We start from the raw sequence: 72,089 nt of genomic DNA, 5'->3' as shown, positions 1-72,089 counted from the left end.
TGACTAATGCCTAGCTGCATTCAACCGACTGATTGACTAATGCCCTTTGGATTGACTAATGCCCAACTGCATTCAACCGACTGATTGACTAATGCCTAGCTGCATTCAACCGACTGATTGACTAATGCCCTTTGGATTGACTAATGCCCAACTGCATTCAACCGACTGATTGACTAATGCCTAGCTGCATTCAACCGACTGATTGACTAATGCCCTTTGGATTGACTAATGCCCAACTGCATTCAACCGACTGATTGACTAATGCCTAGCTGCATTCAACCGACTGATTGACTAATGCCCTTTGGATTGACTAATGCCCAACTGCATTCAACCGACTGATTGACTAATGCCTAGTTGCATTCAACCGACTGATTGACTAATGCCCAGGTGCATTCAACTGACTGATTGACTAATGCCCTTTGGATTGACTAATGCCCAGTTGCATTCAACTGACTGATTGACTAATGCCCTTTGGATTGACTAATGCCCAGCTGCATTCAACCGACTGATTGACTAATGCCCAGCTGCATTCAACTGACTGATTGACTAATGCCCAGCTGCATTCAACCGACTGATGCCCTTTGGATTCCAGTTGCATTCAACCGACTGATGCCCTTTGGATTCCAGCTGCATTCAACCGACTGATGCCCTTTGGATTCCAGCTGCATTCAACCGACTGATGCCCTTTGGATTCCAGCTGCATTCAACCGACTGATGACCTTTGGATTGACTAATGCCAGCTGCATTCAACCGACTGATGCCCTTTGGATTGACTAATGCCAGCTGCATTCAACCGACTGATGCCCTTTGGATTGACTAATGCCCAGCTGCATTCAACCGACTGTGCTGCTGATGCCCTTTGGATTGACTAATGCCCAGCTGCATTCAACCGACTGCTGATGCCCTTTGGATTGACTAATGCCCAACTGCATTCAACCGATTGATGCCCTTTGGATTGACTAATGCCCAGCTGCATTCAACCGACTGATGCCCTTTGGATTGACTAATGCCCAGCTGCATTCAACCGACTGATGCAAGAAATTTGGATGGTTTCAACACTTGATATGGTCATTACTAATTCACTATGATGCCCTTTGGATTGACTAATGCCCAGCTGCATTCAACCGACTGATGCCCTTTGGATTTTGACTAATGCCTAGTTGCATTCAACCGACTGATGCAAGAAATTTTTTGGATTGACTAATGCCCTTTGGGTTGATTAATGCCCAAGCTACATTCAACTGGTTGATGCAAAGAAAAAAATTAGGAACAACTGGAATAATTTGTGCTCGTGTTCTTTATTGATATCTTGATGTACTCTAATGAAGCGGTTGACCATAATAAATATGTTTGTAAGGTGTTAGAAATCCTGAGGAAGTACAAGCTTTACACCAAAAAGAATAAGTGCACTTCCTTGTGTCTAAGGATTGAATTCTACATATTCAACCAAAGTTCAAGCACTAGTCGGAGCTAAATATTGTCAAGTTATGGGATTTCTAGGGTTGATAGGTTGATACATGGTTTTCATATCTAGATACACTAAGATAGCCACTCCTTTGAATGCTCTTCTCTGAAGAAAAATGTACCTTTGATAAGGTCTCCTATGTGTCAAGGTGCTTTTGATAAGCTAAAGGTGGCCTTGGTCACTAATCCCATCTTGAACGTGCCAGAGTTTGGTAAACCATTTAAGGTTGTAACCAATGCTAGCTGATTTTTTATTGGAGGAGTTCTTATGCAAGATGAAAGATTAGTAGTTTACGAGTCTGAAAAGCTCCACCCACATTAGAGGAATTGTGCAATCCATGACGTCGAGCTACAACCATTGTCTATGCTTAAAATTATGGAGGGATTACCTTTTGGGACAAGGGTACCTTGGATGGGGATGCAAATTCTCCAAGAGTTTCATTTTGAAATCAAGTACACACCAAGGAAGGAGAATGTGGTAGAAGATTCCCTTGTTAAAATCGTCCTTGACACCAATTGTCTCGCTTCTCTTGTAAGAGTGAAAGTCTCCTCAAGAAATAAATAAATTGCAAGGTTGCATACTTAAAGATGGGTTCTTTTATTACAATGGTTGCTTGTGTATACCATCGAACAATAAGCTGAGGAAGAAGATTTTGGTTGAAGCATATGACATTATTATAGTAGCAGGACATCTTGGAGTGATAAAGGCTAATAGGCATCAAGAAAAGTTTCTTTTGGCCAGGATTAAAGAAGGATGTATTTCACCATGTCATGCACAGTGTGTTAGAAGATTAGGGTCGAGAGAGTTAAATTACCTAGGAAATTACAACCTTTAGACATTCCTCAAATGAAATGGAAATGGATCAGTATGGATGTCATTATAGGTTACCTAATGCAGGGTACAATTTCATACTAGTAATTGTGGATAAGCTAACCCCAGTCACTTGATTCCAATCAAGAAGGCTCATATGGCCTTGGACATTGCAAGGATCCTCCTTAAGGAAATATCCGAGTTACATGGATTACCTCTAGGAGGGTCGTTAGTGACCATGATGCAAAATTCACCTCTCGTTACTAGACAGCCTTCTTCAATGGATTACCTAGGAGGATCATTAGTGACCGTGATGCAAGATTCACCTCTCATTTTTGGACAGCTTTCTTCGATATACATGGGACATCCATAGATCTTAGCAGTACCTATCATATAGACACAGATGGACGAATTGAGCGGGTGAATTAAGTTATTGAAGAAATTTTGATAGCCTAATATAGCCAAGAACCAACATGGATGAACTATTTACACTTGGTAGAGTTCTCCTAGAATGCATCTTACCATCGAAGCATTGGAATGTCTCCATTCAAGGCACTGTATGGATACAATTGTATCACGCCCTTAAATTGGTATGATCCAATGATCAAGGTTGAAGTATCCAAGCAAATTCTTGACAAGATGGATTTTTAGATGTAGACTATCCACAAAGGATATTAAGGCTGGTCATGATTGACCCTGAGTGAATAGATCATGTATTTGAAGAAGGAGATATAGGCAAAGTTCTATCCCTGTAGAATAAAATGATTAACCACCTTATTCCCAAAATGTACAGAAGGAACAAAAAACTAACCATCATCAAGGACCACTTCTACGAACTAGCAAGAATGCCACATGCATCTCCAAGTCCAAGAGTTCGTAGGAAGCTCCAAGAATTTGTAGAATACTTGTGCTTGCCTGTATTTTAGGCTCAACCTTGTGGACCACCTCTGGGTTAAGCCAATCTCCTGGCTGTACATTCTGCGATAGCGTGAAGCACTTACCTTATCCTGTAACGCTAATGTGCTTACCATTGCCTTTTCCCATCAAAACATGGATTCCAAGTTCTGCATGCACTGTGCGTTCCATTGCCCTTGCCACCATCAGAACACGTCTTCCAAGTTCTACATGCACTGCGTGTTTCATTGGCCTTGCTAGAACATGCTCTCCAAGATCTACATACATGACTTGTTTGGGTAAGGACAACGATGATCCCAAACTTGTGCCTTTATTCACCAACCTCCCCCCTTTCTAAGTAGCATTGTCCAACACACTCTCTGCAAACTCATTTCAAGCAATAATCTTCCGCTCCCCCATTGGGTCTAGATGGTAGGCCAAGCTAGAGGATTTGAAGGAGATGGTTGTGGTGCATCCTTGCTTCATATGGCAGATCCGGAGGTGGTAACATAACCCCTACTTTGAATGGTGTTTTGGGTGGTGTTGGTAGCACCCTTGTGTTGAGGGGTTACCATAGTATAGATAAAGGAAAAGTTTTTCTTACTAGAAAATGAGAAAAAGATCATCTCCAAGCTCAAGGCTATCCATGCCACGCAGTATCTTATTATGTACCAAGAAGTAGTTATTTACTTTTAGCAAATCTAAGCCTTAAAGGATGAATACATGGCTGTGAAATGTCCAACAAGCAAATATAGGACTTAGAGGATGAAAATATGGCTTTAAAATTATCCAACCAGCAACTAGAGAAAATACAAGCTGAGATGCTAGAGCAGTAAACTCTAGTAGATAGATAAAAATTGATTAACTCAAAAGGTTGGGTTTTGGTAGAGTTACACGTTGTTTTTGTTCAAAAATTGAATGAATAAATGTAAATTGATCATCACAAGAGTGCACCAACATACTAGAGCATAATGTTTGGACTATTGAGCGGCTTAGTGAAGAGAAGAAGCATCATATTTGGGTGTTGACCATGGACTTAGAAAGGTTAATCTTACATGCGGAAAGGGATACTCTTAATGCACATTAGTTGATCCCACTTCCACCTAATTGGTCAATCATGCAGTAATGGATACTCTTAATGCAAATTAGTTGCTCCCACTTCCACACCTAATTATACTCTCTCTCTCTCTCTCTCTCTCTCTCTCTCTCTCTCTCTCTCTCTCTCTCTCTCTCTCTCTCTCTCTCAATCTGCATATTGTTGGCTCAAATATTTTTTTATACTCAAGCTTGGGCCTTCCACAGAGTACCATGGAGAGCTATATAAGTGTACACTACTTATCATTATCCATGAGTGTTTTTATCTCTAGAATTAGTGTGCAACTACTTAAGCTACTATAGTGTAAGGCTAGATTTGTTTAACCTTTTACAAAAGATGAAGGGGGTTCACAGTGATACACTAGTTGCATATAAGAAACCTATCATTGATCATTAAGAAACCAAACAAGCTCATAATTAGAGTTTTTTGCGGCACCCACCAAGAGGCCCTCGCAACATGCCACAATGAGTAGACAATGAACCTAGAGGAGCAAATCTTCAAGTTGCATCTATAGAACACATTATTCAATGTTCAGCTTTATATACTAATATGCATCGAGGAACATTAGAGAGAAAGGTAACTTCGGAGATTAAGATCCAAACAAAAAAAAAATTGACATTAAGGTCAAGGAAGATTTGAGAGAGATGGTTAGGCACATTAAAACAAAATTTATAGTCAAAGACAAGGAAAGTTAATCGAGGGAGGTGATAGCCCTCAAATCCACATGGACAGAATGGTACAAGGAGATTGATATTTTTTAAGATGTGGGAGAATATATTTTCAAGGCTAGATTGAAAATTTATAGTCAAAGACAAGGAAAGTTAATCGAGGGAGGTGATAGCCCTCAAATCCACATGGACAGAATGGTACAAGGAGATTGATATTTTTTAAGATGTGGGAGAATATATTTTCAAGGCTAGATTGAAAATGGAATGAAAAATTCATGTATAAGACAACTTGAGTAGTCAAAGAAAGCAGAAGGCGCAAAATTGGCCAAAGTTCACAAAGAAGACAAATGGGTAGTTATCCATGATGGAAGAATATTTTTTAAGATGTGGGAGAATATATTTTCAAGGCTAGATTGAAAATGGAATGAAAAATTCATGTATAAGATAACTTGAGTAGTCAAAGAAAGCAGAAGGCGCAAAATTGGCCAAAGTTCACAAAGATTCACAAAGAAGACAAATGGGTAGTTATCCATGATGGAAGATCTCTCATTAAAGATTTTTGAAACAAACCTAAACCCACTAAGCCTAAAAATGTTGTATAATCAAAGTTTGGAAAGGTCACAAACAAGACAAATGGATAATTATCAATGATGGAAGAGCCCTCATCAAAGATTTTTGGAAACAAGCCTAAACCTATTGAGTCTCAAAATGACAAAATATTGATGCATGCATTGACTATGTAGCTTTAGTAGGTTCCTAGTAAGGCATCTCTTTTTCTATTTCCTTTTCTTTTGTTATTCTCAACAATATCTATTTTGTTCAAGACCTTCAAGATATTTATGCTTGTACATGATCTCATAGGTCATTTTGGCTTCATAATAGTCAGTCTCTTGAATGTTCGGTGCAGGACTAAAGTAGGGCGAGTGGATAGAACTTTGGTAAGTTCAACTCTTGCAATTTTTGGGTGTGCTTTGAGCATTTGCATTTCATTGGTTTCCTATTTATTGACACTTGTGACCTACTTTAAAGGTCTATACTCTCATTTGTGCAGCCTTCAATCACAAGCATAGTGGCAAGTATTTATCCTCCACCACCCATGATTGATTTTATTATCAATAATAGTGTCCAAGATAATTGGGTGAGGTCAAGAGATGGATGCCCTTGGTGAGGTATGAATTAGCATGTTGTACTTATTTTATGTTTGGAATTGAAGGATCTTGTCATAATATGACCATTGGAATTGATTGCTTGCAAGAGGCTATTAGCATGGAAGAGAGTTCTAGGAATTCATCATCATAAAGTCATTCTCAAAAGAGGGAAATGTAGTTGTTGAAATATATTTAGGAGTAGTAGATTTTGCTATAGTGGCTTGTTATGAGGGCATACATGATGTATGTGTGGAGCCTGATGAAGCTATTGTAAATGTCATTCTATATACATTGGTTTCTTAAAGATCACAAAAAATTAATTTGTATATCTTGTGTTCCTTTTGATCTCATGTATTTGAAAAATATAAGGAGGATGACATGTTCCATAGCCTTGAGACATGTTCATTACTATTTGAAGAGAGAGAGAGAGAGAGAGAGAGAGAGAGAGAGAGAGAGAGAGAGAGAGAGATTGCAGGGGAGAATGAGAAGGGGGGGGGAATTGAGTTAAAGGGATAAAGGGAGGGAGGGCATGGACAGAGAGAGGGAGAGGGACAGATAGCAAAGGTGTCAATGAGGGAGAGAGAGGGAGAAGGATAGACCTAGGTGGAGGGGACAGAGAGAGAGAGAGGGGGGGGGGAAGATAGAGACATGAGAGTAGGCAAGAGAGGCATTGTAGAGGAGAAGAGACATTAGAGTAGGACAACGAAGAAATGAGCATAAGACAGGTGGAGAAAGAGAGAAGGAGAAGGATAGATAGAGGTGGAGAGAGCATGCATGAGGGTGTGGATTGAAAGAGGTAGAGAGAGTGTAGAAGGAGGGGGAGAGAGTGTGTAGAGGGAGAGGGAGAGGGAGAGGGAGAGGGAGAGAGAGAGTTTGTGTGTGTAGAGGGAGAGAGAGTGTTGAGGGAGAGGGTGAGGGAGATAGAGGGAGTTGGTTGCAGTGGGTTGTAAATGGGGAGAAGAGGGAAGGAGGTTGTGAGAAAGCGAGAAATGAGCATGACAGGTGGAGAGAGGGAGAAAGAGAGAGAGGGGAAGAGGGAGGGAGGGCATGGAGAGAGAGAGAGAGAGAGAGAGAGAGCAAAGGGAGAGTGTATGGTGGGAGATCAAGTTGGTTGCAGTGGGAGGAGGGTGGAGGAGGTGGGTTGGGTTGGGTTGGGATGAGCTAAGGTGGGAGTAGGGAGGAGGGGGGAGGAGGTAGGTGTTGAAATATACAAGTGAATAGGGTGTGTGCGGGAACAAGCCCTTGGCAAAGAGGCTATAAAAGAGAATCTGTAAATGTGAGAGAACCTGTGAAAAGATGAGAAGAATCTATTGTGAGAGAATAAAGGGTAGCATGAGAAGATTTAGGAAGTGTGGAGATATTCTGGGAGAGGTGGAGAGAATCAAGCAAAAGAGGTGGAGTGAATCAAGGAGAAATCAGTGGGATTAGATGCTTGGATGTAAACTCTATAAATTGAGGCATTGGCCTAATGAGAATTTGCTGGTTTTTTATTATCCATGCCTACATTAAGCTATTTGTTAATTACTCACTAATCACGTCTTAATTACTCACTACTCACGTCTTAATTACTCACTGATCATGTCTTAATTATTTACTAATCACTTGTTAATGATGTTGATTCAAGTATGTGATCCACCATAGCTCATCACATTGCTGTAATTTCAACATGGTATCAGAGCCATGCCTAGAATCCATCAAGTTTATGAGCCTATTATCTAGTTAATTAGAATTAGTAGATAATTAGAAAATAATCAAATTTTTAGTTATTTTTCAACTCACCTCTGTACCCCCAACTGCTGATGGAGGAGCTCTAGCTTCTTGCACACTCAACATTAGGCCAAACCCTTCTAGCCCAACATAGCCAGCATCTCCACGATCCATCTCCACGATCCAGCCCATCAAGAAAGAAGCGCAAACTGTCGGCGGACGCAGGAGAAATAGAGGATTAATTTGCTAATTAGTGATTAAGCAGTGCTAATCACTATATTTTGGTGCAATTGAGGGATCAAATTAACCATTAGGTATCTGATACAGATCCCTATAACTTTAGATTGCAATTCAGAGTTGGTTTGATACTCCAACCATTCCGTACAAATTGGTTACCCTTGATTTAATGTAATTTCTGGTGATTTTATGCTGATAAATTTGTGATAATCATCATTTTGCATTTAACCCTTGGTTAATGCCTGCAAATCACACTCAAATTAAAGATTATTCATAGCCAGAGTTGCATTTGGGAATGTGCATAAGAATGAATGCTATATGCATTATGTATTGGGCACATTACTACATCAGTGTAAATATGGGATCAGACAGTGCCCTTGTCCAGAATAAGGCAAGAGGTAAGACCTCCCACATAGATTTGGGTTTGCATTGCTTAATGATACAAGATAAACATCAAAAGCCCAAAAGAACTATCAACAAAACATTTAAACATGTTGCTCACATGAAGCAAGAAGAACTGACGGACAAGCTCATGGCCCCAGCCATGAAAGAAGAAGAACATCTCTTTCCAAGAAGAAGATCCACACCGAGAAGAAGATTTGAAGGAAGACATGGACGCGTGAGGAGAAGCTGCCACGACAAGAAGATTGAAGACAAGAGAAGATGTGAGGCTCCAAAGAGTGAGGAGCCATGTGAAAATCTCTGAGGAGAGAGAGAGAGAGAGACCCCACAACCCAATGTAACCTACCCCAACAACAAAGTAAAACCACCTCTGAGCCACCGATGATGTAGGCCACGTGGTAGATGTATGTGTGAGCACTTTAGTCAAGGTCGCGGGCACTTATAGTAAGCCTTGGACACATAGAGAGAGAGTGTGTCAAGGACTATGAGTTTAGGGACTTGAGGCACTGGTCGCGGGCTATCAAGTAAGAGAGAAACTTGGTACAGGGTCCAGGTGTGCTAAGTTAACTTGAGGGGAGGTGTGCTAGACACTGGTCGCGGACTATCAAGTAAGAGGGAAACTTGGTATAGGGTCCAGGTGTGCTACAGAGTATTCACTTGAGGGGAGTTGTTGAAATATACAAGTGAATAGGGTGTGTGCGGGAACAAGCCTTTGGCAAGAGGTTGTAAAAGAGAATATGTAAATGTTGAAAACCTATGAAAAGGTGAGAAGAATCTACTGGGAGAGAATAAAGGGTAGCATGAGAAGATTTAGGAAGTGTGGAGATATTCTGGGAGAGGTGGAGAGAATCAAGCAAAAGAGGTGGAGTGAATCAAGGAGAAATCAGTGGGATTAGATGCTTGGATGTAAACTCTATAAATTGAGGCATTGGCCTAATGAGAATTTGTTGGTTTTTGATTATCCATGCCTACATTAAGCTATTTGTTAATTACTCACTAATCATATCTTAATTACTCACTAATCACATCTTAATTATTTGCTAATCACTTTGTTAATGATGTTGATTCTAGTATTTGATCCACCATAGCTCATCACATTGCTGTAATTTCAACAGTAGATTGGGCTGCTGAGGTGGGAGTAGGGAAGAGGGGAGAACAGAGAGAAGACAAGGGTATAGAGAGAGATTGGTTGTGGAAAAAAACCCACTCCAAATCCCACTTGGAGAAACCCGCTTTGTGCTCACACTCTGCTTAGTGCTCTACTTAGTGCATACCATCTCAAAGCTGATGGGAAAACCGAGAGGGTGAATCGAGCAATCAAATATAGCATATTTGCATGTTCACTCTCTTGGTTTTCCCATCAGCTTTGAGATGGTATGTACTAAGCATATCCAAGTGGGTGTAAATGGCTTCGAGTAGAGTGGTCCAAACCTTTTAGGTGAATTGAGTATCTAGATTTCTAACTATCCTTCTAAATATACCATAAAGACTAAGAATTTTCATAAGAAAAGTTTGAGCTATATGAGTAGTAGTAGAAGTAAAGACCTTTTTGCCTTGTAGAAGGTGAGCTATTTTGGTTGTTCAATAAACCACAACCATAATGAGTCATAGCTAGATAGTCTTGTAGTAGGGAGTCCTATAGGGAAACCAGTGAATGAAATCCATACTAATGCATTGCCATTTTACCTAAGGGATGTCGATTGGGCTAAGCTTACTACGTGGTAGCTTCACTCACAGTTTTGACTTGTTGACACATCGATCACATCTTAGCATAATCCAACACATCATTCTTCTATCCTCACCAAATTAAATTTCTTTAGATGGCTGCGAAAATCTTGGCATAACCAAGATGCCTAGCTAAGGGAGCATCATGAGCCTCCTTAAAGATAGAAAGCTTCATCTCCTTACTCTATCAGGAACATAACCTGCTATTATAAAAGAAGAATCTATCTTCTAACTTATAGTTTACTAGATTTTCATCTTGAGGAGTCGATTTATACAAGGTCTCTCTCTCTCTCTCTCTCTCTCTCTCTCTCTCTCTCTCTCTCTCTCTCTCTCTCTCGTTAGTGCTCCCCCTCTCTCTCTTGTTAGTGCTCCCCCTCTCTCTCTTTGCTAATGCTCTCTGTCTCTCTTTATTTACTGCTTTCCCAACCTCTCTCTTTGGTCTGCTCTCTCTCATTCTCTCTTTGCTTACTCCTCATTCTCTCTTTGATTACTCCTAATCATCTCTATCATTCTCTCTTTGCTTACTCCTAATTCTTGCCCTGTTTTTGCTTCCCATTTTTGCCCATTGCTTGTAGGAGACTACATAATCAAAAGCATTGCAAAAATCAAAGCATTAATGAGTCAAAATCAAAGGTGTTGACTAAAATTAACCACATTAATTAGTAATTATAAGACCCATTAATTTGTAATTATAGGATGGGATCATGATTCACTTTCTCACAGATAGGATGGGCTAGAGGGGGGAGCTATATAACATTATGGCAACTTGACATAAGCATTAAAAACCATATACCCCAAGATGGGGGGGGAGATGGTCTGAGGATCATCAGAGAGATCCTGATATTTTGGGAGCAACAATACGCACCATGTCTAAAGGAGTTATAAGAGGAGACTCAAACATAGAAAGTGAACAAGCTAAAGAATGAGGCAAACAATAGCAAGCCCTTCAGATGGAGGTTTAGCAACTTAAGGATGCCAATGAAACCAATTTGTTTAGAAGATCTAGACTTGTTCTCTCCAAGACCATAGAATCCCTTTGGTGTGGTGGATGAAGCAATCCCTAACATTGAGGTAGATTGTAGAGGTCTTTATATTTCTAAAGTAATCATTGATGGTGGATGAAGCAGTCCCCAAGGTTGAGGGAGAATGTAGAAGTCTTTGTATCTCTAAAGTAATCATTGATGGTGGTGCCATGGTAAATATCATGACCAAATCTACCCACCAAAGGAAGCTGCACATCAAGGACCTCCAAAGAGCACCATGCAAGGTCAAGATGGAAATTTAACGGTTTGTGCAACCACTTGGGATTTTCAATAATTTACACATCTCACTAAAGGAAGATAACTTCTAGGCTACATTCATTGTGCTCTAGAAATAGAGGGAATTTAAGCTTATCCAATGTTATTAGTGGAAGACCTTGGTTGAGGGTAGCCAAAGTGATTCATGATTGGAAAAAGGACCAAATCACCTTTAGAGAATAGGTTCTTAGGAGATTGCAACCCAATGAGTCTCTTAGAGAGTAGATAGAGACTATAAAATTATGTTGACGCAAGATGCAAGACTCATCAGGATGCAAAATTATAGAATGAACCCTAACGAGGCCCAAAAGGTCAAAGAGATCACAAAAGTACCCAGAAGTAACCAGGTCTTTCCCATAGTGATTGTACAAAAGAAAAATGGAACGTTGAGAGTATGTGAGGTTACCGAAACCTAAATGGACAAAGTATCAAAGAGCCATTGAGTCTGTAAATTAACCTTAGTGAAACCTTTGAGTTAGTTTTTCTCATTTTTGAATAAAAAAGTGTTCTTCTTCTTTACTATGAGAGAGTGGGCTTCACCTCTTCAAACTTGGAACCATCTTCTATTACTTCCCTTGCCTTGAGGTAATTAGTGAACCTTCCTTAGTCCATTGCTAAGCATCTTGAAGTGATTAAGCATGAATTGAAGTTTCCTATATTTAGCATTGCAGTAGTAAGAGGAAACTTTAGCATGAAGATAAATCCAAAAATATCTTCAAGATAATTCTTGGTGGCGAGCACTTCATGATGACAAACATTGATTTTGTAACCTTAGTGACCAATTTTAGAGAGTGGGAAGACCCTTAACTACTAGTAACATTGTTGGCAGAATTACTAACACTAGCCATAACCTTATTGCCATAACACTAGCCATAACCTAAAACATTGCCATAACACTAGCATAACCTTAAACATTACAACGTATGCATAATTGTGGGCAGAATTACTAACATTAGCCATAACCTTAAACATTGCAACGTATGCATAATAGTTAGAAAAAACAAATAGATAGAAAGAAATTTCATACTATAATAGTATTCCATCATTCAATTGTGTATTCACAATGCAAAGGTATTACACAAGGGAGAGTATCATAAATTCAACTATCAAGTTTTACACAAAAAATGTGGGGTACAGAGAGATTCCACGGGGGTAGGGTCCCTACCCCTTAGAATCTCACTAGACCCATAACTCAATATCCATCTCAACAGTATTCAAAGACTCTTTTCACTTACATGAAGATTTCAAGGTGCCATTATTCTTTTCAACTTCTTTTGTAAGATCCCCACCTTGTGGGTCTCTTATGTAGAGTCCGTCCCAATGATATAAATCTAGGAACATTGAGGGGGGTTGAAACCTTACCCTTCTAACCCTAGAAAGAGGAGGTTACACCCTTTTTTTTCTCTCATCAATTTAGTCTTGGACTTCCCTATTTGAACCTCCTAAAAGGATCTGCAACCTTGCTTTTGGGTGCTCAATCAAACTACTTCAAGATGCTTATTATAAATGGTCCCCAAACCTTACAAAAGCTGGCATGGCATGTGGTTCCATGACCCCACTCCTGTGGTAGAGATCAATGTGAGAATCTAGGAGAACATACAATGGAGATCATTACCAACAAACTATAGCCAAGAACCACAAAGACTAAGAACTACCCCAAAAGTTTATTGTTGCCTTCAATAGAGTTGTCAAAGGTCACTGGTCAACTGCAACTGCCCACTTATGCTTTATTCATCGCCAACCCTCTAGTTCAAATGACGTTAGTAAGCTATATTTATTTTATTATTTGAATTTATTCTATGGTCTCTACGGGGAGTTCCTATTGGAGATATTTAGGCACATTGGGAGAGAGAGAGGGGGGGTTGATTTTCCATTTGGGCAGTGGAGAATTCGTGCCCTTTTAGAGCCACAGACAAATTTTCCATCTGGGTAGTAGAGAATTCACGATCGCGCTGCATGTAGATTTTTAGCTTGGCACATTGTTTGTGTTTGCCCTAATTTCTCTATGGGTGAGCCTGAAGCGGTTCCAGTAGATGTGCTAAGGTCTTACCCCCCTTTTGGAGCCATTTATGCATTTATGCATAAATGCATAAATGCATTTATGCATTTATGCATCTTTCTATGCATAAAATCAAAATTGATGCATTTATGCATCTTTCTATGCATAAAATCAAAATTGATGGAAATAACTCTTTTGAATTAAAAATAAAATTCTTTATGCATCTATTTATGCATAAAATCAAAATTGATTAAAATAACTCTTTTGAATGAAAAATAAAATTCTTTATGCATCTATTTATGCATAAAATCAAAATTGATGAAAATATCTCTATTGAATTAAAAATAAAATTCTTTATGCATCTTTTTATGCATAAAATCAAAATTGATGAAAATAACTCTTTTGAATTAAAAATAAAATTCTTTATGCATCTTTTTATGCATAAAATCAAAATTTATGAGAATAACTCTTTTGAATTAAAAATAAAAATTCTTTATGCATCTATTTATGCATAAAATCAAAATTGATGAGAATAACTCTTTTGAATTAAAAATATAATTCTTTATGCATCTATTTATGCATAAAATCAAAATTGATGAGAATAACTCTTTTGAATTAAAAATAAAATTCTTTATGTATCTTTCTATGCATAAAATCAAAATTGATGAGAATAACTCTTTTGAATTAAAAATAAAAGTCTTTATGCATCTTTCTATGCATAAAATCAAAATTGATAAAAATAACTCTTTTGAATTAAAAATAAAATTATTTATGCATCTTTCTATGCATAAAATCAAAATTGATAAGAATAACTCTTTTGAATTAAAAATAAAATTCTTTATGCATCTTTCTATGCATAAAATCAAAATTGATGAGAATAACACTTTTTGGATTAAAAATAAAATTATTTATGCATCTTTCTATGCATAAAATCAAAATTGATAAGAATAACTCTTTTGAATTAAAAATAAAATTCTTTATGCATCTTTCTATGCATAAAATCAAAATTGATGAGAATAACACTTTTTGGATTAAAAATAAAATTATTTATGCATCTTTCTATGCATAAAATCAAAATTGATAAGAATAACTCTTTTGAATTAAAAATAAAATTCTTTATGCATCTTTCTATGCATAAAATCAAAATTGATGAGAATAACACTTTTTGGATTAAATTAAATTCTTTATGCATCTTTCCATGCATAAATCCAATTTAGTAGGAATTACACTTTTAGAATAAAAGAATTTCTCTTATGCATCTAATTTATGCATAAAATCTATTTATGATGAAAATCACACTTTTAATATTAAAAAAATCTTTTATGCATATGTTTATGCATACAAATCATTTATGATGAAAATCACTCTTTTAATATTAAAGAATTTCTTTTATGCATCCATTTATGCATAAAAATCATTTATGATGAAAATAACACTTTTATAATCAAAATAACAATTTCAATATGCTTCCTTCTATGCATAGAATTTAATTCTAAAGAAAGTAACACTTTTTTAATAAAATATTTTTAGTATGTATTTTTCTATACCTAGGATGGAAAATAACACTTTAAGAATACATATACAATGGGAATTACTCTTTTTGAATAATAAAAGGTAAAACTTATTTTACACAATTTTTAGAAAATTTCGCCATAACCTCCTTTGTATGGCTGACTATTTTTCAATTTTTAACTCTCTAAAATCAGCTAGAATTTCACCAAGAGTATTTAAATCATTCTAATGTAAACATTTTCTACTTATTTAAGAAAAACATTATGAAAAACTTGATTTTATCCATTAATCATTCATCTAGGATAAAGAATGGTTGGATTTACTAAAGAAGAGAGGGGAATGCCTTTTTTCAATGAGGCATAACATCATATTCATTTTAGAGAAGACAAAAATCATAAAAACCATAAAATGAACAAAAAAAAGAGAGAATTTCCAACTTACAAGTTGAGAGCTTTCCTTTGGCTTGATGGTTTGAGGAATCTGCTCTTGTTTGAAACAAGAGTGGCCACTAATCTTTAGAAGAGGGAAGGTCAAAAACTAATGAATTATGAGTAAATTCACAGTTTTTGGCTCTTGGGAGAAGCAGGGTAACAATGCAAAAAACACTATTAAGCTTCAACAAAGGGGGAGGCTTCTATTTATAGGAAAAAGTGAGCCTCTAACCAAGCAAACTTATTCTAGAAATTTCCAAATCAGTTTGGTCAAATTTTAACCATTTTTAGGTCAGTTTAGCTTACTTTTTGGAACTAGACTTGAATTTGGAGAGAGGAGAGATGAAATATCTCAATTTTTGATAATTTTAAACTCCACCACACATATGAAGTAGGCGCCTCCTTCATGAGGGGGAATCCCCATCTTGAGGTGTCAAAATTCATCATTTCACTAAATATCTCTTCTTTTTTAACTAATATCCTTGTCCTTAGTCAACTCTTCATCTTATGTGAGTATTTACTCATTTTTGGGGGGATTTTCTTTATTTCTTTCATTTATCTCCTCCACACATTTGGATGAATTTGATTGGCTCCTAAAAACCTTAATTTAAAATTTTCAAAAAATCTGGACCCCCAGGATAAGGCCTTTTGAACAGATTATAATTTATTTCAAATACACCTTCTGAAAATTTTTTTGAACTTCTATTTCGGGGGAACTTATTTAAATATGAAGTGAAATTTTTCCATCCAAAAATATCCAAAATCTGAATAACCTCTCTCTAGAATATTTTCTCTCTATGCCAAAAAACAGGTAGAAACAAGATCTTTTATATTTCTGAAGAGGGATTTGACTACAGGGGGAGAATTTGGACATCATGAGGGGCTGGGGGAGGAATCTTACATTCTACCCCACTTAAAAAACGCGAGATGTCCTCATCTTGCAGGTGGAGTATGATCTCTTTCATCTTCTTCTTCTTCTTCAATCACTTCCAGCGTTACTGGACGGCCGATTTGGGAACAACTCTCTTTGACTTCCCCTATTCTGAGGTGGAGGTCTTGTATTACTTTGGATTGAAACTGCAGGTTGGATAGAGGGTCTACCTCTTGGATTTCCCTGATTTTGGCAGATAGAACCCTGATTACTTTGGAAGGAAGGGGCTGGAGTCTGGAATCTTGATCCCTGATTTCCTTGTCCTGAAAACCTTGATCCAAAAGGAGTTGGGCAATCCATACTGTGATGTCCAAATCCTTGACGGTTATAGCATTTCACTCTCTTGTTCAAGGGTGGAGCTTCTGAAGTTGAAATCCAGGGAATTGAGTTTCGGGAAAAGGACATTTCTTCCATTCTGGAACTTCCCATATCCTGGGTTTAACTCTAATGTCTCTTAGGCAGAGTAGGTTGGAATCATCTTCTAGGAATAAAAACCTTTTGAAAGGTGATGGTGCTGCTGGCTTTGGCAGGACTTTGACATCAAAGGCTTTGGCGAAATCCTTCGCCATCCGAACTGCTTGGGCCATGGAAATTGGCTTGGCATTCTTCACCAGGATGTTCAAAGGTTCGTTTAGTCCCCGAATAAACCTGGCCATCAGCTGTTCTCCATCCAGCGGAGGCGAGTATTTGAGGAGGAGGGCGAATGCTTGGTGATATGCTTCAATAGTTCTACTCCCCTGGGTTAACTCTAAGAATTCGTTCATCTTTATTTCTAAAAAGCCGGGAGGACAGAACCTCGTCCTTAGGTAAATTTTGAGATCAGTCTAGGTTTGGGTATTTTGGTCGAGATGGTTTGTCTCGCAGTGGTTTCTCCATCCCACTCTAGCTGTCTCCACTATCTTCAGCCTTGCAAGAGACATTTTGCTTTTCTCATTGTACCCGGTGACGTCGAAGTATTCTTCCATTGATTCCATCCACTTCTCCACAGCCTCGCCCAAGTTTTGCCCTTCACCCTTGAAAGGTCTAGGCTATGAACTATGAAGAGTTTTACGAACATCCAAGTCGAGCTCTTCTTCATCGAGTTGGGGGTTAACATTTCTACCACGACGACCTCGATCCATGTTCTTATCAATACGAAAATTCTTGTTAAGTCTCTTTATTTATGATTCAATCCGATTTTTGATTCAACTGATTCCGGGGTTCTCTAAATAGGTCGGCTCCCCACAGAATCAAGGGATAAAGATACTCATATAGAACGCATTATCAGTAAACAATTCATTCAGAATATCTCATTCATAGCTTTAACATAATAATGGTCCATCAGACTAATTTTTTCCATCTAAACAGTCCTCCATGGGAATTTTAAATTTTTAGATTTTTAATTTATCATCCCTTAACTTGAACCACTGGACAAAAGTTAACAGTAGCAATTTGCCAGCACAATCCACTAATCTCATAGTGATTGGTTGAAGTCATTAACGTCATTCCAGTTAAGAACATCATCACAGGGACTCGTCCCATTCATCCTCATTGCGGTTTTGCTTAGCTTATTACATTTCAACCAAATTTCAGGGATCATCATTTTTCAATCAGAATCTAAATCAACTCATCAAATCTCAAATAGAATTTAAAAATCATATCAACCACATTCGAATTTATCATCTAGATAGCATTAATGCTTATAATTTCAAGTCTTAGACTTACTAGTATATACTGCCAGTAAAGAGCTACAGTTATACCCTCAGTATATACGGGTAGTCATGGTTCTTAGAATTATAAGGTAAATACCATCATGTCTAGGCCTCAAGCAAGTCAGGGATTCCATACAATTGCAGTACTTCCATCTGAAGACCCAATTACCAATTTATGAATTTCACTTTGAATATTAAATTGTATGAATTTTATCACACAATTACACCCTTTCAGTGCTTCTTGATAAATTTTTGACATATTTGGCTTCTCGGTTGATCCTCATTAGCCAAATAGCTCTGATACCAACTGTAAGATCCCTGCCCTCTAACCGGCGCAACAGATTCGGGGTGCTAGCAGGCAGAAGTAGCACTTCTTGCGTGGGGCAGGATCCCACACTCGTGGCCTCACCCGCGCGGATATCCGGACAGGTGACCAATTTCTTGGTTCCTCCAAAACCGAACTCGGAAAAACTTCCCTTGCCCGGAAAGCACAGGCGATTCCACTAGGATAAATTTTTTACTCTAACGTAGTCAAGGTCATTTCTAACCAAACTGATCCAACCGAACCTATAAAGACACTTGGTCAGATCAAGGAAGAAACTTGCACTCGGATCATAGAAATCAACATTTTTTTTCCCATCAAGAGGCACAGCCATTGATTCGTATCCATAGAACAATTACTATCTGGGATTTACTTCATCTATCGTATTATAACAGAAATTGAGTCTCGATTTACGGATCCATTAGTCCAGCCTAGCCAACCGCCCAACCACTGTAGTGATGGGATCCAATTAAGAATTTGGTTAGGTTTTGTCCCGGGTACCAAGGAAAAGAGTTCCCAGGCTCCCTAGCCGGATGTTCATGCAAACATAAAACTAGTCACACCACTTACACACCCAATATGAATTTGCCTTTTTCACATATTCAACCATCTTTAAAACAATCATTTAATAAAACCATAGTATCACTGATCACAATCCTCCAAAATATCCGGTTGAATCTTCATTTCCAATCATTCCTTCATCGGAGTATCTATGGCATTATTGGCAACCAGAACGCTCACCACCTGTCCACTTAGGGGCCTTTTCAATAGTTCCTAGCTCATAGTACCCGGCAATATAATCACTTATAAAAATCAAGATGGAATCTCTGTTGAAGATCACTAAGATCAACCAACAGATCCATATAAAAGAGCCATGGACTCATCCGTTGAGGACCAGCAAGGTCAATCAACCAGATCCATGCCTGGTTTCAGAAAACAACTCTTACTCCTTGTTCCAATATCTTCCACGATGCATGTGTGGGTATCTTCGGCGACCCAGAGCCCGAGCACCGTATGGTCAGCACCCTCTAGGATCCTTTGCAGGTCACCTAGCGCTTGTCCCTTTCAAACTTCAGCAAGTACAAAGCAATGGGTGACCTTATTAGCAAAGGTGAGTTTTTCATTGTGAGTTTTGTTGTAAAACCCTCGAAGCGGTCAAGATTCTGAAGTGATGGGATACAGATCGGGGACCCTCAAATTTGCCACACTGGCAATCATAATCGGTTCCTTGTGCTACTAGGGGCCCTATCTTGGTTCCCTCAAATTTGGCACACTGGCAATCATAATCAGTTCCTTATGCTATTGGGCCTTATCTTGTGATCTTCTCCCATGCTTCAAACTGATACACCTAGAATGCCAAGTGTTGGAGTCTAGCTTGCCATCATACTCGATGTTTTCTCATAGATGGTTGACTTGAGCTATGAAGGATGCTTTAAAAAAATCGATGAAGCATGGCAAAGCATTCTCATTGGTATCAATTGTCTTCAGCCTATCCATGATCTACCTCAATGGAGCACAACTGTAGTGCCATGTTGCTCTTTGCCCAGTTGTTCTTCCATTGGTTTCATGTATTCGACCAACAATCACATCATAGCATCGCCTTCCAACAAGGGTGCTGGTAGTAGCCACTGTTAAGTGTCACTTGGGGTAAGGAACCTAGAGGGGTAGCTTGCCAAAAAGCCATCCAAAAGGTCATTTATTGCGTTCCTAGTGTGCATACCATGTAGCTTGTGCTTGATGGTCTTCTGAAATTTCTATGCTCTTTGTTTCTTTTACTTGGTACAAGCTTCAAAATGTCATGCAAAAACTTATTCATGATGCGATCTAGCCATAGGTAAAAGAGAACTAGCAATTGAAACCAGAATAATAACCTACAGTGGTTGCATTGGTGGAGGACAAAACTAAGCACCAGAAACCTTAGCTTGAATATCGATTTCGACCTATTGAAACATTAGCTTGGAGCTACCTTGTACTGATTTAATCAAGGAGGCAAAACCATTGTGACAATAGTAGATCGAGAGGCCTCCTTGGCAAGCGTAGATCAGCCTCAAATGGCAAGCACAACAGCTCTGGTTCCGTGTTGCTCTTCGCCCAGCTGTTCTTCCATTGGCTTCATCATGTATACAGCTAACAACAATCACATCACATCACTAGAATCGCCTTGCTGGTAGTAGCCACTGTTGTTAAGTACTTTTATCACTTGGGGTAAGGAACCTGGAGGGGTAGCAAGAGCAGAAGCATAGCTGAGAGTTGAGAGTCAATCGTGTCATGTCTGAGGAGGATTACTGGCACACATGATTACCGGCATATCAGACACTAAGAGGAGTCTGAGGAGGCATAGCTTTTGCCATGAACATGAAGCACAGAGTCCAAATATTGCACCTCTTGTATTGAAAGCTGACTGTATATATGATGCCTGTTTTGTATGAAACTGACTGTATTGAAAGGTGACTGTATATATGATGCCTGTTTTGTATGAAACTGGTAGTTCATTTTAGTAGGACTACTATAGCGAGAGAGCACTTGAGCTTTAGACAGGTATTTACCATCTTACCACAGTCAATTTGTTTTTGGTGAAAAGAAACCCGGCTGCTCTCCTCATCACGAATCTCTATTGCTGATGGTTGCTCAGCAATAAATCATCCACCACAACCCGCCCACCCACACACACACACACACACACACAAAAACAAACAAACTGAATCGAAGCTCTGATATATGATGATGATGATGCACTGACTGACTGCAAGATGAAAAAGAGATTATTATGGTTTTGCAACGCAGCATAGAGAATTAGAGATGAAGAAATACAGGAAAACTGGGTGTGTACCCACCCGTTCATTGCTGTAGTTGAAACTCTATTCAGGACCTCTCTGCAAAACTGTTGTTAAATCTCACATATGCTCCTCCGGCGTTCCCTCGTTCTACACCGGCTGTGGGGGCCAAAATAAAAAATAAAATCAGAAACACCAAGAACCCTCGCGCCCCGCTCTCTTCTTTCTTTCCACTTTGGGACTTTATTTTGGTAGGGGGGTGCGCCGGGCCTCTGAGGCAGTGCAATACAGAGGCGACGCGCACAGCCCCCGGGGAGCAAGCTGCCGGGAGGGGGCTGCCCCCATGAAAGAAATTAGGTTAATATCATGTGGCCCGATGGGCCACGTATCAGATATTAAACTAATAAGAACAGATACTACACTTGATCTTAGCCAAAAGGCCGAGAAAGGTATGAGACACCATGGCTCACCCCTATGGATTTTATACCAGCCCTCGCACTCCAGCCCGCCCTATGGGATAAAAAGGCGGATCCCTCGACTTGCAAAGAAGAATTTTCACCTGCTATTCCTTTGTAAGGCCACAGACATAAAGTCATCGAGCAACCACCTCCGAGTGACTAGAGAAATTAGAATGATCATGCACTTTTCATAACCATCCACTAGAGACTTGAAGGATAGGGATGCGCTCATTATCATGGCTTTTGCATCGCTATAGTAAGGGTGCCAATACCTAACTATTAATTGCGTACTATATGTGGACACCCATGAATCTCCGATAAAGCCACCAACGTTAGTGTGCTTCCCACCACCGCTACGTCTAGATAAATGAAGAATGGAGAGGCGTTTGCCCCCGACTGTCAAAGAGCATGATGTGTTATCGGCATACCGAGAGAGCTATACCTCCTCAAGTCTTGTAGAAGGTATTGGTGCTACAATCGGCCCACCATATAGCGTGCTAATGAGATGACATTACCATTGATGATATGACTAGGATGCTGTATAGCACTCCTCAAGACAATCCTCCCGTTGTTATAAACGAGCCCAAGGAAGGGCACGAGTTCACAAACACACCTTCTCATTGCATGTAGATATAGCTATGCCCTAAACTTATAACCGTACACGAAGATGAAGAAGTTGATCCTCCACAATTCGTTGATTCAGAGTGATACGACCCATTGAACTCCTTACTTTTGTGATCGAGGAGAGAGAGAGAGAGAGAGAGAGAGAGAGAGAGAGAGAGAGAGAGAGAGAGAGAGAGAGAGAGAGAGAGAGTTTAAAACATTGGCTACTATAAGGTGCTACAAGTCAAAATGGCAGAGCTAAAGCAATCACAGGGTTCTTCTCACCTTTTGAGCCCTAATGTTATCTTGTGCTAGTCATCAGTATTGTGTGAGTTGAGAGTGGAATTTCTTACTTGTTTTTATCCTTCCTTTATATTGTGCTCATTATCATGGCTTTTAAATCATTGTGTGCTTTAGTAAGAGTGCTAGTACCTAGATATCATTACGTGTGGCTTAGAACTACACATGAAGGTGGTCCTAGAGAAGTCCACTTTTACCATGTCTAGATAAATGAAGAATGGAGAGGCTTGACGAGTGTCAAAGAATATGATGGGATTGGCCATAGCCAATGTTGTAGAAGGTATTAGTGCTACAATTGGCTAATGAAATCATACTCAAAGAGGCACCTAGATTAACACTTTACCATCTCAATGAGGCCAAGAAAACCACATTTTTTGTTGATGAATAGTTTATAAAATAACTAGAGATGGACATTGTTGACCAAGGAGTAATTTAGCCTTTCTTTATAATTAAAGGGAAGATTCAATAAAAAAGGGGAGCATGTTAATTCATTGGATTAAATAAAATAAATCTCACATTTTCAACCCTAAAAAAGTCTTTGTAATATCACATTTTGAGCCCTAATGTTATCCTGTGCTAGTCAGCAATACATGTGTGACTTGCGATGCGAGTGAGATTGCTTACTTGCTATAAAGTATGTTTGTACCTTTCCTCTATATTGCGTTCATTATCTTAGCTTTTGAATTGCTTTATGTGCTTTAATAAGAGAGCCAATACCTAAGTATTAATGCATGTGGCTTAGTACTACAAAACCATTATATATGGACACCCTAACTCATACGAATCTTTTACCATGTTTACAAAGCCACCAACATGAGTGCGCTTCAAGGTGGTCCTAAAGAAGCCCACTTTCACAACGTCTAGATAAATGAACAATGGAGGGGCTTGACGAGTGTCTAATAACATGAAAGGGCTAGCCCATAATGTGTTATCAACGTACCAAAAGCAACACCTGAAGTATAGTTATTAGTGCTACAATCAACCCACTAGCATGCTAACAAAATCTTACTCAAATGCACCTAGATTAACACTTTACCATCTCAATGAGCTTGGGAAAACCACATGTCTGGGTGAATAGTTTGTAAAACAATTAGAGATGGATATTTTCAACAACCGAGGAGTAATCCTTTCTATATAGTTAAAGGGAAGATCGTTACACCACTTATCCATCAGTATTGCCTCTCAATCATAATCATACTACACTTCCAGGCTTGGTGTTGAATGCTCAATTTTGTAGAGAAGTTTCTTGACCATTGCATAAACCTTCGAACTTGATAGATTACAAGAATTATTACTCATAACATCTTGAATAGGGTGGAGGTTTAGATAGTAACATAAAAGACCTATTCGCCATTGATAAAACAAGGAGGTGCATAAGGTAGGCCCAAAGATCATCATCCTTTTGTATGTAAGAGCATAAACACAACTATAAGCTCAAGCTTCTCGCAATATGAGTTCTACAATAACCATGGTTCTTAACAAATGAAGTATATGATATTGAGGGCATGAAGAATATGATGTTAAGGACATGAAGAATGCTACGTATCTCTTTAGTACTATGAAATCAAAGGACATAGCAAAAAAGTTTTGAAGAATGCTACATATCTCTTTAGCACTATGAAATTAAAGGATGTAGAAGACAGACATGGGGAAAGCAAGGGCAAAGAAGAAAGAAAGCAAAGACGGAATTGATCGCTCGCATAGCTCACTGTCTCCTTGCCCACAAGCAAGAAGGAGAAAAGCAAAATGAAGAAGCTTAAGATACACATATTCAGGCAAGCTAGCCCCCTCCTTTAGCATAACACCCTCTTGAAGTCACCATGACTAACTACATAAAAAATTACTAGGGGATTTGAATACCCTTGTATATTGCAAACATATGACATTACATTAAGCGAGATGTTGTAAAGTACTCCTCAAGACAATTTTCTCATTGGTATAACAAGCTCGAGGAAGAGTGGTGACAATGCAAGGACAATCTGCAAGAGTTATTGAGATGCCAACCACCTAGACCACAATGACCTATCATGGGATATGAAGGAAGATATTCAAGAGAGGTTTTGTCTACCGAGATTCAAATATTCAAAGGTACACAGATGAATGAATTTTAGGAGTTGGAGCAAGAAGACAGAACATTAAAAGAATATCACCAATCTTTTGCCAGACTTGTAAAAGAAGCCCTTTTGAATTGGTTCATTCAAAACCTCAAGTTACTACGGGATCGCTTTGGTAAGGAATGCCAAATCGGCTTCCATATCTAAGACAATGGTGATGGCAGAAGATTTCTCTAAAGTTTTTCCTAAAGAAAAAAAGATAAAGGATAGAAGGCCAGCCAAATTTGGAAAGTGGAATCAAGTGGGTGATGTTGACAAGACAAATTAACCCAACCAGAAGAGAAACAAGATTCAATATCAAGAGCAAGAGAGGGATAGAATGCCGACTAAAGTAGGTAGAAGGATGGCCCCAAGACAATATGAACCCAAAGGAAAGACTTCCTCTTGAGACTCCAAACTTGGGTAACCAACTACTACATATTTGTGATAAATGAGGTTTTAGGTCCATCAAGCTGGTCACCGATTTAGGGATTGCTGGTTGAATATCTGACTTTGAATTCGGTACCAGGAAATCAAGGATCCCTGATCTGGAACAACCTACAGGGTAGAGCTCTAGTTCAGACAACCACTACCAAAGCTTGAATAATTGGTGATGAGGTGGAAGTTGAAAGAGGCCACATTCGTGCCGCTTGTAAGCACCAAGGACCGATGATCCAAGCCCTAACGAACTACCACAGTAAGGATTTCAAGTTATTGATTGGTTCAGGAAGCACTCATTCTTTTCTATCGTGCTTGGTTGCATGCGGAAGCTAGTCTTAGATTAGAGGCAAGGTAAACCGATGCAAGTAGAATTGGTCAGTGGGAAGCTCCTTTTCACTCACAAATGAAACTAATAAAATCTAAATCTTCCTAGATGGAAATTTGAGCAAGTGTCAATTTAAGGTTCTACCCTTAGGAATTTATGATGGGATACCTGGTGTATAGATTGGCTAGCCCAAAACCAAGCTAACATTCATTGCCATAATGGAACCGTATCCTTTTTGGATCTCAATAAAAATTGAGCCAAAGAAATGGGAAAATGAGCCACCTATAGATTTAACCATCAGTAAAGGCGAGTAAACTATTAAAAGGACTCAATAATAAACAAGACATCTACTTGATTAAATTAACTCTGACAGGGAAGGATTCCAATGCTAATAAGGAGCGTAAATGGTTGAGAGAATAAGCTAACATCTTTTCTGATAGGCTTACGGAGATGCCACCATTCCATGACATGGATCATGAGATAGAATTGATACCAAGCACCCAACCAACCACCAAGCGAGCTTATAAAATGTCTATCCTTAAAGCTACACACCGTTAAATTGGTATGATCCAATGATCAAGGTTGAAGTATCCAAGCAAATTCTTGATAAGATGGATTCTTAGATGTAGACTATCCACAAAGGATATTAAGGCTGGTCATGATAGACATAAGCATGTTGACCCTAAGTGAATAGATCATGTATTTAAAGAAGGTGATATGGTTTTTCTTAGGGTTAGACACCCAAGAAAAGTTCTACCCCTGTAGAATAAAATGATTAACCACATTATTACCAAAATGTACAGAAGGAACAAAAAACTAAACATCATCAAGGACCACTTCTACGAACTTGCAAGAATGCCACATGCATCTCCAATTCTAAGAGTTCGTAGGAAGCTCCAAGAATCTGTAGAATACTTGTGCTTGCCTGTATTTTAGGCTCGACCTTGTGGACCACCTTTGGGTTAAGCTAATCTCCTAGCTGTACATTCTACAGCATGAAGCACTTACCTTATCCTGCAACAACGCTTATGTGCTTACCATTGCCTTTGCCATCAAAACATGTCTTCCAAGTTCTGCATGCACTGTGTGTTCCATTGCCCTTGCCACCATCGGAACACATCTTCCAAGTTCTGCTTGCACTGCGTGTTTCATTGCCCTTACCATCAAAACATGCTCTCCAATATCTACATACACGACTTGTTTGGGTAAGGACAAAGATGATCCCAAACCTGTGCCTTTATTCACCAACTTCCACCTATTAATGTTCTCGTCTAGCCCCCCTTTCTACGTAGCATTGTCCAACACACTCTCTGCAAAATCATTTCAAGAAATAATCTTCCCCTCCCCCATTGGGTCTAGATGGTAGGTCAAGCTAGAGGATTTGAGGGAGATGGTTGTGGTGCATCCTTGCTTTAGATGGCGAATCCAAAAATGTTGGTAGCATCCCTACTTTGAATGGTGTTTTTGGGTGGTGTTGGTAGCACCCCTGTGTTGACGGGTTACCATAGTACACATAAAGGAAAAGTTTTTCTTACTAGACAATGAGAAAAAGATCATCTCCAAGCTCAAGGCTATCCATGCCATGTAGCATCTTATCATGTGCCAAGAAGTAGTTGTTTACTTTTAGCAAATCTCGGCCTTAAAGGATGAATACATGGCTACTGTGAAATGTCCAACAAGCAAATATAGGACTTAGAGGATGACAATATGGCTTTAAAATTATCCAACCTGCGACTAGAGAAAAGACAAGCTGAGATGCTAGAACAGTAAACTCTAGTAGATAGATGAAAATTGATCAACTCAAGAAGGTTGCTTTTTGGTAGAGTTACACGTTGCCGTTGTTCAAAAATTGAATGAATATGAGGCACAACTTAATCAAATGTAAAAAGATCATCACAAGAGTGCACCAATCTACTAGAGCATAATGTTTGGACTATTGAGCGACTTATTGAAGAGAAGAAGCATCATATTTGGGTGCTGACCATGGACTTAGAAAGATGCAACATGTTAGTCTTACATGCGGTAATGGATACTCTTAATGCACATTAGTTGCTCCCACTTCCACCTAATTGGTCAATCATGCGGCAATGGATACTCTTAATGCACATTAGTTGCTCCCACTTCCACCTAATTGGTCAATCATGTAATTGGTGGTTGCCTTATAAAGCCAGAATGTTCCTTCTATAGTTTAGTATCCCTCTTCCCAAGTAGGCATAGTTCAACTTAAACACCCTTTTCGTTGCACTAGAGCTCAAGGTGCAAATATGTTCCTTCTATGGTTTAGTATCCCTCTTCCAAGCAGGCCTAGTTCAGCCTAAGCACCCTTCCTGCGTTACCCTTTCCGTTGCACTAGAGCTCAAGGCCAAGGTGCAAATACCTAACTATATGGCCACGGAACTAGTGCAAGCCGACAACAAGATATTTATTTTAATTCTCATGAGGAAAATTTTTTTTCCCACTGAACAAATTCTTTTTTCAAAGGTTTCACTAATCTTAATTTATAGACTCAATGGATCTTTGATAGTTTGTGCATTTAGGTTTTGGTAATCTCACATACTCTCAACTTTCCATTTTTCTTTGGTACAACCAAAACTAGTTACTTCTTGGTACTTTTGTGGTCTCTTTGACCTTTTGGGCCTAGTTAGGGTTCATTCTATAATTCTTCATCTCATTATAAGTCTTGCATCTTGCGTCAACACGATTTTATGTTGACACACATTAGGGTCCACCCCCTTTAGATCAATGTGCTTGTATTTTAAGGAGAGATTAGTTAGTTCTTAAAATTATGGGGCTAAATCTATATTAATAACCACCATGTGTGGTTCTTCCTCTAATTCGAGACTCACCTCCTTTGTTCTTTTGTCCTTCAAGATAGCCCATTCCTTTTTGGATGCTGACTTAGTTTGTACCATTGAACTTAGCCCTTCTTTGTCTTCTTGCAATTTCTTAACAAAATTTGTCTTTGTTCCTTAGCAGACTAAAGATTGGCTATGCCACTGTAATTTCTCCAACTAGAAAAATGTCAACTGCATCTCTATATTAGTGTGGCAAATATCCATGAATCCTATGACTAGGTGTTAGTCTCTATCTACTCTCTGAAGAGACTCATTGGGTTGCAATCTCCCAAGAGCCTCCCAAGAGCGTATTCTAAAGGTGATTTGGTCCTTTTCCCAATCATGAATCACTTTGGCTACCCTCAACCAGGGTATGCCTCTAATAACATTGGATAAGCTTAAATGCCCTCTATTTTTAAAGCACAATGAATGTAGCCTAGAAGTCATCTCCCTTTAGTGATATGTGCAAATTATTGACCATCCCAAGTGGTTGTACAAACCGTTAAATTTCCATCTTGACCTTGCATCTTTGGAGGTCCTTGATGTGCAGCTTCCTTTGGCAAGATTTGGCAAGATTTGGCCATGATATCTACTATGGCACCACCATCAATGATTACCTTGCATCTTTGGAGGTCCTTGATGTGCAGCTTCCTTTGGCAAGATTTGGCCATGATATCTACTATGGCACCACCATCAATGATTACTTTAGAGATACAAAGACTTCTACATTCTACGTCAATGTCAAGAACTGCTTCATCGACCATCAATGATAACTTTAGAAATATAAAGACCTCAACATTCTACCTCAACGTTGGGGACTGCTTCATCTACCACCGCTGAAGGGATTTCTATGGTCTTGCAAAGAACAAGTTTAGATCTTCTGAAAAAATGGTTTTGTTGGCATCCTTAAGCTGCTAAACCTCCATCTGAAGGACTTTTTATTGATTGCATCATTCTTCAGCTTTTTCACTTTCTATGTTTAAGTCTCCTCTTGTAACTTCTTTAGACATGGTGCATACTGTTGCTCCCAAAATATCAGGATCTCTTTGATGATCCTCAGACCATCTCCCCCCATCTTGGGGTCTATGGTTGTTTATGCTTATGTCAAGCTGACATAATATTCTATAGCTCCCCCCTGTAGACCGTCCTATCTCTGAGAGTGAGTCATGATCCCATCCTCTAATTACAAATTAATGGGTCTTATAATTATTGAATAATGGTTAATTTTGGTCAACAACTTTTATTTTGACTCATTAATGCTTTGATTTTTTCAATGCTTTTGATTATGTAGTGTCCTACAAGCAATGGGCAAAAATGGGAAGCAAAAAATAGGGTAAGAATTAGGAGTAAGCGAAGAGAGAATGAGAGAGATAATTAGGAGTAATCAAAGAGATAATGAGGAGTAAGCAAAGAGAGAATGAGAGAGAGAAGAGAGAGAGGTGAGGAAAGCAACAAATAAAGAGAGACGGAGAGCATTAGCAAAGAGAGAGGGGGAGCACTAACGAGAGAGAGAGAGAGAGAGAGAGAGAGAGAGAGAGAGAGAGAGAGAGAGAGAGAGAGAGAGACCTTGTTGATAATGGACTCCTCGAATGAAAATCTAGTAAACTATAAGTCAGAAGATAGATTCTTCTTTTATAATAACAAGTTATGTTCCCGATATTAGCAAGGAGATGAAGCTTTCTATCTTTAAGGAGGCTCATGATGCTCCCTTAGCTAGGCATCTTGGTTATGACAAGACTTTCGTGGCCATCTAAATAAGTTTCCTTTGGCGAGGATAGAAGAAGGATGTGTTGGATTATGCTAAGAAGTGATTGATGTGTCAACAAGTCATTGCCACTATACACTCTGGCCCCCTATCTAGCCCTCTCCCTTTCTCTCTCTCTCTCTATGCCCTCCCTCCTTCTCTCCTTCTCTCTCTTCTCCCTTCTCTCCTTCTCTCTCTTCTCCCTTTCTACACACTCTATCTCTCCCCCTATCTTTCTCATCCTCCAACATGCATCCTCATGCTCTCTCCACCTTTGTATATCCCTCTCCCTCCCTCTCTCTCTTTCTCCCTCTACACACTCTATCTCTATCTCTCTCCCTCTCTTTCTCTTCCTCCTTCAACACGCACCCTCATGCTCTCTCCAGCTCTGTCTATCCCTCTCCCTCCCTCTCTCTCTCTCTCTCTCTCTCTCTCTCTCATTGCAACCTTATGCTATCTCCCCCTGTTGTCTAGCCCTCTCCATCAATCTCTACATGCCCTCTCTCTCTCTCTCCCTCTAGACACTCTCTCTCCATGTCCCTTACACACACTCTCTCTACCTCCAATCTCTATTTCTCTTCATCCTTCAACACGCACCCTCATGCTATCTCCACCTCTGTCTATCTCTCTCCTCCCCTCTCTCCATCCCTCTCTATATTTATGTACGTATAGACAGTGGGAGAGGGAGAGGGAGAGGGAGAGGGAGAGGGAGGGAGAGATAGGGAGAGGGAGAGGGAAAAAGGATCGATCCCACCAATCTCTCTCCCACTTTCTTGTAACTAGCCCCACTCTCCCCGCTTTCTGAGCCCCCCTCTTTATCTCTCTCTTTTCCTTATTAGCCCAGAGGACCCCTAGCATGCGATTAGAGGACACAAACTCTAGTTCATATAAAGCACAATTTAAGGGCACATGCCACAGTATGCGAGCAGCCCAGATTTTAAAAGCTACAAGGGTGAGGCCTGCATTGACAAGGTGGCTATGTCCGAAAGCCATACCAAAAGAGCGACATAATAGTAAGCATTCACAGCTTCACTAGTGCCATCTTTATTCTTGCCATCTTTAAACTCTGTTAGACTACTTGCCCAGGAGTGTAAGACCTAGAGATTAAAATTTATAAGCCTTGGAAAAAGAGGCTGGCTTCAAGTAACACCAAAATGATGCTAAGGCTGACTAGTTTGTCTGTGATGATGGTGTAAGTTCATGAAATATTTGGCAATCCTATAGAGGTGAGCCCTATAAGTAGCTCCCCATGCTGAATTCAACTTTGCAAGAACAACCCTAGCATAGCAAAAATATCCCATATGGTAATGTTGGTCATTGTATACTCCAAGTCCAAAATCTACTCGTCACGTGATCCATTCTGACTGATCACGCCCCCCCTTTTCCAATCACAAAACAAAGTGCTTCCAGGAAAACTTTCCTCCATCCATGTGTCATCGACTTCCCCAAAAAATCTTTAGCTCTTTTTAGGACATCAAGGTAGCCTACTTCCTCTACTATCATTACCATTCTAGCCACACATGCCAAAGCCTTGCCATGAAAATATGTCGAATCACTAGTGATTGGGGTCAATAAGGCAATGTCATGCCTTAGCACATTGGCAATTTCTCTTCGATTACATGGACCTGATATGCCTCTCTCCAATTGCTTGGATCTGATATTCCTCTCAAAGAAAACCATCCTACATGTAAGGGGCTTTCATCCTGCTTGTATTTTCCCATCTATGGTGTCATAGGACAAGGCCAGATATGTGCTCTCAACGCTTTTTGTTGGAGTTGCATAAAGGAAACTGGGGTTGGGCAAGCCCTTGCACAAGGGACACAGAGACAGAGGAGATGATTGCAAGTTTTCTAGAGCTTGTTCCCATGCTCCTATGCTCACAAGCTTAACGTGGGTTAGCCTCCTAGTATATACACATATAATGTGCACATAACATACTTCCCCTCTCTCAAAACATTGCAGTCTTGCAATGAAAAGAATGAAATTTGAACTGAACATTCTCAACCGACTCCCAAGTCGAATCCTTTATTTCCCTATCTTTCCACCTAATTTTAACCTCAGAGATTAAACTACAAAGTTTCCTTTCCCCGAATTCAAGTACCTTTTCAGGTTCATGTGGAACATAGGATAAATCTTCGACTTCAACGAGTTCTTTAAGAGTAACTGTGTTTTCCTCACCTCCCAGTTTCTCTTTCAATCTACTGACATGAAAGACTGGATGAACTCTAACATGTGGAGGCAGTTTTAGTTCATATGCAACCGTGTCAATTTGATGTATAACTCGAAATGGACCACAATATCTAGGAGATAATTTTGAGCACTTTCCTCTTGACAAAGTTTGAGAATCTTTAGGAACTTTCAAATAAACCAATGCCCCTGGCTCAAAAGACCGAGGTGAGCATCCTCTATTAGCATAAAACCATGCTCTATCCTGAGCACTCCTGGTAGAATCTTGAGCTTAGGTCAGCATTTCCTACATATCTCGCAACATATCTCACAAGAAATCCCTCAATGCATCAAGCTCAATGTCCTTAAGACCGACATCAAAAGGTGCCTTGGGTTGATACCCATACATAAGCATGAACGGACTAAAACCAGTACCCGTATGTTTAGAGCTGCTATAGATGAATTCCATCATTAAAATATATTTTTTTCAATTTGATGGTTTTCTAGAGGCATATGCACGAAGCATATCCTCTACAATCTAATTCACATGCTTTGTTTGGGGCATTAACAACAAGAACCAAGGATCCATCTCGACGGCCCGATGTACCCACATCTGCACACACAGGGAATTATCGGCATCTCTAGTTACCCATATCAACATAGGGAGTCATCAACGTCTCAATGAGTTACATATGTACATCTGTAAACCATTAGGTGGACTGCATAGATCACCTAAAAGATGGAACTAAAGAAAGAAATTCCAACAAAGGAAGAATCCGAAATTCCTTAATCCGAACACAACAAGATAAACTCATTGAACTCTAAAGAAAGAGATTTCAACAAGTGAAAATGCCGACGAGATTACACTCATCAAAACATGCAGGCTATAGATAAAAGAAGTTTATCTAGAGAATGCCTACACTACAACTTCAAGTGAAGTCAAAAAATGAGATTGTCTTTGAATGTTGGGGTCAACATGCCAAGTGATGTAAGAAAGATACAATCCTCAGCCCAAATTATCCGATAAGATAATATATGTGAGGGATCACTAGCATCCCATACCACCATGATACCACCCATACATACCTTACCAAACAATTTGGAACTCCCTAGTATGCCATCGAGGAAATATAAATAAAATCCTGCATAAAAGGAATGAGATGGCCTTATCCCAGACTTTCATATACTAAAACCTATCTCTATATACCTGAGACCACATCAAGGAATAACTTTTTTCGAGTACATCATTAGAAAACAATTTGAATTATTGGCGCCTTTCTAATGATAACTACCCAATAAACATAATAAAGGTGGGGCAGAAAAATAACAATTCACCTAGATACATAAGCAATTAGGTATCTAAGTTAGAATATGTACAAGAGTACAAGGAATATACTCCAAAATTACGTGCAAAAACGAAGGCAAATGCTACCTTCAAAGCACATGATATTATCCAAAAGATCCTTTGGAATATATTCCTTGTACAAGAGTACAAGGAATATACTCCAAAATTACGTGCAAAAACGAAGGCAAATGCTACCTTCAAAGCACATGATATTATCCAAAAGATCCTCATAAAACCATCGATAGAAGCACCTCGAATCCATAAAAACCATAGTTGATTATAAAAATCAATGCATGCCATCTAATGGTCATTAATCATGCCAAAAAGAAGCATTATCAATCCGGAGTATATGAACATGGTGTTGTTCAAACAAAACTCTAAAGTAAGAAAGTCAAACACATATGTGTAGCACTCATTAAAAACCCCTAGACACAAGTGATCTAGGCAGAACTTGATAAATCCATATAAAACTTAGAAACCATCCAATAAAATCCACCAAAACAACTAGATCAACTAACCCATGATAGAATTTGTCTTAGGCTTAGGAAATTAAGCATAGACCACACTTAAACATTCCACCAAACCTATCTTATGGCATTCCAAACCTATATTTTTCCAAGAAAATTTTAGCAATTAGATTTGCCAAAATACCATTGATATTTTAAAAATACCAATTTCTAGGATTTTTAAAAATAATTTCTAGAATATTCCTAATTCGTCCTGAGAATTCCATCATTCACGAAATTTCTAATTCCGCCCGACAATTCTCAAATCCAATCAAAATGTATAAATTTTAATAGATTTTCTAAATTTATGGGTTAAAAATAGATTTTTAAAGGAATTTGAATGATCACGGGTGGCTGAATGGACACACCACATGCCAATCACCAATCCCAAATTTTCTAAAAAATTCCAAAATCCCAATGGTCTTCCCGGAATACAGAAAGCCAACAGTTTCGAGAAAATGAAAAGACAAAAAAATTAGAACGTGAAACGTCAAAAGTTTCTAGATCCGAAAGGTCTAAAGATCCCTGGAATTCCGAAGGTTAATAGGTTTCCCGGGAATTAGAAAGCCAAAAGGCTCCAAAAGAAAAATTTTAAGAAAATTTCAGAGAAGATTTTTTTTCAAATCTCTTATTTTCTTTTTTCTTTGCAAGTTTTTTTTTAAGTTTTGAAAAGCTTAAAAAAACTCTTTTTTTTATATTTAAAAGTTTTTTAAAGCTTTACTTTTAAAGCTTATAAAAGTTTTTTAAAGCTTTACTTTTAAAGCTTACAAAAAACGATTTTATGGGGGGGTGGCCTTTTCCACACGACAGCCTGCAGTGCTTCCCCCCCGCATTGCGATTATTGAGAGAGAGAGAGAGAGAGAGAGAGAGAGAGAGAGAGAGAGAGAGAGAGAGAGAGAGAGAGAAGGAGAGCTCCTCTCTCTCCTCCCCTTCTTCTCCATTCCTTTTTTCTTTCTCTCTCCACCCCCTCCTTCTCTGTTAACAGAGAGGAGGTTGATTAAAATTTTAATTAAACCTTAATCATAATTATAACTTAGTTATGATTAATGTTTAATTAAACTCTGCCTTCTAAGAGGCATTCACACACGCAAGAGAGAGAAATAGAAGGAAATTCCTGATTTTGAGGGAAGAAAAGAATTTTATGCGCACGCGGGAGAGAACCCAATGCATCAATTGCTGCCCCATATTGCATTTCAGTAGAAATTTGGCAAAAAAATTGATAGCATCTTTGCGGAAAACCCGCCAAAATGCATTAAAAATATATATTTTTCCATAAAAATGCTCTAAAATAATTAAAATAATTAGAAAAACCAAAAAATGTAGAATTTCAGGGAATTCATTCTACCAAGAATATCCACAATAAAATGTGCGGTATTTTGGTTAAAATTTCTATAAATGCTTATTTTAAACCAAAAATTTTAGAAAAAATAGCATTGAACTTACGAAATTCCCCCGCAAACGTCGATTCATCCATTGAATAGAAGAAACACGCGTTTCAACCACCATATCGACAATCCATGTGTGTAATCACCAAAACAAACCAACAAATAATATTTTTATTTGGTAAATATTAAATTTTACTTTAAAAAATGCTTAAAATTAGAATAAGAAAGAAAAAACAACAACAATTAACTAGAGATTGCTCTGATACCATTGTTAAAACCATAAGATCTCTCTAGATAATCGTCATGCATAAACATGCATAAACCAGGCATAAACTCATCCACCCAACTACCCCTAAGCTCAAGGGAATCTCAAGGATGCACACATAAATACAATGAAGTACCACATACCTTACCTTGGTGTTCCATACCACCAAGAGATATGACATCATTTTAGCAGCACATAGTTCTAGTGTTAAATGGCATGAGAGTAGATAAAATGCTCTATACAAGAGGACATCCCTTAAGTGTGTCCCATGTCCCTATTATATAGGAGGGCCCTCAAGTGACTCTTGACTCGCCATTTCCCATGTGTCACTCTTGGATGCCTGACCCTAACCTCAACCCTTGAGGGTAGCCCTAACCCATGCTCCACTAGATCTTATTTGCATGCTCCCATGCTCACAAGCCTAATGTGGGTTAGCCTCCTAGTATATGCACATATAATGTGCACATAATAGCACACCCTAGGTACTAGTCCACATGGAACTGCACAAGTTTATATGGATAAGCTCCAAGATGTGAGAAGCCCGATGAGTAGCCTCATGAGGGAAAGGCTCTTTGTGTTTTCTTGCCATGCAAACATGCCACACAAGTGAAGTCGGAGGGTTTCAGCTCTGTAGAAGGCCCTCGACCATATATTGAGAAGACAACTGGCTAAAGAGAAGTATTAGCAAGCATGCCACAATACTGTATCCATGTAAGCTACCAAAGCATGATGGTTTTGAAGACGTTGTAGCAAATGATATACTATGACTTATTCAAAGAACCACAAAAGTCCTTCAACAGCCTGTAAAGACTGCCTTCTTGTACACATATGGCAACGTTTTATAAGGTGATGGTGTTAATGACCTCAAGAACTAAACTCTCATAGTAATGTTAAAGCCTTTTTTTGCAATCCAAAACACTAAGAGAAAATTGCTAGAGAGCTTGGGAACATAAAGAAAATCTCAGATGGTAGAAGGCTAGCCGAGTTAAGGTGCACGTTACCCACACAAGAGGCCTCAAGATTGGAAGCATCGTCAATGGACACCTTCAAAGAGCTAGGCCGAATATCATGCAGAATGGACGTGTCATGAAGTAATGTGAGTAGTGCACCCACTACTATCAACCACCCAATCCATAAGATGTGAGGTGCTAGGAATAGGTGAGTCCATGGGAAGCTCCTCAATGCCGATGAAGACAGTCTCCTCAATGCCGATGAAGACAGTCTCCTTGGTGGAAGAGGAACTTTAGGATTGATTGGTAGGATGGAGACATTTGATTGGTGGGCTTCTTTGCAAAACCATCTTCTCTCTTCTTCTTGCGAGTTAGGTTAAATATGACCTTTGTGACTACAATAATGGCAAGTAAGATACTTATGAGCAGGATTGTTAGTAGGTTTAAAGTCAACTTTGTTTGCTGGTGGAACCCTTAGACTACCATTTACCTTTGCCCTTGACCTAAAGAAGGATCTTGTGAGCACCCTGGTTTGTTTTCTTCTTGGTCTCTATCTTGAAGCATGTCAATAACAATATACAGATCGTGAGTAGAGGGAAGAAGTGAAATAGTATCACATAAAAATGATAAATTTTGAGGCACTTTGGCGGGAGCCAATAAACAAATTCTTCATCTCAGTAGCCTTGCTCCCCAAAGCAACCAATTGCTTCACGATGGTAACAAGCTCCATGATGTCGGCAATATTGGAGATCTTTAAGTTGGCAAGCTAATTCTCCAAGGGAATCGTATGTGAGGAGAATTCTCTCTATGATAACTTCTTTGAATGGTATCCCATAATTCTTATGTGGTCTCATCATCATTGTCATTAAATTGACGAGCAATACATGGTTTAATGTTGAAGATGATGAACGCATGTTCCCAAGCATCCTTATCAAGCTAGGCATCAATCTCAGCCCGAGGAGAAGTCACAATTGGCTGGGCATCGGTCCTAGTACCACCACTAGTCCGGGTAGGGACACAATATAAAAATTAGGGATGCTACAAAAAAATTGTGTTAAAATGCAAGGAGGGAGGGACATGAGAACCAAGGCTAATGCAGCTATGCTCAAAAAGCTTCTTATCCACATAATACGGTTGTTGGGAGTTTTGCATGCTTGATCCTTATTTTTAACATGGGAAGATGATGATGCACCCTAACACGTTAAGCACATCGTGTTGACCAACTTGCCTACATCCGCCGTTGAGCTAAGGCCACATCAACACAAGTGCCTTGTATGTGAACACCATAGCCACCTCCAGAGCTTGACATGACTAAGTCTTGGTGACTTCTAGCTTGCATGTGCTAGGGTGGAAGGCTTCTTAGATGGCTAATTCTTGGAGTTATTGGGGGTGTGTAATGGTTGGAGGAGACTTGGATGATCAAATGTGAATTGTGGAGCCAACTAAGCCATGCGATGACGAAGTAGACATGAAAGGAGGCTCAAGTGCAAGGCTTGTCATATAAGCTGGCTAGGGTGGTTTATCGACTATGGGGAAATGGATAGGAGGCTTAACGCATGGCTATGGAGCCTTCAAGAGAGCCAATTAGGCAATGCGAAGAGGGTTGTGGATGCCACTCGCGTGGAAGGGTTGGTTGCGCATGCAAAGTTGCTAGTGAGAAGGGTGCTTCAAAGATGGCATAAGATGGTAATGTGTCTTGAAGATGTGAAGGGTGTGGAAGCATAAAAGATAAGGAATTCGAAGGACATTGCTGAGAAGATGGGAACAAGTAAATGGTGCCACAGAGAGAGAGAGAGAGAGAGAGAGAGAGAGAGAGAGAGAGAGAGAGAGAGAGAGAGAGAGAGAGAGAGAGAGAGAGAGAGAGAGAGAGAGAGAGCACCAGCTTTTTAAAAGAGAAGCTACACTTTTATCTCTCGCTTAAATTGTCTTAGTTTATAAGGTTTTCAAAGGACCTTTTATGCACGCATGGTCACGCATGGTCATGCATGGCCCTCCACACAAGAGGCCTTTTGCAAATGCAAAATATTTTTGAAGAGATGAATGTATTTTATCATTTTATGAGTTGCATTTCAAACTTGAGCATTCTCAACAAATCGATTGTAATGTGTTTATAATTGTTTTAATTCTCTAAATACTTTTAAATAACTTGTGTGTATTTATCTAATTATATGTATTTTAAATTTTTTTAAAGGCATTTTTAGTAACAAGAAGGAACTATGTGGGGAGAAAAGGGCATCAACTTTAATAAAGAGTTTTCTCATTTTTATGAGTTGTACTTCAAACTTAAGCATTGTCAACAAATCTATAGTAACTTAAATAAGTCTTGTGTGCATATATCTAATTGTATATATTTTAATATTTTTTAGATAAGAAGAAGGAACTAAGTGGGGAGAAAAGGGCATCTACTTAAACAAAGAGTTTGAGCCAAGAACAACATAAGCATAATGTTCAATGTTATACATCATTGTATAAAAGAGTTTGAGCCAAGAACAACATAAGCATAATGTTCAATGTTATACATCATTGTATAAAGGAGTCTATTTTCTACACTTTCAACACCAAAAGTGTTTTTCTAAATGCAGAAAGGACATGCTCCCTTAAGTTTATATATCTAAGGAGAGAATTATGCCACCTCTACACTTCATATGGTCTTTTCTTTTTATATACTTTTTTTTTCATAGTAGAAACAGTGCATGTAACTTTTTTAATGTTGATAATTGTTGGTCTTAGTTAATAATTTTCCTAATGCACATTTTGTTTTCATGCAAATTTTTTTGATAGAAAATATTGTTGTTTTAAGTACGACTAGAGCTTATGATCGTTTTTGTGAGGATGGTGCTTTCCGACCAACCAAATTTCCTCATTGTAATGTTCATCCTTAAAACAAAATGTTCATTGAAAGGTTCATCATCAAAACAATGTTCATTGAAAATTATTAAGTCTTTCAGTTAACTTTAAAAAAGATAGCATGCACTACACTTGTAGAATCCATACTCCATGATACTGTTTGTGTCGCAAAATCCCTACAGCATTTGTGGGTAATTACCATTGCACTCTTCAATAGCAAAGTTCCCCCATGGGTGATGATCCTTAAGGGAAATGATTCCATGGCACTCTCACCAATTTTGATCTAGAAGCAATCAATGATCTATTGGGCGTGATCATGGTCTAAGCATGCACTTGTGGAATCCACACTCTGCTGCATGTCACAAAATCCCTAAAGCATTTGTGGGAGTAGTTACCATTGCACACTCCAATAGCAAAGTTCCCCCATGGGTGATGATCCTTAAGGAACATGATTCCATGGCATCTTCTCACCAATTTTGATCTAGAAACAATCAATGATCTGTTGGGCGTGATCATGGCCACCATTAGGTATGTGCACTTTATGGAACAAGTAGAAATTTTGTTCCAGTCGACCTACTTTATGGAACAAGTAGAAAATTTGTTCCAGTCAAATGCAGTCAGGAGTATAGTGTGAAGATGAGTTAGGTAGTAGTTTTAGAGCACTCAGTGGGGCAATGCATACTCTTTCCATGGGACAAAACTATTTGGGCATTTTTAGTTTTATTAGTATTCTTTCTTATAATTACAACTATACAGAGGTATGCATATACGAAACTCTGCGGGGCAGTTAATAGAGAGCGTGGCAATAACAAAATGATTATGACACTCAAATTAAACGAATTAAAGGGTGATTGACCCCCCCCAATGGTGATTTAATTACAAAAAGAAATTGAAATTGTTTTTATGTGAAATTTTGGAGATGGTCCGTGGGGTTAAGGCCGGCCGGACACCGGAAGCGTCTGAAACGGGCCTAAGCTATCAATATGATTTGTTCCTGTGTTGCACGAGCAGTATATTTTCTTCTCACCATGAGCAATGGCAGTGCCAGCAACGGCGGTGCCAAGAACGGCGGCGGCGGCGGCAAGCCCTTCTCCCGCTTGGATCACTTCCTCTACAGCGGCGACAAAAAGCACGTCGTAGCAGGCATCCTCATCGTTGCGGCCATCGGCGCCATCCCCTGGCTCCTCTTCACCCGAGGTCAGTCCGTCTCTGCTTCCCCTGGATGCCGAAATTTGCAATGAAATATACCAAAAAAATTTGTCAATAAAATGCACAAATACAAATTAAAAATATGTTTGTGTCGGTCTGCGAGAAAAATTAGGCCTTTGTTGTGTATGCAACTCCGAACTCGCGAATTCTACGCTTGAAGGTCTCAAAATTTCTGAATTTCGGAAATAAATACCTTCAATCTTTTTAAAACTAATAAGAATTACTTCCGATTTTTAGAAATAAGGGTTTTCACCATTTTGAAAAAAACTTATTTTCACACTGGTATGTATGTATGTGTGTGTGTGAGAGAGAGAGAGAGAGAGAGAGAGAGGTTTGACACCTCCAAATGGTCTATGTAACCACATACACAGGTATTGTAAATATGTCACTGGGCGTCTATGTTGTTGTGAATGTATCTAGAGAAGGTCCATAGCTTTCCTTCATTGTCTTCCACAAAACATAGCACATCAATATAATGATGAGTTCATACTAAAATAAATCTAATGTTATTGTCCACAAACTTAGTTGGACATGGCCATTATTATCTACGCATACATTGCTAGTCTAGTGGCCACACACTAATGCTATCCATCGGTTCCCGATGAGGTTACATTCTTAAAACTCTTCCTCAAGCTCACCATGTCCATCACATGTACTCCAAGTCTGTCTTTGAAGTACTCAAGTGGTTTGGGAAAGATGTCTGCTACCTGCTCTTTAGTCTTTATATATGTCAAATGTATATGACCATCCAACACTTTCTCCCTGATGAAATGATAGTGGACCTCTATGTGTTTGGTGCTCGCATGATAAACCAGAGTACTAGCCAACTGAATACTGCTCATGTTACCACAATGTATGATAACATCTCTATCACGATGCTGTCCCAAATCACCAAATAACTTTTTCAGCCATACCACCTCACATGTAGCCATAGCTGCTCCTCTATACTCTGCCTCTGTGCTAGATAAAGCAATTGTGGGTTGCTTCTTGTTGCTTCAACTCACTGCAACACTTCCCATGCTAAATGCATACCTACTAGTAGATCTCGTGTCATAGCACTACCTGTCCAATCTCCATCTATGTAGCCATCTACCATCACATCCTTTCCATGCTTAGAGAATAAACCATAATGGACAATGTTCTTTACATATCTCATGACCCACCTAACAGTATCCAACTGCAGCCTTTTGGGACTCTGCATAAATTGACTAACTAGTCCCACTGCATATATAAATTTGGTCTAGTAATGGTCAAGTAAATCAAGCTGCCGACTATCTTCGTGTATATAGTAATATCAGCGAACTCATGAGTCATTACTAAGATCAGCCCTTAGCTTTATGTTTAGCTTCAATGGTGTCGCCATAGGCTTGTATCCAGTCGTGCCATGCTTTGCCAATATATCCAAGGCATATTGCCTTTGCACCAACCAAATACCATGTGATATCGTGATAACTTCAATGCTAAGAAAGAATCTCAGCTCTTCCAAATCTTTCATGTCAAACTGGCTGCTTAATGATACCGTCACATTGGCAATGTCATTCCCACAATCATCTGTGACTATCATCACTTAACACGTTTGTATTGGGCTAAAAAGCTGCCCAACCCTTTGCTCCTTGCCTACACTAGGAATGCCCGACACATCCACAAGGTGCAGTGGTATCTCAATGGCCCAGCAAAAAGTTCGGAGCTTAAGAGTCATGCATGTAGCTTGGGTTCTCAGCCACAAGTGCTAGGGACAGTCTAGGCGAGTCCAGGTCCAGGTCCAGGTAGTAGGTAGCAAGATCTGTGTTTTCCAAGGACCAAAAGAGAATTGGGAGCACAAGATCAAGACCCCTATCTTTTGGATGTACGAGTTTCAAAAGTAAGAATTCAAGTGGGTTGATTGTTTCTGGAGGTGTTGTGAGAACTAACTGGACAACATCAAAGCAAGGTCCAAGCCAAAAAAGTAGCATTGGCAAATGCAAACAATGTTGACAAAGGCACAGTAGTGATGATACAGGCTACAATAGAGGCTCCACCCCATCTTAGAGTGGACCCCCAATTGCCAAGAGAAGGTTGTAGAACTCTTTTGCATCGCCAGGGAAGCAAACAATCACATGGAATTAGACCACAAATGCCTTGGGTTTCAAGAATTTGAATTTGGAAGATCAAAGTCATAGGGATACTGACGACATGGATGGAACAATTTGGATGCTGCACACTGAAGTCAACTGAGTGACGGTTCTGTCCAATTCTACAGCGTCAATGCGCAAGTTCAAGAACCAATCTTGGAGGTCCAACGGAACCCAAAGTCGGCTGCAAACCAATAGTCCAGAGTCAAAAATTTCATTTTCCAAGTTCACTCTAGTGGCAAAACAAGGTGTTTCACATGTCATTGGTTTTAGTGGAATTAGCAGAGCAAGATTCACGGTTGGAAGGAAAGCCTAGAGAGACGATGCAGTGTCTACCCCTGGTAATCAAACGATGCAGCATTTATACTTGGTCCTCAAGAAAGGAGTTGTTTTCTCCATTTTTCAGTTTGGATAGTCGAATTTCTAGAATCAGGAGCAACAAGCTACACTAATCAAATCACAATGAGATTTCTATTGAATGGGATGTTATGTCCTTTGCCACCGTGCAGCCAAAACCCATTAAATAATGAAAGGACACAAGGTAGGAGTGGATGTGTTATGTATCTAGCACTAACCCTTAGGGTTAGGGACTAATCCAACAAGGTTAGGGGAGCCCTGGCATTAGGTAATCCATGCGGATTCATGTGGCTAAGGTTCAGATTTAATAAATCCAAGGCTATTGGCTAGTTATGATCGAACTATTATTTATAGTAGCAATAAGCAAAATATAAGTGAGTCTTGGATTATTATTGATTCATTGTCGTTTGGAGTTGGACGAAGAGGCCTACTCCTGCCATGAACATGGCGGATCAAAGGTAGTCTTACCGAGGGCCCTTGTGGGCAGGCACTAGTGGTATGGTGGGAGTGGAACCTTAGCCCCTGGCTCGAGGGTGGTTGTGGATGCAACCTATGGTTGGGTGGTGAGCTTGTCTGCGCCTTTCTATGTTGTTTGTACTAACCTTGTTTGGCCTGTGAATTAGGCTTAAATGCTGGAGGGATCTTACAGGATGATCTGAGTGGAGGTGAAGCAAAGGTGAATTATGTTTGTGAGTGCTCCAAATTCAACAGAAGGGGATGTCACAGGCACCAATTAATTTGGTGGCATGTGGACATAATCTGCCATTTTAGAGAGAGGTTTGGGGCAGTTTTGAGCCGCCTAGGCATGTGTAAACTAGCCTTGGCCTAGATGACAAACCTAATATTGCATGCAGGACCATCTATGTTTTGGCATCAATGCTACATGCTGATGCGGAGGCATGTGGATTGTGTGCTGATTAACACTAATTAAGATGCACAAACTGAATACACACATGAGAGTGGAAGATTCACTTGGCATGTGGATTGTGTGTTGATTAACACTAATTAGGATGCACAAACTGAACACACACAAGAGTGGAAGATTCACCTAACCTATTATATAACTGCATGAATAATCATGAATATTTATGATGATAACTCAGATCTGGACTCCTATCTGATGTGCATTTGAGCTCAAATACATAAGGCTGATCGTACTTGTTGCTCCAATGCTGCAATTTGCTGTTCTGGGGTTGAATCTGTTAGTAATTTCTTCTCTCTATTGGCTGCTTCAGAAAGTCTTGTAGAGGATGTTTTGCATGGGGAGTTAGGGGTTCTATATGTAGGGAAATTCCTTGTCCAGTTAACTCATGTTGATTAGCCTTTTGCAAGCCCAAAAATAATGCCATAAATGTCACTTAACATGTTTATACTGGCCTAAAAAGTTGTTCAACCCTTGCCCCCTTGGCCCTAGGTTTAGGGTTAGGGTTTGCACATATATAAGCCTAAGCTATGGGGGATCCAAGAGATCCATGGAGAGAGAGAGAGAGAGAGAGAGAGAGAGAGAGAGAGAGAGAGAGAGAGAGAGTATTGCACGACTCAATGATGTGATTGATTCACCAGTACAATGCTTTTGTAGGCTTGCAACCTTTATCTTTTGACTCGTACAAATATCACTCTAATAAGTTGATGCCACATGGCACGCTTACCCTATCCACTTATAAGAGTGTGCTCACACACTACTAGAACAATAACCTTTTTAGGGGCTGTTCATACACGTACATACGGACACACAAAGAGGGGTTCACACTTATGAGGTGGACACACACACGAGGCTCCAAATCCCAACAACCCGCGAAGGTGGAGATGCTTAAGAAGAGCTTCAATAGCCATGGTGATTTGGGCTTGAAATTGCAAAAGAACGTAGTGTGTTAACACCAGAAACCCTCTCGTTAGGCCTAATAGAAGAGCTTGACCACTCATGATTGTGCCTACATGAGTCTACCCAAAGACAACCCCCTTGGCTCTAAGTAGGGGTAATGGAGCCTTTTATAGAAATAAGGCTTTACAACAACAAACTAGAATTATTTATCATATTTTAGGAGAGTACTTGGGCCGAGAACCCTCGACTCAAAACACAAAAAGGAGGGAAAAGGAAAATTTTGGAAGTTAACAAACTTCCCCTTGTACGTCGTTGAAGAATGACCTCTTTTGGTGATGTTTCCATGCCACTGTGGGAACTTCAATTTGATGTAGGAGGCTTCAATTTGTAAAAGCCCCAAAATGATTGTGAATGTGGGACTTCTAATCCAATGATTTTCACATCATTTCTAACAAAGCTCTAAATATATGATTGTTGATTTACAGGTAGAAGTTGCAACGGCAACATCGTATTGATGACGTAAGTGCTCGGTGGGTTGAAGACAATGATGAGCAGGTAATGGGCGACGAAGATGAGCAGCTATGTCAGCTACAGACTATGTTACAGTTGGTTGAGAGCGGAGGTGGGCTAGTGTAGGCGGGTAGGGGAAGGCGATTGAGAGAATGGTTGAAGGCAGCATGTCACGATCCTGTGTTTTTCTCTGGACAGTATGCAAGTGTGCACGGGGACATGGTGGACAGTGTGAATGGCATCAGATTGGAGTTAAAAAGGAAGCCCATGTGTGGACAACCCCAAGTGTGAAGGGGGCAAAGAGACTTTAATTAAAAAGGTTTTATAACCTTTGGTGGCCAAAAATTAAAGTTAATAAGGTTTTAACACCTTGGGAGGCCCGCCCCTAGGTAATTTTTAGAGGCTACCCTACTTTTGGGGGAGGGGCACGCCTCCTTCTCTCTCTGGCTTTTTGGGAGAGGTGGTGCAAGTTTCATGCGTGGAGGAGAGGAGAGCTTGGTCGACTGGTTGCTGCTGGTGATTGGCTGCGCACAGATTTGCCCCATCAGACAGGCCGTACAGTACTGGCCGTACAGACCTAAAGACTGCAGGCCGTACAGAGCAGGTGAGGGTTGTGGATGCAGGCGGCGCTGACGACCAGAGTGCAGACGGCTGGCAGTTGCAGATTCAGGTGGTGCAGGCAGGTACAATTGATAGCTGTAGGTACAATCCACGTGGCAGCTGTACGACTGCAGGTACAGGTGTACGGACAGGTACAGCTGGTTGCCATGCGTGTGCTTTTTGGCTCGTGGAAACAGGTGTGCAGGCAGCGGTGGACAGAATAATGCATGCTTTTCTCCACGCACAAGGGAAATTGTAGGCGGCTGCTGGACAAGACGGTAAGCGCTTTTCTCCACACGCCTTTGGAAGGCTGGTTGGGAAGTTTACTGTTGGGCTGTGCTGCAGAGTGCAGAGGCGCAACCTAGTACTTGTTTACACATGCTTTTAGGAGATTAAAGTCGGCTGCTGTGCTGCACTACAGGGCAGAGACACAGGCCTACTTCTCTCTCTCTTTCTTTGGCCGATGCAGGATTGGTTGGCTGCTGTGTGGCTGAGTATACAGGCCCGTTGGGGACTGTTTTGAGACTATTTATGGGCTGTTTTTGTTTGGCTGCAAATTCAGCTATGTACTTGGGTTTTTGGCTGCAAGTACGAGTCACTTGGTTATGTTTCTTGGCATGGGAGTGATGCAAGCTCGCATGGCTGCGTGCTCATGGAGCAGATTGTTTTCTTCTTGCTAGAAAGGAACAGAGGGACCTACAGATATGGGCATCTCTATGTTGCCAGATGTTTCATGAGGGAACAGGTAACTTGATGTATGCCGTTGTTGACACTGCTGTTGAATGGTGCCATGAATGGTTCTGTATGGAAACAGGACAAAAGTTTCAAAGGGAAACAGGCCTAAGGGTTTCATGTGGAAACAGGTCGTAGGTTTCTTGAGGAAACATGTTTTTGGGTTTCTCCAGGAGATAGGTCACATGCAGGCAGAAGGTACAGGAATGGACACATGTTTGGTACAGCCTTGCTACTGATTGGACAGGGAATCCATGACAGAGATGGATAGTACCCTTGGAAGGTAGAGAGGGTTGGTATAGGTGTGTCGACTGTATGGTATGCTGTGCTGTGATACGAGTTCTCTTCTGAGAGTCAGTTTGGGAGTCTGTGTTGTGATGCAGAAGCACTGGATGTGTCAGGGTGTGATGCTGTTCATAGTGTGAGAGGCTATGGATGGTTGTGGCAGCCCTGATCATGGGAGAAAGCTTTTGTATGCAGACTCAATGTGAGTGTCTTTCGATGTGAACAATGGCTGGACTTATTTGTGGATGCCGAGTGGACAAGAAGCCATGATGCAAGTTCTTTGCAGGCTTCTGGGGTTCTACTGTGACGGTTGAGTTTCCAGCCTTATTGTAATCAAAGCTCTTAATTTCAATTAAAGAAATACCGCAAGGGGTGCCACTGCGTTTTGGGGCCAATCGGTTGAATGTTGTTTGCAGGAGCACTTTAGCTTCCCCTGTTTGTTTTCCTTTTCTAGGTCCTAAATGGCGTTGAAGTGTTTTATGTGTGAGTGTTTGTTTCACCGTCTGTCAGGCCGGTTTCAAGGTTCCGTTTGCCGGGACACATCGTCAACTTTCTCAAGAAGGCGAGTCCGTGGTTGCTTTGGTCGGGACAATCGCCAACTTTCCTAAGGGGGCGAGCTCGTGGTTGTCTCATGAGAGTCACATTAAAAGCTTCAACATGTGGAAAGTGAAAAGGAAGTGCAGGATTGTGTGTCTTTGCCTATATGAGGTGAAGAGCAAGAGCTTAACATGAAGCTCAGGAGAAAAGACACTAAGGACAAGAAGTAGTCAGCCAGGAGAACAAGAAGCAGTTGAAGTGTTATGGTGCAAAACATTCGACAGTTTGTCACTGGTCGTATCTTCATAGAGGCTTCATGGGTTCGGAAGACAGTTTCTTTCTATGTTTAGCAGTGGTGATCTACTATGCTTCATCGAGGACTTGTGCTTACCACTTGGGTGGAGTGCAAGCAGGTTTTGGGTGCCTGAGGATGTATCAGATGAGGCTCAGACGGAATCGGAGGAACTTGACGAGGTTCTTATTCCCGAGTAGATAGAAGAGCTGTTCATTGATGGATGCGAAGTGGATGGAGGAGGTTCACTGATGGATGCGAAGTGGATGGAGGAGGGTGACTTAGCAGATTCACCTCAGGATTTGCAGCTTTATCTTGATGCCTTTGAGTTGGAGTCGACTCTTGTTACGGCTCATTCAGGTTTAGCAGAGCATAGGTTTGGAGCATTGCCTGATCCTCAAGAGGGGGGTAGCACCTCCGCTTCCTTGTTACAGACAGGCTCAGTTGTCATCTAGGAGTCGCTTGGTGACATCTTTGTATTCACCCGAAGGTACTGAGGCTGACAGTACATCGGCTTATGGGACTTCTATGATCTTGTGTACTAGTCACATGAGATGATGGTTGAGTATGGTTCACAGTCGCGCGCACCTTGAACTATAACTGCAACTATGGATAACTCTATGGAGGGCATAAGTCTTGCGAGCGGTCCTAGAGTTGGTTTGGTTCATCTATGGATTGAACTCTATTTGTGCATGTATGCATACACTTTCTGAGGTATTATTGTATTTTGGTGCCATTGGATCCTGGTACCATTGAGAATACATTGGGTAATACTCTGGATTGTGTCGTGAGATGCATGTATGTTGGTATGATACATCAAGTGCTTTATTATGTTCATGGATGCACCACTGGGTGAGACTCTTGCGGGATGCCCATGAGACATATGTGGGAAGTACTTAGTGGATGTAGTGTTTGGATGCATTGAGTGCTTTCATATGCTTATGTTGTACTATCAGTCGTGGGTCCTTCGGGATGCCCATGGGCGTAAGGCTTGCGAGCAGCCCTTAGACTGTTACTTTAGAGTAGGTAGAGCAACTTGAGGAGCATATTGTTTCCGAATGCATGTGTGTGTCATGCATATGTGTGCCATATGTAGAATGATACATGGTTTGGTTTTTGGCTAACATAGTTAACGTGTTTCCATTTGGTTTTAGACTTTTGCTGTAGGTTCTGAAGGAACAAGCAAGAGTGGTTGACGTGACAGTGTGGCCTATTGTGCAGGATGATTGTTTTATCACCCAGATGCATTGGAGGGCCATTGCTTTTGTCGTATGGGGCGTCTTTGCTCATAAGATGCCTTACTGTGCCATTGAGTGCAATCGAGGATGCTTGCTATTTTTTTAGAGGGGGGTATGTCACGACCCTGTGTTTTTCTCTGGACAGTATGCAGGTGTGCACAGGGACATGGTGGACAGTGTGAATGGCATCAGATTGGAGTTAAAAAGGAAGCCCATGTGTGGACAACCCCAAGTGTGAAGGGGGCAAAGAGACTTTAATTAAAAAGGTTTTATAACCTTTGGTGGCCAAAAATTAAAGTTAATAAGGTTTTAAAACCTTGGGAGGCCCCTAGGTAATTTTTAGAGGCTACCCTACTCTTGGGGGAGGGGCACGCCTCTTTCTCTCTCGCTTTTTGGGAGAGGTGGTGCAAGTTTCATGCGTGGAGGAGAGGAGAGCTTGGTCGACTGGTTGCTACTGCTGGTGATTGGCTGCGCACAGATTAGCCCCATCAGACAGGCCGTACAGTACTGGCCGTATAGACCTAAAGACAGCAGGCCATAAAGAGCAGGTGACGGCTGTGCATGTAGGCGGCGCTGATGACCGGAGTGCAGACGGCTGGCAGTTGCAGATTCAGGCGGCGCAGGCAGGTACAATCGATAGCTGCAGGTACTGTTACCATATTATAGTAGTGATGTGTGTGAACACACTTAGGACCGCCGGGGCACTTTTTCCCTCACTAGGAGGTTTTTTCCCCCGTGCATTGTATATACGCCCATAATCTTCTAGGGCTTGTGATCTTTCATTTTTGGCACTCATAATACACTACTGTGTTGTGCTCAAGCTTCCTCATCTTCTTGAAGTTGTGTGTGCATTCCTGCAACCCTAATTCCAACAATTGGTATCAGAGCAGGCTTCCTCCTCCCGGGCAGCATCACCGGCACCTGCCGCTTCATCTCCTCCGATTGCGACGAGGTTTCACGAGCGACTGCAGGTTAGTATATGCCGTGGGATAGCCCATAGGGCTTGGTCATTTCAGATTTTTGATCTGAGGTCATTTCGCCCTCCGTTTTTGCATTCCAAGTACTGCGCAGGCAAAATCGTCCTACTGTGCAGATTTTCTGTCAAGATTAAAATCTGCAGGACAGGTGCCCATTCGTCTGTTTTGGGCTGTGCTACAAAGCACAGGTTGATTTTATACAGGTTTACCTCTTACAGACAGCATTTACATCTAGTAGTACAGTCATTGGCCATGGCTGACAACAATGATGTATTCCGCATGTTGGCTGCTGAGGATAAGTTGGATGGCACCAACTATCCATTATGGGCATATATGATGCGACATGTATTGGTAGCAAAGGGGTTATGGAACATTGTGCAGGGTATTGATGCACGTCCTATTGTGGCTGGGAATGCTGCAAACACATCAGAAACAGGTACTGTTGATGATGGTGCAGGCACAAGTGCTGTAGCAGCTGTTCGAGAACCACCACTTTCAGCAGAGCAGATTCGTTGGGATGGTAGAGATGCGCAGGCTCATGCCTTGATTGCGCTGTCTGTAAAACGTACCATTATCCCACATATTCGCTCCTGCAGGACTTCTAAGGATGCTTGGGATGTACTTGCCACATTGTATCAGGCAAGAAATGAGGCTCGTGTTGCTTATCTCCGAAAACAGTTGGAGAGTGAGCATATGAACGAAGGTGATTCTATGGATAGCTTTTTGACAAAGATCAAGGATTTCAAAGAGCAGCTCATTTCTGCAGATGAAATCCTGTCAGACAGTTCACTTGTGCAGACTGTTTTGAATGGTCTACCAGATTCTTATCAGGGTTTTGCTTCCACTCTTCGCTTGATGATGAAAGGCAATCCCAATGCCTTATCATTTGAGGAGTTAGTTTCTGTTTTGCTGCAAGAAGACCAGTCAAGGCAAAACAGGAATATTATGCGTGTCGCAGATCAAGCTTTTGTTGCTAGTCAGAGAAGCGGGAAAGGTAAAGCTGGCTTTTCTTCTAGTAAGCAGAAATCTGCAAATGCTGCGCAACCAAAGAAGGAAGACAAAGATGAGAAGAAGGGTGACAAACAGAAGACATTTTGCAAGTACTGTAAGGGAAATGATCATGTCATCAAAGCGTGTCCTAAGCTGGCTGCGAAAGAGGCTAAGAAGAAAGAGGCTGGTATGGCTGTTGCAGATGCCTCTCCTTCTAACAATGAATCTGCTAATGTTGTGCTAGATACAGAATGGGCATTCAATGCGCAGTGCAGTTATGACCCATCTTTGCATGACACATGTATGTCTGCAGTAGATTCAGATGTATGGTATTTTGACAGTGGTGCCACTAAGCATATCACCTCGCAGCGCAGTTTATTCACTTTCCTTGAGTCTGCTCCCACAGGGAATACTGTCACTTGTGCCAATAACTCCTCTTATCCCGTTAAAGGAGTTGGACAGATTGTGCTGAATGTTGCAAATGGCAACACCTTTACACTTTTTGATGCATTGTATGTGCCAGGGATCAAAAAGAATCTGCTGTCAGTCTCCGCATTTGCCAAAACAGGTTTGGTTGTAAAATTTGTGGATGACAGATGTACTGTTCATGATCTCTCTTGTGGTGACATCATTGTAGCATCTGGTTCACTATGTCGAGGGCTGTATAAGCTCAATATGGATGGCAAATGTGTAGAGGATTCAGCATGTGCTATTATGGATACGCAGGCTATTTCAAATGCAAAACTGTGGCATGCACGTTTTGGTCATCTGAATTTTGCAAGTTTGCTGCGCCTGCAGAAATCTGAAATGGTGTCTTCTTTGCCTAAGCTTGAGGCACCTGTCAAGCATGTTTGTGAGGGCTGCATATTGGGTAAAATGCAGCGTGCTTCCTTTCCCAAAGATGGATCAGTGAGAGCTGAACGCAGATTGCAGCTTGTTCACAGTGATGTTTGTGGTCCCATGCAAACTCCATCATTTGGAAACTACCTTTACTTCGTGACTTTCATTGATGATTTTACCAGGCATGCATGGGTATATCCTTTGAAGGCAAAGTCCGAAGTGTTTTTGTGCTTCAAACAGTTTTTGGTTATGGCTGAAAATGTGTCAGAAAGTAAGATGGGCACCCTCCGTTCAGATCGAGGGGGGGAGTATATGTCTTCAGAATTTAATGCATTTCTGGCTGAGCGTGGGATAAAACACCAATGTACAGTGCCGTATACACCACAGCAAAATGGTGTGGCTGAGAGAAAAAACAGGTCTCTCATGGAAATGGCAAGATGTATGGTTAAGAGTCAAAGTCTACCACATGGTTTTTGGCTTGAGGCTGTCATGTGTGCCACTTATGTACTAAACAGGTGTCCCACCAAAGCATTACAGGTTGTCACTCCATATGAGGCTTGGCATGGCCGCAAGCCATCTGTTGGCCATTTACGTGTTTTTGGTTGCCTGGCATATGCATTAGTGCCTGTGCAACATCGCAGAAAATTGGATGACAAAGCTGTCAAATGTATTTTTGTTGGATATAGTGCTGAGAGCAAAGGCTATCGTTTGTATCATCCACAGACAAAGCGCATTTTGGTTAGCCGTGATGTTGTATTTGTGGAAGATGCAGTTCAGCCCTTGGTTTCATGTACTAAGGAGACAGATATCAGCTCACGTGATGTCTATGATACATTGTTGCCTCTTTTCAGTGGTGCACAGTCAAGTGCAATACCTCATGAGGCAGTTTTTCAGCCTATGCAGGTTTTAAATGATGGCACAGATCAGCCTATATCTGATGCAGATGTGCATGATGCACTTGACGATGAGAGACAAGAGATTGAGGGCTCTAGGAATATGCCTAGATGGCTGGTGCAGACTTTGCGTGACAGCAAGTTGGATGCCCCTTTGACTAGTCGCACTCGTTCTGGCTCTCATGGTGCCTCTTATGCGTCAGATTGTTATGCATTGGCTGTTTCTAGTATGTGCGATGACAGTGAGCCTGTTTCATTTGATGAGGCACAAAGTTCAGAAAATTGGATGGCTGCTATGCAAGCAGAATACGATGCTATTATGAAGAATAGTACATGGTCTTTATGTGACTTGCCCCCTGGCAAGAAGGCCATTGGCACTAAGTGGGTATACAAATTGAAGCGTAAGCCTGATGGCACAGTGGATCGCCATAAGGCTAGGCTTGTTGCAAAAGGTTATGCTCAAGAGAAGGGCATTGATTTTGATGAGACTTTTGCTCCCACATGTCGTATGACCACTGTTCGTAGCATCTGTGCATTAGCAGCTCATAATGGTTGGAATGTACATCAGCTGGACATAAAGACTGCGTTCTTAAATGGAGATTTGCATGAGGAGGTGTATGTATCGCAGCCTCGTGGTTTTGTTCAAAGAGGGCAGGAAAACAAAGTGTGCAGGTTAAAAAAGGCTTTATATGGTTTAAAGCAAGCTCCACGAGCTTGGTATGAAAAAATACATGCTTATTTGACTGCACATGGGTTTCAGAATAGTCCAACAGAAAGCACTTTGTATGTTAAACGTGTGGATGGTGTACATCTAATCATTGCTCTCTATGTCGATGACATGCTGCTCACAGGACCAAATGAGAGTCATATTGCTGATTTTAAGGCTGATTTGAATGCCTCTTTTGAGATGTCAGATTTGGGGCATTTGCATCATTATTTGGGGATACAATTTAAGCAGTGTGATGGAGGTATTGCTTTGTGTCAGACAAAGTATATTGAAACATTGTTGCGGAGATTTGGCCTTGAAGACTGCAAGCCTATTGCTACTCCAATGGAGACAGGTTTGAAGTTGAGTCTTCATGATGCTGGAGATCACTTTGATGTCACACTCTATCAGACAGCTGTTGGTTGCCTCATTTATGTATGCATTACGAGGCCAGACATTCAGTTTGCAGTCTCACAGGTGAGCAGATTTATGCATAGCCCAGGCATTAAGCATTGGCAGGCAGTGAAGCGTATCTTTCGCTATTTGAGTGGTACTCGGCATCTTGGGTTGTTTTATCCCAAGGGGGGATCATTGCCGCCAGATTTACATGCTTTTTCAGATTCTGACTGGGCTGGTTGTTATGACACACGCGTGTCCACGAGTGGTTTTTGCTTCATGCTTGGAAGCTCATGCATATCATGGTTGAGCAAGAAGCAGCCTACTGTGGCCACTTCTAGTTGTGAAGCTGAGTACAGGGCAGCTTTCACAGCTACGGTTGAGTGTGTGTGGCTCAGACGCCTTATGGCTGATTTGGGTGTTGGGCAGCCATCTGCCACCACCATCTTCACTGACAGTCAGAGCGCATTGGCAGTTGCGCGGAACCCAGTGTTCCATGCTCGTACGAAGCACATTGAGGTGCACTACCATTATGTCAGGGAGAGACTCTCTGCAGGAGAGATCAGTTTGGCTTATGTGCCAACACAGGATAACCTTGCAGACCTTTTCACAAAGGCTCTGCCTCGTGAGAAGTTCGAAGCTTTTCGCAAAGCTTTGGGCTTACTCCCTTTTGTGGATTCATCCACATAGCTAGACACTTCCCTATACATGAGTGCTAGCTCTTGTTCACCGCATCACTCCAGGGGGGATTTGTTACCATATTATAGTAGTGATGTGTGTGAACACACTTAGGACCGCCGGGGCACTTTTTCCCTCACTAGGAGGTTTTTTCCCCCGTGCATTGTATATACGCCCATAATCTTCTAGGGCTTGTGATCTTTCATTTTTGGCACTCATAATACACTACTGTGTTGTGCTCAAGCTTCCTCATCTTCTTGAAGTTGTGTGTGCATTCCTGCAACCCTAATTCCAACAGGTACAATCCACGTGGCAGCTGTACGACTGCAGGTACAAGTGTACGGACAGGTACAGCTGGTTGCCATGCGTGTGCTTTTTGGCTCGTGGAAACAGGTCTGCAGCAGGCAGCGCTGGACAGAACAGTGCATGCTTTTCTCCACGCACAAGGGAAACTATAGGCGGCTGCTGGACAAGACGGTAAGCGCTTTTCTCCACACGCCTTTGGAAGGCTGGTCGGGAAGTTTACAGTTGGGTTGTGCTGCAGAGTGCAGAAGCGCAACCTAGTACTTGTTTACACATCCTTTTAGGAGATTAAAGTCGGCTGCTGTGCTGCACTACAGGGCAGAGACACAGGCCTACTTCTCTCTCTCTTTCTTTGGCCGATGCAGGATTGGTTGGCTGCTGTGTGGCTGAGTATACAGGCCCGTTGGGGACTATTTTGAGACTGTTTATGGGCTGTTTTTGTTTGGCTACAAATTCAGCTATGTACTTGGGTTTTTGATTGCAAGTACAGGTCACTTGGTTATGTTTCTTGGCATGGGAGTGATGCAAGCTCGCATGGCTGTGTGCTCATGGAGCAGATTGTTTTCTTCCTGCTAGAAAGGAACAGAGGGACCTACAGATATGGGCATCTCTATGTTGCCAGATGTTTCATGAGGGAACAGGTAATTTGATGTATGCCGTTGTTGGCACTGCTGTTGAATGGTGCCATGAATGGTTCTGTATGGAAACAGGACAAAAGTTTCAAAGGGAAACAGGCCTAAGGGTTTCATGTGGAAACAGGTCGTAGGTTTCTGGAGGAAACATGTTTTTGGGTTTCTCCAGGAGATAGGTCACATGCAGGCAGAAGGTACATGAATGGACACATGTTTGGTACAGCCTTGCTACTGATTGGACAAGGAATCCATGACAGAGATGGATAGTACCCTTGGAAGGTAGAGAGGGTTGGTACAGGTGTGTCGACTGTATGGTATGCTATGCTGTGATACGAGTTCTCTTCTGAGAGTCAGTTTGGGAGTCTGTGTTGTGATGCAGAAGCACTGGATGTGTTAGGGTGTGATGCTGTTCATAGTGTGAGAGGCTATGGATGGTTGTGGCAGCCCTGATCATGGGAGAAAGCTTCTGTATGCAGACTCAATGTGAGAGAGTCTTTCGATGTGAACAATGGCTGGACTTGTTTGTGGATGCCGAGTGGACAAGAAGCCATGATGCAGGTTCTTTGCAAGCTTCAGGAGTTCTATTGTGACGGTGCTGAGTTTCTAGCCTTATTGTAATCAAAGCTCTTAATTTCAATTAAAGAAATACCGCAAGGGGCGCCACTGCGTTTTGGGGCCAATCGGTGTCCGTGTATTGTTTGTAGGAGCACTTTAGCTCCCCTTGTTGGTTTTCCTTTTCTAGGTCCTAAATGGCGTTGAAGTGTTTTATGTGCGAGTGTTTGTTTCACCGCCCGTCAGGCCGGTTTCACGGCAAGTAGAAGCAAAGGAGAGACTTGGAGCAGCCAACAATGATCCAACACTTGAGCAAAATGATGAATGAATTAAATGGCAAAAAGCATGTTCTTATATACAGCACAAATAGCCGAGTTGGCCAGTAGAAGAAACCCACGATTGGTGAAGCCTAAAAAATTTGGAAAAAAGTACCCATGACTGAGTAAAATACATCAGTTAAATATGGTGCATAAATGGGATAAAGACCCGGCCACTAGTGCCGCTGGCTGGGCGGCGGGGGAGAGGTTGAGACAGGTGGCGACGACACATTGAAAGTGGGGCCAGCAGCGCGCATAGAGATTTAGGTCAAAGCAGAGAGAGAGAGAGAGAGAGAGAGAGAGAGAGAGAGAGAGAGAGAGAGAGAGAGAGTGTGTGTCACGACCCTGTGTTTTTCTCTGGACAGTATGCAGGTGTGCACGGGGACATGGTGGACAGTGTGAATGGCATCGGTTTGGAAGTCAAAAAGGACTCAAGGCTTCTTTAAAAAAAGGTCTCTTTTTCACAACCCCATGTGGGGGGAGGGGACGAAAGATTTTAAAAACCTCTAAAAACCCCATATGCTATTATTGGGGCCACGTATGTGCTTTTTCTAAGAAGGGATTGGTGGGCTGCTTTAGGCGCCTCTCTTTTGGTGGAAAAACAGGGGGATTGCACAGGCGTTTGGGCTTTTTCTCACTCTCTCACTTGGAGAAGGGCGAGCAGATGGCATGCCAGCTAGGCGCCTTTTGATTGGTGAAAAAGCAGAGCGGTGGACTGCAGAAAACAGAGCGCCTCTTGATGGCTGGACAGCACTCACACGCGGGACAACACTTACACGCTGGCTGGCTGGACAGCCTGGACTGCAGAAAGCAGAGGGCTGGATGCACTTCTCTATTGGCTGAACAGCAGGAGTCGGGCTGCAGCAGAGAAGTGTGTGTGTGTTCTTCCTGGTCGGGCTGAGGTAGCCAGGAGGATGCACTTTCTCTTTCCCTCTCTTGCTTCCTATGAAATGCCCAGCAGCACTGGTGCTTTTTGGAGGGGGCGTGTTTTGCAGAAGATAGGGGGCTGGTTTCTCTGGACATACAGGTGGCCAGGGGGCTGGTTTTTCTGGACATACAGGCGGACAGGGGCTGGTTTCTCATGAACATAGACATCATGTCGATGGCGTTCAACTGATGAAACTTTCAGCTTCTCTTTGCTTTGGTTCGGGACTGTTTTGGAAAGGGTTTATGGACTGTTTCGTGGCAGTGCATGTCTCTACGAACATGAGCAATTCCGGGACTGTTCTGAGACCATTCGAGGACTGTTTATGGGCTGTTTTTGGTTGGCTGCAAATTCAGCTATGTGCTTGGGTTTCCGGCTGCAAGTAGAGGTCACTTGGATGTGTTTCTTGGCATGGGAGTGATGTAAGCTTGCATGGCTGCATGCTCATGGAGCAGCTTGTTTTCTTTGGGCATCTCTATGTTTCTAGATGTTTCATGAGGGAACAGGTAACTAGATGTATGCCGTTGTTGGCACTGTAAAACGGAAGGGGCAACTGAACACGGAAAATCTAATCAATCATGAAATCTGAACATGGCAGATAAAACAAGATGACATTTCTGCATAGTACACCACACTAGGGGCCAGAAGATGGGCTGAACCCCCCCCCCCCCCCTCTTATGGTAAGATTACCAAAAAGGAGTCTGCTTCCAATACAACTTATGCGGGTGCCCAGGGTTCACCACTGGCTGCACCTGTTTCTTCCAATACAATATGAAAACAAGAAAAACATCACAACAACTGAATTTGCTGACAATTTCAGCACAACAACTGAATTTGCTTGACAATTTCAGCACAAGTGAGCATTCCCGGCATCAAGCACATGCAAGACAACTATGGACAGCCCATAGCACTCCCACATCAGCCCGGGACAACTCAACATCATCATCTTCCTCTTGTCTGGCTCATAGAGCAAGTCGACCAGCCCTCAATAGCCACAGAAGAAAGCGACCAGCAGTTGTGCATAAGCCTGCAAACCTCCGGTCGGAAGGAAAACTGTCTAGAAGCCCACAACCAGCTCTTCCTCCCTGTTTTTAACCTCTGTCCAGCCTCTATTCTAGCTGTAAATCCCACCGGCCAGCAGTGGAGAACATGCAGAAGGAGTCGGCCAGCTTCTCCCATGCATTCGGTGAACTTTAGTCGCGATGGATGGCTGTAGAAACTTGCCAACAGGCTGAAAACTAGTCGACCAGCCCTCATGCACTCTTGAAAAGCATGGGCCCTCTTCAATATGGAGTTTTTGTTAATATTGGAGGCTCCCCTGCTGAAAATAGCCCACACGTGTGCTTTTCTGGTCCAGAAAGGGGCGCCTACATGAAGGGAGTCCAAATAATGTCCAGTGCCCGGTCTTTGGCCGCCACGTGTATCAAATGAGTCCTTCTCAATGTGTACTCACTTATAAGTTGTCCGGTCACTTATAAGTGAGTGTGAACCTACACCCATAATTATTAACATGTGAACTCATAAAGCTGTAAATTGAGTATACCACCTGCAAAACACATGTAGACCACCTGTTAGTCCCAAACAGGTATGCACATACACGTCCACAGGGTGCCCAAGCGTCCCCGGCTCCATGGACAACACAGGCAGAAATCTCAAGCATTGTCCAGGCAAACAAGACAAGTCATCCAAAGATAAAATCAAAGTCATGTACACACATGAGTGCAATTATATTGGAAGAAACACCCATGTGCTCAGTTGTATCCGAACAGTGCGAACAGGTACTCTGCAGGTCTGGAAGTCGTATTGGGCACAGCAGGTACAATCGAAGCAGGTACAGTACTGAAAACTGGTACTGAACAGGTACAGAACACCAAATACTGCAGGTCGCCTGTACTGACAGCTGTACGGCTTGTCTGCGCAGGTGTGAACAGAAGCGCTGTCTGTGTACGGAGCAGGCAGTGCTGGGCGGTGCTGGGCGAGCAGGTACACGTCAGCTGCTGTCGACTGTATGCAGGTACAGTACGGGTACTGAAGGCGGCACTGACTTGTACGGAAGCACAGATGTATGGAGCAGTACTGTCCTGCGCAGGTGTGTACGGACTGGTGAAGGTACACTGTACGGAGCTGTGCGACTGTACCTTCAGTTGATGGAAACAAGCGATAACATATACGGAGCAGGGCAGTATGAAAGGTAGTGATACCAAGTACGGGCAGGGCAAGGGCAAGCCTTCAGAGCTCTGATACCAAATGAAGGCAATGAAGGTGTTAGGGTTAGGGTTTGGAGATGCTGCAAACAAGCGTGGAAAACAACAGAGAGGGAGAACACGACTTCAGTATAATGCTTGATGAAAAGTGAAGTACAATAGCCACATAATAGTGACCCTAAAGATATGTGTTCACATGTCCGGCCATAAAATGTGCCGGGTGGACCAAAACACCTATAAACTGCATATAAGTGAAACTGAGCTAAACTGGGGAAAAAACCTCCACTAACTGAAGTAAAAAGTGCCCCAGTAATCTACTGATGATCACTAGCACTCCTCTGGGTGCATACACAGCGTAAAACCCAACATGCTTTAGATGCCTCTCTTTTGGTGGAACAACAGGGGGATTGCACAGGCGTTTGGGCTTTTTCTCGCTCTCTCACTTGGAGAAGGGCGAGCAGATGGCATGGCAGCTAGGCACCTTTTGATTGGTGAAAAAGCAGAGCGCTGGACTGCAGAAAACAGAGCGCCTCTTGATGGCTGGACAGCACTCACACGCGGGACAGCACTTACATGCTGGCTGGCTGGACTGCAGAAAGCAGAGGGCTGGATGCACTTTTCTATTGGCTGAACAGCAGGAGTCGGGCTGCAGCAGAGAAGTGTGTGTGTGTTCTTCCTGGTTGGGCTGAGGTAACCAGGAGGATGCACTTTCTCTTTCCCTCTCTTGCTTGCTATGAAATGCCCAGCAGCACTGGTACTTTTTGGAGGGGGCGTGTTTTGTAGAAGATAGGGGGCTGGTTTCTCTGGGCACACAGGTGGACAGGGGGCTGGTTTCTCTGGACAAAAGGCGGACAGGGGCTGGTTTCTCATGAACATAGACATCATGTCGATGGCGTTCAACTGATGGAACTTTCAGCTTCTCTTTGCTTTGGTTCGGGACTGTTTTGGAAAGGGTTTATGGACTGTTTTGTGGCAGTGCATGTCTCTACGAACATGAGCAATTCCGGGACTGTTTTGAGACCATTTGAGGACTGTTTATGGGCTGTTTTTGGTTGGCTGCAAATTCAGCTATGTGCTTGGGTTTCCGGCTGCAAGTACAGGTCACTTGGATGTGTTTCTTGGCATGGGAGTGATGTAAGCTCGCATGGCTGCATGCTCATGGAGCAGATTGTTTTCTTCCTGTTGGAAAGGAACAGAGGGACCTACAGTTATGGGCATCTCTATGTTTCCAGATGTTTCATGAGGGAACAGGTAACTAGATGTATGCCGTTGTTGGCACTGTTGTTGAAAGGTGTTGTGAATGGTTCTGTATGGAAACAGGACAAAGGTTTCAAAGGGAAACATGCCTAAGGGTTTCACGTGGAAATAGGTCGTAGGTTTCTGGAGGAAACATGTTTATGGTTCTCCAGGAGATAGGTCACATGCATGCAGAAGGTACATGAATGAACACATGTTTGGTACAGCCTTGCTACTGATTGGATAGGGGGGACAGGGAATCCATGACAGAGATGGATAGTACCCTTGGCAGGTAGAGAGGGTTGGTACAGGTGTGTCGATTGTATGGTATGCTATGCTGTGATGCGAGTTCTCTTTTGGGAGACAGTTTGGGAGTCTGTTGTGTGATGTAGAAGCACTAGATGTGTCAGGGTGTGATGCTGTTCATAGGTTGAGAGGCTATGGATGGTTGTGGCAACCCTGATCATGGGAGAAATGTGTCGGTCTTTTGATGTGAACAATGGCTGGACTTGTTTGTGGATGCCGAGTGGATATGAAGCCATGATGCAGGGTCTTTGCAGGCTTCAGGAGTTCTACTGTGACGGTTGAGTTTCCAGCCTTATTGTAATCAAAGCTCTTGTAATCAATTAAAGAAATACTGCAAGGGGCGCCACTGGGTTTTGGGGCCAATCAGTGTGCGTGTACTGTTTGTTGCAGGAGCACTCTAGCTGCGCTGTTTGTTATCCTTTTCTTGGTGTTGAAGTGTTTTGTGTGCAAGTTTGTTTTTGCACCGCCCTTTGGTTTTGTTTGAAGATTGAGGCCGATTTAGAGAGAGAGAGAGAGAGAGAGAGAGAGAGAGAGAGAGAGAGAGAGAGAGGGTGGCGTCACTGATGGGCGATAGGCTGAAACCTGAAAAATGGCTCTGATACCATTTTTAGGTTTAGGGTTACGGTTTGCACATGTACAAGCCGAAGCTATGGGGGATCAAAGAGATCCATGGTGTGAGTGTGGGGGGGCTCGGGGGGGGAGAGAGAGAGAGAGATTGATACAAGTACATTGCTTTTGTAGGCTTGCAGCCTTACCTTTTGACCCATACAAATATTACACTCTAGTAAGTTAATGACACATAGCACACTTATCCTATTCACTTATAAGAGTTTGTTAACACACTACTAGAACAATAACCCTTTTAGAGCTGTTCATGCACACATATAAACACACAAAGAGGGAGGGGACTGTCACCATTTGGTCCATGTCCATTTATGGAGCCACTTCTATGGGACTGTCACTTCATAGAGTGGCCAGATTTGTGCCATGTTCACATGGGGCTAGGCCAATGTCCCATGTGAAAGGGCCAGTCTTTTGGTGTCACATGGACGGGAGCCAGATTAGTGCCACCCGTGTGGGTGTGACCAGTGTTGCGTCACATGGATAGGAACCAGTTTCGTGCCACCTGTGTGTGTGACTTGGTTCGTGCTGTATGGACGGGAGCCTGTTGGTGCCACCCGTGTATGGTCAGGATGGTGTCTTACTTATGGGACTGTCACTCCATAGGAAGACTAGGACATATTTTTATATTTCTGTCGTGTCAGTTTTGTGCCCGACAGGAACTTCTTGTACAAGTTTCATGAAAGGGAGATTTTGTCCATTACATGTGCACATGCATTTATGCCTGCATGCATAAATTTGTTTTTGCATGACTTGTTTGCGTATGTTTGCTTGTTATGCCGTGCCAGTACACTGGACAGGGATGCCCCTAGTGTACCATGGAATGCTGTTTGCTGACTCGTTGGTGTGCATGTGAACAGGTGGTAAGTATTACCATTTTTCTCTTTTTAAAATGTAAAATTTATAAGTTATGGCCAACTTTAATATTTATAAGCCCATGTGTTCACACACATTTAAACTAGGGGCTGGACATTATTATATTAGGGTGCCCATGAGCATTTTAAATACCATTTTAATATGGTGTACCCTTATTAAAAACATTTGGATAAACTCTTGCACGAGTTAGTATAGAAAAAAATCACACGTGGGAAGCTGGTTGCTCATTTCCTCTCATCGCCTGCTATTCTCTCCCTTGTTCTCCATCGCCTACCACTTCTAGGGCTAGTTTTGTTGCATTTTTCTCATCGCCTGCTTTCCATGGATTGTACCTGCTGCTGAAAACCCACATGTGTGCTGAAAATCAGGTTGTACTTGCTGCCCACGTGGATTGTACCTGCTGAAAATCAGCTTATACTTGCTGTCCTGTTGGATTGTACCTGATTGTACTCGCTGTCCTACTGGACTATACCTGTTGCTGAAAACGCACACGTGTGTTGAATCTTAACTGTACTTGCTGAAATCGGATGGTACCTGCTGTTGAATTTCACACGTGTGTTATATTTGGATTGTACCGGCTGAATCTGGATTGTACTTGTTGTACCAGATTATACTTGTTGTACCAGGTATCCTCATGTTTTCTTATTTGTGTAAATCTGAAATTTGTTAATTTAAATTCAGAGAAATCTTTAAGTTTTGTGCAAAGCAAGAACAAAGCATGTATTTGCTGACCATGCTCAAGAAGTTCTTCCTGGTGTAGTTAGTATTTTTCCTTGAGTGGTGGTGCTAACCGCGCCCTCAGGGCCTCTGAGAGCTAGTGAAGGCTAGACACACCAAGGAATTTGGGAGCAAAGCTTATTGGGGAGAACCAGGCCATGTTCCCTCCGCGGTGTACCCCTTGGCCTGTGTTAGTACGGGCGTGCCTGTTGTTGCACGGTCCCGGAAGACCAGTGAAAGGCAGGTGTGCACCCAATGAAGGTGGGAATGAGCTTGTGATTTGAGACTTCTCCGACCAACACATCTTCATCGACTTGAACCAATTTGTTTGAGTTGTATTCACTCCCTCCGTGGAGAAATCTGGCCTTTTTGGCCTGTGACACTTGTACAAATAAATAATATAAATGTATTGAGGGGGGGGGGGGGGGGAGGACCCTTTCTGGCCCGAGTGCTGGTGTCATGTGTATTTTGGTATTTTTCAGTTTTAATGTTGCTAATGTTGTTTTCCATTGTTAACTGTAGTTAAGTGTTCTAAATATGTGTATTGTCTTCCGATCTGTAGGTCTCCTGTAGGGAGCGGGCACATTGGTATCAGAGCCCGGTCGTCTCTCTTTCCAAGAGGAGACACGGAGTTTTGAGATCGGAAGCAAGTACGAACACTTGACTCAATGGACAGCCAGGGCAATCCATTGGAAGTTCCGAATTCGAGGGGCCAATCAATTGCTTCACGGGATTCCGATGCATTGCATGGAAGGCATAAACCTCTTGAGAGAGTCTTTGACAGTGCATTGATGGGACAACCATCACGTGGTAAAGAGTCCATGGAGGAGGAAGAGCCCAATGCATTGAGAGCTGAGTTGGAGCACATGAAGAGGCTCTTGCAGGCAAAAGAGCAAGAGCTGAAATTCTTGCATGAAGACCCCTATGTACAAAGTGTCATAGAAGCCAAGAAAGCTGATGCTATGGTGGACATGACTTTTGAGTCCATGGCTCGAGAAGTGGGCAAGAAGCCAAGGGAGTTGGCACTCTCTTATCTTATCCGAAAGGGTGACCTAAAAGAGGGAGAGGATGGATACCTTATGTTCAAGAATCCACCCCGTTTGAAGCATGGAGACCCAGCCTCTCAAAGGTTGAGATCATATTTGCGTAGAAGTATCGGTCACTTCTCGCCATGCATCCGCTCCTCATGGCACAAGAGGAAATAGATTCATGCATGCTGAAGGCCATATGGATTCCAAGTATGCACATCATGGGGACAGTGGTCGGCATGCAAGCCAAAAGACATTGCCTATTGAGTTGTCTCGTGGCGAGACAAGGCATCTTTCATCGAGGTCACATGCAGTGGGGCCACAAGAAACAAAGACCCATGTCACTTTGCTTAGTGGAACACCTAAGATTGTCCATGAAGCTCATGCAGAGAGAGCTTCCCCATTGGACAAGGACAAGAGAAAGCGGCAAGAACTTGAGCCTCAAGCCAAAAAGCTCAAGGAGTTCAAGGCAGGGGACATGTTAGTGAAGTTTGATGCCTATCATGGGAAATTTGATGCCTCTAAGGTGCTTGCTTTTGTGGCTCAGTTTGATATTGCATTTAGTGAAGAGAGGACTTCAGTGAGAAGTCCAAAATCCGTCAGGCAAGCATGTTTTTGAAGGGGACAGCCGCCCATTGGTGGATCGCTGAAAAGACCACCAAAGACCCCATATGCACTTGGAAAGAGTTCAAGGACAGATTTTATGCCCAATTCTTGCCTCCAAATGCAGAGCATCACTCACCCTAAAGTGGGATAGACTTGACAAAAAGGATAATGAGAGTGTGTAGCAGTATGTGAGCAAATTTTGAAAAATTTTGCTCGAGGTTTTACTCCTTTCATGCAACTCTTGGAGGATGAAAAGAAAAGAAAGTTTTGTTCCGGGTTTGCTTTAGCCTATTGTTCGGGCATCGAATTTCACCCGAAACACACACAGCATGAAGCAAGTCACACACGGGTGGCACGAAACTGGTTCCCATCCATGTGATGCAGCACTGGTCACACATGGGTAAAGCCCTCCAAAAGAGGCTCGTAGTCCTTGGATCTCTATCCCCGATGATGGACTTTGGCATACCATGATGCTTGAATATGTGAGCAAGAAAAAGCTTCACCATATGATCAACTTTAATGGTTTTCTTGACAGGCAAGAAATGAGCTTGCTTGCTAAACCTGTCCACAATGGTCCAAATAGCATCATTTCCATGTTGGGATCTATGCAAATCTATAATGAAGTCCATAGTAATGCTTTCCCATGGCTGCGAGGGAATAGGCAATGGCCGAAGCAAACCTGGAGGCTTTTGCCTATCAAATTTTGCCTTTTGGCAAGTAATACATGCACGTACATATGCCTCAATGTCTTTACGCATGCTTGGCCAAAAGAAATCTCTCAATCATGCCTGTAGTAGGCAGATGTTAGCATTATTCATCTCCTAGGTGTATGCCCATTTTGTCGTGTCAGGGACGCCCAGTTTGTTCCCAGGCAGCACCTATTTTTCCCTCATGCTACGGTTCTTGGTTGTGGGTTGGCCACCCATTTGATCTCCCTTATTTTCCCATTTTATGCTAGTCGGTTTGTCATGAGGGTGTTGGCCATGTATGTAGGCTGCTATATATGGTCCGGTGATTCTCTCCCCTCATTCCCTCACGAGAGCCCTCACGGGCCGAGTCCTCCCTCACAAGAGTATGTCATCACGTCCTCACTTACGGGGACCACCCCACGGTAGGGACATACATGTACACTTCATCTTCATTTTTATGCAGATTGTTTTTTCTCTCTTCTCTCTGTGCCGTTGTCTCGTTCCTTGCTTTCCGCTGCGCACTTTGACATGGTATCAAAGCTGATCCTGGCGGTTTTCTGGAGCTGATCCTGGCGTTTTCTGCTGGAGGATGGAGAAGGAGAAGATCTGCGTTTTTGGTGCTATTGTTCGCATGCAAAAGGGCGGCTGCTGAGGCTGTGTTTTTTACTGGAGGTTTGGACCTGATTTGGCAGGGCTTCTCAACCCTGCAGCGTATTTGGAGGGTGCACTCAGAGGCGGCTGTTGTCCTACACGGGGATTGAAGAGGCGGAGTCTTGTGGGGATGCTTTGGCGGGGGTACATGCAGGTACCCTCGCTGCGCATGTCCCACCCACCCTACTTCATGCCACAAAGGCAGCTCATCCCGTAGGGTCTTGAACAGTTTCTTGAGAGTACAGGTTTACCAGAGATTGATGTGGGTAATGTCATTCCATGGCAGACAGGTACTTGCACAGTTTCCAGATACAGGTTCAGGTTCCAAAATTTGCGACAGGTTGTAGCAACAGTTTGGAGATGTGATGCATGGCCTCGGAGTTTTCTCACGTAGAGGATGCAGGTAGATGTCTCTGAGATTTCTCGGGATGCTAGAACCAGGTACAGAATTAGCAGAGAAAGGAGCATCTTCAAAGCCTTGCAAGTCAGACTCTGATGATTTAAGGGGAAGATCCTGGATTGATAGGTGCAACGCACACTCTAACCTCATCAACCATGCACTTTCTTAGCTTGTCACCAATGCAACAGCCAAGGCTTGCACTGAAGCATGGGACGAAATGTTAGATGCATTTGGGCTGGTCACCTTGTCAAGGATTGCAATGTACCAAAAGGGCATAAACCATTGTGGAGGTGACAGTTCCAGGTATGCCTATTTAAGTTTGTCTATCCATGACATGCAGTTAAGCTACGGAACCTGCTTAGCAGTCCAACCACTCAATAAAAATCTAGCTTTGTTCCTTGGCCGCATCGCCTACGGGTGGATAATTAAGCGCCTACGGGCGGTGGAAAATCAGTAACTATGGGAGAATATTGGGCCTGAGGCCAGTCAAAAAAAAAATAAATCTAGCTTTGTTTCTTGCTTGCAAGAGAAGCATAATAAGCATGTGTATTTAGGAAACGGACGTAGCGGTAAAGGTACAAGAGTCTGAGAGGATGATAGAAAGCTTGGACTACTTTCTTATGTAATTCTGATGTTTACTTTGACAGATGCAAAACACCAATCCCATGAGGATTATGTGGACAAGGCAGAGAAAGCAAGACAAGCAGAAAAAGCGCGGCAAGCGAGATTGTCATCATCTTCTGCATCTTAATAGGAATTAGTAATCATTTTTTTGAAGCAAGTTGCAGTGAGGTGACATAGTGAGGCATATGCTTGGAATTTCCCTAGTGTCCAGACAATACTGACCCTGGTTTCACAGCACTGTATTTTCTGGATCAGAGCCCATTATACTGAATTCGTGATGTCAAACTAGAAATCACTAAGCTTTCACAAGCTTTACAATGGAACTGTTTACTTTTGACTAGGGCCATTTGCAGACCTTTGAGTATATGCTTCTATAGTTAAATCAAGTAAATCTTTTGTTCATTTGTGACTATTTGTAGATTAGAAGGATAAAAAGATTCTATATATGAAACTCTCTAATTGGAGGGTTGTTTGTACACAGACTAATTTTGAGGATGCAAGAGCACCAAAACTTATGTAAAGTTTTGCACCTTGTAGTAAAAATACAGTAGTAAAAAAACAGCTGGACTGGATGAAGAGAAATCCTTGTCATAATTCATGTACTCTGGAGCATGTGTTCAAGGAAGATTCCATATCTAGAAGAAAAAAAGTGTTGTTCATTGCTAGTTGCTACACATTATAGATAAAATGAAGATGTCTTTTTGGCTAAATCTATGTGGACTTAGTGGTGAATCATAGTAGAAGTGAAGCAGCCTACATGATATATGTCATGGTCGGCACCTTGTCAGGGTGATTCATCTATAGATTTGACCTTCATAGGCCTTCTTGCTGCTAACGGTGCCCGGTGATGAAGAATACCAAGAAGCATTTGTTCCCAAGTGCATCCTTGCTGCAGTGTGAGACAGGGCTTGACCTGAGAGATCCGCATAGTAGTCAATGTGGGACTCGGCCTTGCCGCCTGAGAGATCCACACAGGTTTGATGTCCCCTCGCTGAGTGTCTTGGGTGGTGCACACTTCTCCCTTGCAAGTGGTGGTCATATGCTGGGTGCCTGCCCCCATGTATCTCGGGGAGCTATGAGCATGGGCCCAGCGCAGTCTCTTGGAGATTGGCTACTTTTCAGAGAGCTTCCCCTGGAGACCCGGGTGAGGAGTGTCACTGGGATACGAGGCAGGGACAGACTCAGCCTCGACATCGACTCTCCCCCCCCCTCCGAGTGGCTTGCCTCGATCCTGCTGGGAGTGTTCACCAGACTTGACATACCTTTGGCAGTGCAGGGTGCTGACAAGAGTTCAACCCTCCTTACTTGCTCTATCGGACCTCATGGTAGACTTGTCAGAGCAGAGCCCCCTTCCGAGGACCTTAGGGGATGCACTCTGCAGAGAGTGAGGGTGATTGGTTTTCACGAGCATGGTTGGCACATCCACCAAGGTGGCCAAAGAGGACTTTTGGCATTTATGGTTATGGGAGAGCCGCCCGGTCATGCGCCTTCAATGGGAACCAAGAGAGTGGATTAGGCAAGATCCTTTTGCTAGGGAGGAGTCTCCTGGCACCCCCTTCTTTGAGTACATAGCACGGTTTGGCCGGAAGATTAAGATGCTTGAGATTGAGGGCACCCTAGTGGCTGTAGGGCACTGGCTGTCCCAGGGTCTCTCTCCACGGTTTCTTTCAAATTTCTGGAAGAGGCTGCGGGATGATTTTGGCCGCGGAAGCTTACACTCTTTCTGTGGGAGTTAGCTCGCAGGAGCCTCGCGGTTGGCACTTGGTTGGCCATAGGAGGTAGATCATCAGTTTGTTCGAGGTGTGGCTATTTAGAGGATAACAAAAAGATAAGAGTACATACTACAAGGGAAAGTACTCAGCTACTCAAAATACACGATCTATGGTGTGAACATTTCTATATGAGTTGGCATTATAACTGTGTCACAACTCTAGTAATCAGATAACTTGTAAACCATTGGAGGAATATCACCATAATCTCACCAACCATGTCTGTGGTGTAAATGCAGAGGTATCATCCTGACATGTTATATCCATATCTACACTAGGTGAGCTCTATATCTCAACACTTCTCTGTGAGCTCAACTCTATACCCTATACTCCAAGTAATTTTCTAGACCTACGAAGCTTCCTTGTTAAACCTCACTTGTAAACCCTGCTCAATCATTTGACTAATAGGAACCAAGTTCTTTGTCATGTTTGGCACTTGAAGCACATAAGCAAGTACTTCATTTTTCCAGGAACTTTACCAACATGCTTGTAATAGGGTACGTTGTATCATCACTTGTTTTTATATAACCTAGTTTTTTCAAATCCCTCAATTCTCCAACCCACTAGTTGTTATGTGATTAGCTACACTAGAATCAATATACATTATCTGAATTTAAGGATGCATTTGCAATTGTGAAAATAAGCATATGCTATATCGCAAATCTCTCAATTCTCTGAACCACTAGTTGTTATGTGATGAGTTACACTAGAATCAACATACATTATCTGAATTTGATGATGCATTTGCAATCGTGAAACTAAGCATATGTTATATCACAAATAGCTACTCACTTTTATCTTTATTTTGCTTACTTAACGATGCATAGTTTCCTTGTTGAGAAACTTCTCTCACTTTTAATGTCATTATGCTTTTTACAGCTTCTATCTTTAGCTTGCTTACTTGATGATGCATAGTTTCCTTTGTAACTTCTTTGATTTTTTATGTCATTGTGCTTTTTATAGTAGTCTTTTGCTATATGCCGTGGTTTTAAAATAAATAGCACTCTATGCTATTTCTACTCTAGTTTCCATCCACCTCAGCCTCTCTAGCTGCCCCTTTCTCTAGAGTGGCCTCTTCCGCTTGTTTGTCATTCATAATCATGTTATTGTTGTGTGTAATTCGTGTTTCCATATCGGCTTGCAACAGCTTCTAGATGAAGATATACATCTACCTCTACCTATGTCTAAGTAGGGGGCTTGCTCCTGTATATTTTCACTCATCAAAAGATTATAAGATCCTCAAAGTTTAGGAAACATCATTATCACTAGTGCTAGAGTAGAAGCAAGGATATCTGTAAACCCTTTAATCTTCAATGAGTAATCATTGATACACATCTTATTCTGATGTGTACATTATGTAGCTCTTTCTTTAAGTGCATCTTTCTAGACTTGGTACTTATTCTACACAGATTAACCAAGGTATCCCGTGCATCTTTAGGTGTCGTTGCATTCTCATGCCATACCTTAAAGGCTTGTACTTGTTGTGGAGTGGAAAAGCTCGGGCTCCATCTCATCACCTGTAATAAACTCCCAATATCCTTTTTCCATGATAAAATTTATCATCGTGAACTTTTGTGCTTGAAAGTTGTCTTCTTGCTCACAATATAGGAAAGACTTTAAGACATTGTACCAAACAAAACTTGTAGAAGAGCAGTAACTCCTACACTCATAACAATACTACAATCTCCAATAGTCTAATAGATACATACACAATTTCTAGTGGCACTATAAACTTGTTATACAACCACTTTATGTGAACCAATCACATCAACATATATCTATTATATATGTGTAGATCCCAAAAACTATGTAGGCACTTTATTGTGCATAACAAACTATGTGAAACATACACATAAACACATCATAATAAATAATTTTCACTATCGACACAAAGTGTGTGAAAACCTTGTAGGGCAACGGAGTCTGAAATAGCTTTAAATGCCCAAGAACATAGTATACATTGCATTTTTACTTCATTGAAGAGGGATCCCCACAAGATACAATAATACCCCCTCTTATTGTGCTTATTGTTGTTGTCCTTGACTTTAGCTACATGATGCAGTTTTTAATTACAACCACCTAATATAATCCTTGACTCTGTAACTACCTGTTAAGATTATGTTGCTTTTGAATCAAAGGGGAAGAGATGGAAATACGCTTACGTATGTACTCTGTTTCCTTTGCTTGCCTCTTACTTGTCTCTTGGGCTCGTTACACAAACTGGGCTCTGTGATACCATGAGAAGAATGTGGGGAACAGGGTGAGCTTAATTAAGCTCCTTTACAAGCAACTTCTTAACACACACACACAAGAGTAGACAAGCACAAGGGAGATGGATGGCTTGAATTTTCTTCTTTCTTCTGCACTTATCTACAATCCACAAGAGTAGACAAGCACAAGGGAGATGGATGGCTTGAATTTTCTTCTTTCTTCTGCACTTATCTACAATCATAACAAAAATATAAGAGTAATATTATAAGGGAAAGTCCTCAACTACTCAAACATACACATTCCAGAGTGTGAACCTAACGATATGAGCTTATGCTATAACTCTCATGCTAACTAGGCAAACAGGATGAGGCTATGTGTAGGGGTTGGCCTCTTCCATTCTCATGCTAGCATCCCACTAGGCAAACAGGATGAGGCTATGTGTAGGGGTTGGCCTCTTCCATTCTTCTTACCATGGGATGTTGTATCTTGTATTTGGGGACCAAGCCTAGAAGAGGGTGTGGGAGGTATACTTCTTCCTACTGCAATAGCTTTGTGGGCCTCCTCTTGGGCATTGGGCAAACATAACTCCTAGTGTCTTAGCGTTGAAGAAATAATTTTTCTCTTTTGTGGCCAAGTATGTTTATATGGACAACAAAAACCAAGTTTTCAACATTGTGCTCAACTAGGGGCAAGCATATGTACATATCCTGAAAATCCAATACTGTTTCGAATAGAAAGGTGATTTCGGATTCTAGTTTTATAGAGATGTTTGGGAAACTTGTTACATTCCATATATATAGCATGAAGCCAACCAATTTATGAAAGAGCTTCTACAGGGGAAGAGAGAGCCTGGTAAAATTCCCAACCTAAAGCCACA

The 72,089-nt window shown here is 41.7% G+C and overlaps 2 protein-coding genes and 1 non-coding gene across 5 annotated transcripts; 2 read left to right on the top strand and 1 right to left on the bottom strand.

Moving 5' to 3' along the window:
• Nucleotides 1–21,364: 21,364 nt before the first annotated feature.
• On the bottom strand, nucleotides 21,365–21,563 carry LOC147612005 (U2 spliceosomal RNA). Its single transcript, XR_015263714.1, has one exon. It is a non-coding gene; the product is annotated as a U2 spliceosomal RNA (small nuclear RNA).
• Nucleotides 21,564–40,356: 18,793 nt separating this feature from the next.
• LOC147612003 (uncharacterized) lies at nucleotides 40,357–67,708 on the top strand. Of its 3 annotated transcripts, none has more exons than XR_015263622.1 (3): nucleotides 40,357–40,569; nucleotides 62,886–63,143; nucleotides 67,256–67,708. XR_015263622.1 is itself a non-coding variant. In XM_086783859.1 (3 exons), exons 1-3 carry the CDS (start codon nucleotides 40,401–40,403, stop codon nucleotides 67,357–67,359), a joined length of 360 nt encoding a protein of 119 aa, XP_086639985.1. In that variant the 5' UTR covers nucleotides 40,366–40,400; the 3' UTR covers nucleotides 67,360–67,708. The 3 variants fall into 3 exon arrangements, 2 of the variants coding, with proteins under 2 accessions (XP_086639985.1, XP_086639986.1); XM_086783859.1 differs by lacking the exon at nucleotides 62,886–63,143 and adding an exon at nucleotides 56,715–56,801 and having other exon boundaries at nucleotides 40,366–40,569; XM_086783860.1 differs by lacking the exon at nucleotides 62,886–63,143 and having other exon boundaries at nucleotides 40,379–40,569.
• LOC147612004 (uncharacterized) lies at nucleotides 44,358–55,270 on the top strand. The gene is made up of 2 exons (XM_086783861.1): nucleotides 44,358–49,711; nucleotides 54,844–55,270. Exons 1-2 carry the CDS (start codon nucleotides 49,642–49,644, stop codon nucleotides 55,107–55,109), a joined length of 336 nt encoding a protein of 111 aa, XP_086639987.1. The 5' UTR covers nucleotides 44,358–49,641; the 3' UTR covers nucleotides 55,110–55,270.
• Nucleotides 67,709–72,089: the final 4,381 nt, after the last annotated feature.

This window comes from Cibotium barometz, chromosome 46, assembly GCF_041138505.1.
Source record: "Cibotium barometz isolate CiBa-2024 chromosome 46, ASM4113850v1, whole genome shotgun sequence".
In the NCBI taxonomy this organism is placed as follows: Eukaryota; Viridiplantae; Streptophyta; class Polypodiopsida; order Cyatheales; family Cibotiaceae; genus Cibotium; species Cibotium barometz.
The sequence above is the reverse complement of the archived record's forward strand: the minus strand, read 5'-3'. Positions and strand labels throughout refer to the sequence as shown.

Bases quoted from the DNA above. Each gene is read 5' to 3' on its own strand.
- LOC147612004 (XM_086783861.1), top strand. From the start codon at position 49,642: ATGACCGGAGTGCAGACGGCTGGCAGTTGCAGATTCAGGCGGCGCAGG. The intron at 49,712-54,843 runs GTACTGTTACCA...TAATTCCAACAG, and splicing joins GGTACAATCGATAGCTGCAG to GTACAATCCACGTGGCAGCT.
- LOC147612003 (XM_086783859.1), top strand. From the start codon at position 40,401: ATGAGCAATGGCAGTGCCAGCAACGGCGGTGCCAAGAACGGCGGCGGC. The intron at 40,570-56,714 runs GTCAGTCCGTCT...TTCTCTGGACAG, and splicing joins CTGGCTCCTCTTCACCCGAG to TATGCAGGTGTGCACGGGGA. The intron at 56,802-67,255 runs GTCTCTTTTTCA...TTACTTTGACAG, and splicing joins CAAGGCTTCTTTAAAAAAAG to ATGCAAAACACCAATCCCAT.